Source organism: Silene latifolia, chromosome 7 (assembly GCF_048544455.1).
Source record: "Silene latifolia isolate original U9 population chromosome 7, ASM4854445v1, whole genome shotgun sequence".
NCBI classification, from domain to species: Eukaryota; Viridiplantae; Streptophyta; class Magnoliopsida; order Caryophyllales; family Caryophyllaceae; genus Silene; species Silene latifolia.
In genome coordinates this window covers 116,385,653-116,457,135 of record NC_133532.1, presented here as the reverse complement: position 1 = coordinate 116,457,135, position 71,483 = coordinate 116,385,653, and the positions used below count along the sequence as shown (strand labels likewise).

General features: G+C 39.6%; 5 protein-coding genes across 6 annotated transcripts; 2 read left to right on the top strand and 3 right to left on the bottom strand.

The window, feature by feature from the left end:
* Positions 1-3,890: 3,890 nt before the first annotated feature.
* Positions 3,891-17,182, bottom strand: LOC141592664 (U3 snoRNP-associated protein-like EMB2271). The gene is made up of 7 exons (XM_074413419.1): positions 16,587-17,182; positions 15,067-15,409; positions 14,378-14,602; positions 8,612-8,840; positions 6,851-7,026; positions 5,170-5,235; positions 3,891-4,135 (listed from the first exon to the last, which is right to left on the bottom strand). The coding sequence occupies exons 1-7, from the start codon at positions 17,039-17,041 to the stop codon at positions 4,055-4,057; spliced, it is 1,575 nt and encodes a 524-aa protein (XP_074269520.1). The 5' UTR covers positions 17,042-17,182; the 3' UTR covers positions 3,891-4,054.
* Positions 17,183-22,616: 5,434 nt separating this feature from the next.
* Positions 22,617-27,251, bottom strand: LOC141592663 (kinase-interacting family protein-like). 2 transcript variants are annotated; one of them, XM_074413418.1, is made up of 3 exons: positions 27,018-27,251; positions 26,059-26,227; positions 22,617-23,731 (listed from the first exon to the last, which is right to left on the bottom strand). In XM_074413418.1, the coding sequence occupies exons 2-3, from the start codon at positions 26,186-26,188 to the stop codon at positions 22,818-22,820; spliced, it is 1,044 nt and encodes a 347-aa protein (XP_074269519.1). In that variant the 5' UTR covers positions 26,189-26,227; positions 27,018-27,251; the 3' UTR covers positions 22,617-22,817. The 2 variants fall into 2 exon arrangements, with proteins under 2 accessions (XP_074269519.1, XP_074269518.1); XM_074413417.1 differs by lacking the exon at positions 27,018-27,251 and adding an exon at positions 26,313-26,420.
* A 20,872-nt stretch (positions 27,252-48,123) lies between these two features.
* Positions 48,124-51,599, top strand: LOC141592662 (uncharacterized). Its single transcript, XM_074413416.1, has 2 exons — positions 48,124-48,358; positions 51,222-51,599. The coding sequence occupies exons 1-2, from the start codon at positions 48,211-48,213 to the stop codon at positions 51,305-51,307; spliced, it is 234 nt and encodes a 77-aa protein (XP_074269517.1). The 5' UTR covers positions 48,124-48,210; the 3' UTR covers positions 51,308-51,599.
* A 126-nt stretch (positions 51,600-51,725) lies between these two features.
* On the bottom strand, positions 51,726-54,119 carry LOC141592661 (uncharacterized). Its single transcript, XM_074413415.1, has 2 exons — positions 54,023-54,119; positions 51,726-52,197 (listed from the first exon to the last, which is right to left on the bottom strand). The coding sequence occupies exon 2, from the start codon at positions 52,164-52,166 to the stop codon at positions 51,864-51,866; it is 303 nt and encodes a 100-aa protein (XP_074269516.1). The 5' UTR covers positions 52,167-52,197; positions 54,023-54,119; the 3' UTR covers positions 51,726-51,863.
* A 2,350-nt stretch (positions 54,120-56,469) lies between these two features.
* Positions 56,470-61,252, top strand: LOC141592660 (BTB/POZ domain-containing protein At5g03250-like). The gene is made up of 5 exons (XM_074413414.1): positions 56,470-56,589; positions 56,825-56,909; positions 58,772-58,841; positions 59,075-60,316; positions 60,470-61,252. The coding sequence occupies exons 2-5, from the start codon at positions 56,851-56,853 to the stop codon at positions 60,998-61,000; spliced, it is 1,902 nt and encodes a 633-aa protein (XP_074269515.1). The 5' UTR covers positions 56,470-56,589; positions 56,825-56,850; the 3' UTR covers positions 61,001-61,252.
* Positions 61,253-71,483: the final 10,231 nt, after the last annotated feature.

Genomic DNA, 71,483 nt, shown 5'->3' with positions numbered 1-71,483 from the left:
AATTTGTATCACTCTTGTTATTTTTTGTAAAACTCATAACTGTAATAAATTTTGACTTTCTCATAACTGCAGTCATGTGTTGTATAACTGTTGTACACAATTTGTATAACTCTTGATATTTTTTGTATAACTCATAGCTGTCTAATAAAATTTGCCTTGTTTCATAACTGCAGTGATGTGTTGTATAACTCCTCTACAAAATGTGTATAACTGTAATCATACAATGTATAACTCTATACACAGTCTGTATAACTCTAATCATACAATGTATAACTCTAGACACAGCCTGTATAACTCTAGGCATATAATGTACAACCCTCCACATCATATAACTTCACTTAATGAATGTATAACTTCAGCTATAAATTGGTTGTTTAGTAAGATTTTTACGCACAATTTAGGGTTTGAATTACTCTGTTACCTGAAGCTGCAGGAAATTGTCAAAGAGTTTTACAAAAAACCTCTGGAGTTATAACACGATGAATATAAGAACTACATGTGTACACTGTATTATTGAAGTTATACATATTTGGGTCAGAGTTTTACTAAAACCCACTGAAGTTATAATTCGTACTTGATCAAGCTTTTAAATTTCCATCATTTTTTGCCATCAACAACAAGCTACCAAAATGAAAGAACAAATCTGATGAACACCATGAAAGTACAACAAAGATTAAGAATAATGAACACAAATGAAATAACTACAACCTACAATAATGAACATTAATCCAAAATTACATATAGCACTTTATATTTGAACATCAAGCTACAATAGTAACCTAGACACAAATAAGAAAGTAAACAACTCACCATCGACGACAACTTCAATCTGCATATGATCCACTTCACAAACACCATTGTCATTTCTGTTGTTTCTCTGATTAAGAATGACAATTTATTTTATCTTCAACAAAGCTAATGAATTTTAACGGATGAACAATAACGTACTTTATCTCATAACAATTTATTTATCTGATGATCACTGAAGTAGTTTTACATTTGTGCTGAAATTTCTCTTATTTTTTTGATGATTTATATTGTATTTTACAGGATTTAGGATCGTTTTTGTGGGGATTTTTATGGGTTTTTGCTTCTTGAGAGGCTTTGAATGGTGAATGAAGAGGGAAAACATGCAAAATGATATATTTGTGTTTGTTTATTCCTATTATCCGCGGGATATGATATGGAGGCAGTACAGAAACAGTGAAAGTGATCCCTCTCTCACACCATCAGGTTTTCCTTTTTTTTTTTTGCTCTAAAAAACACGCCCTCTCTCCTCATCTCATCCCTTCAATCCCTTCATCCAAGGGCTCTTATAAATACTTAGGGCCTTATCCTCTATCTATAAAAGCTGAAGCCTTTAGAAGGCTCTTATTGGCTCCTGAAATTTAGGGGAAAAAAAAACTTTGCTTTTAATTTTTCAATCGTGGCCTTCCATGATTTTAGGAGCTTTTATTTCTATTTCATTGCTTTACAATTTATACATATCTACAACTCTATCAACTGTACAAATATATATATGAAATAAACTATACAAATCTATAAATGAGTACATGACTATGCAAATTAGTTGTGAACATCAGAAATTCCACTTTAAAATATGAAACAATTGAAAAATTAGGAAAATAATGTGAACCAATTATCAATCTCTTGACTTCAATGGAGTTAATTCATTTCATTAGATTAAAATACATAAAATGCATGCAAAAAATCTGCATATAATAAGCTCAAGAAAATGAAAAAATTGCAAAATTGTAAATGAAAGAATTATCTTAAATATTGAGAAAATACTACCTTTGAGGAAAATATATGATACAAAATAAACGTAATATATAAAAAAAATTCAAATAAAATGTTTATTTCTGAAGCAAAATGTTTTCTAAAATTCAAACCCCAAGTAAATCGATTTTTTGTGTGCTAAAAATCATCTTATACTTTGATAATTGGAGAAACAAAAAAGAATGTCAAGTTTTAAAAAAAATGCATAGATAAGATTATATAAAACATCAAAGAAAAAAATTTATACCAAAGAATAATAATAATTCACATAGATAAAATGTTCGACTATACATAACAATAATAAGGTTGTTTGATAGGAAGTAGACGAGGAAAATTACATAGAGGAGCACCGTATGCGTGAAAGAGAAGGGCAGAAATATATCACATAAGCAATTAGAGAGGCAGTGCAAATATGAAGATTTGAAAGAAAGAATAGGGTTATTGAATATATTTAATGGATTGAAATGGGCAATAACTATTAGGCTTATTTTAATTTTAATATCTTGATTTGGCCCATATCTTTTGAAACTTATAGGTTTTTTATTTTTATTTTTTTTAAGAGTGAACATGATTTTGGGTTCATCTTAATTAAATGGGTTAGTTTCGTAGTTGTAATTAGGTGGATGCTATCCCGGGTTATTTGCATTTCCGCCTATATTAAGTAAGTTCACAAAGTTTTTTTTTATGGAGTTAACTATACATAGTTATGTTATATATTCTTCCTTTTTTCGGTCAATTCATAATATAAATAAATCTTATATTCATTTAATATGTCAAAAACTACATTTAACATTTTATTTTCCTATTGAATATGTTCTAATTATAGAAATTAATAATAACCTTTATCGTAATTTTACAATTTCCATGATATTTTAAAGGAAAAATTACAAATAACCACCACGTATTTACGTATTTTTACAATTTACCACCACGTATTTGCATTTTTACAAATAACCCCCCAACTTCAACGTATACTCCCCAATCACCACCGTATTTTAATCCCGAGTATCGATTTTCATAATTTCCGTCTTCTTAAGTTACGATTTACGCTAAATACCCATATTGCCCTTAACTACAACAATGATTAGTCACTCCGTTTCATCAGATTGATTTCACACGATTACTTATCTCTCAAAACTCTAAAACCCCAATTTCCCAAATCCCTAAATTCCCAATTTTATCAATTTCCCAAATCCCTAAATTCCCAAGGTTCATAATTTTCCTTTGTTAAATGTTGATGATGTTGATGTACAGCTTGATAGTGAGCATGAGTTAGAATCTGACGATGATAATCGAAGTGTTGTAGGTTCTGATGATGAATTAGACAGTTCCGATGTTTGATAAAATTGGGAATTTAGGGATTTGGGAAATTGGGGTTTTAGGGTTTTGAGAGATAAGTAATCGTGTGAAATCAATCTGATGAAACGGAGTGACTAATCATTGTTGTAGTTAAGGGCAATATGGGTATTTAGCGTAAATCGTAACTTAAGAAGACGGAAATTATGAAAATCAATACTCGGGATTAAAATACGGTGGTGATTGGGGAGTATACGTTGAAGTTGGGGGGTTATTTGTAAAAATGCAAATACGTGGTGGTAAATTGTAAAAATACGTAAATACGTGGTGGTTATTTGTAATTTTTCCTATTTTAAACGATCTTATTTGGATACAGTCATATTATCTCTAGGATCCGACGTGCTTTAAAGTTATTTTTTTCAGTGTTTATCGTAATTTATAAATATCCAAGTACGTTTTTGGCTGATAGTTCGTAAATTGTAATATATTATTAGTGTTTTAAATTATAAATTTCTGGAATTTATTTTAAATATCTATATATTTAGTGAAATTGTTGAATCTTTAACCCCGTGCATTTTTTGCACGGGGTTAAATTAGTAAGGTATAAAGGCCTTATAAGAACCCTTCTCTCTCTCTCTCTCTCTCTCTCTCTCTATATATATATATATATATATATATATATATATATATATATATATATATATATAAGGTGCAGTTGTCGAGATTTAATTATGCCTCGACATGCCTTTTTTTTGCCCAATAAATTATCCCAAATGCTAAAAATAAAATGAAATAAGTTAGAAGAGTACCAATTAGTAATTGCTCTATATAAGAATGATAAGAGTATGAAATAAGCAGAAAGGAAGAAAAGAGGAAAAATTAGATAAATAAAGTTAAATCTTATACTATAGATTTCGGCATCAGAATGGTCAAAACTGAGGAGCTTTTACAAAAACATAATACGCTCTATGAAAATCTTCTATGGTGAAAGCTTGAAGGGCTGCAAGATGACTCCATTTCTTGCTGCCGAGATAGTACCCCACCTTCCAAGACGCGGTTCCTGTAATGAATGACACGATAAGGACACCATTCAAAAGACTGACTGAACGCGGTTCTACAAACACATCCACGTCGTTTAAATCAGATGCCGTATGGGATGGGGCTGTCCTCACTCATCCCATAATCCATTCAATAACTAATCCGTATTGCTCTGAGACATGTTTCATGATCTACGAACTGGTCGGAAGCATAAAACCGTCTCACCCAAAGCTTACTACCCTATAGAAGCCATCCAAGTATCTAAAGTAACATAATACCCAATTCTTTAATCGACAAGAATTTCAGAAAGTATAGTTCTGCCAATAAAAGATCTCCTGAGGCGTAACATGACGGACTTCATAGCGTCTCTATTCAGTCTTTTCTCATTCATATATATTTAACGGTCAAATTGCAATCCGCTCATTCTAAGAACGGAGGAATAAATTTACAAGGGTAAAATGAAAAGGGTTTTTTGTCAAAAACTACCTTATATTTAGGGGTATTTGTAAAAATACTACCTTATATTATTTTTCTTGTTTTAGACTACCTTAGTTTTCTCATTTTTTGGTCAATAACTACCTATGCCGAAAATATGGCAAGATTTGGTCGATTTAGCGATATTAACCTATCTCATATATCTTTGTTAACATCAAACAAGTAACAACAATGATCAATCACATTCAAATGACAACTTGACTTCAGATAAGAAAAATTTATGAATTTCACATTTCAATAATAACTACAAACATCTACTAAAGTTAAGCGTAAGCACATTATGACTTCCCAAAATCAGGCCTAAGTAAGATTAAAACATAAAAGAGTCATGTGAGACAGGTTAAAGCCACAAAATGGACCAAATATGTCTAGACTCTTAGCATAGGTAGTTGTTGGCAAAAAAATGAGAAAACAAAGGTAGTCTAAAGCAAGAAAAATAATATAAGGTAGTATTTTTACAAATACCCCTAAATATAAGGTAGTTTTTGACAAAAAACTCAAATGAAAAACAATGAAAGTTCAAACCAATTAACATGAAAACTTTATAAAATAGGGCCTCACCTGGCCAACCCCAGCAACAAGAAACCTTCCCGATTTAGCAATTGCCAAAGAGTTCACATATCCTACCTGTATGAGCAGAAAATAGAGCAATATTATAATCATCAACAAGGAATCACAAAGCTTTAAATTAATATAAACACTTTTGAGAAGGTCTTAGATGTGTGACCAAACTAATAACTATAACTATAAATATAAATGGAGAATCCATCGATGTTTCGGTAAAGTCTCACACGTGAGACCGCCTCATACAATATTTACAAGTAATAATGGAAGAGAAAACTAGAGGTACATCAAAGCACTGTCATCACAATTGGCATAAAAACAAGTTTTGTGAGGAGAAGAATTAATGGCCAGCATTTATGCCACTAAAATAGGCATATAGAACCAAAGCAATTGCTGTGACAACAAAAGCCGCCTGCCAAATCCAGTGGATAACCAAAGTTATTCAACGCTAACAGAATGACGAAATAATGGAAGAGAAATCAAACTATTTGTGAGGAGAATCTTGAACAAACTAATGGAATGAAATGAATCTAGGGGGAGTACTAAAAGAGGAACCAGAGGGACAAGTGGACTAACAAAAAAACATAAGCAGAACAACAAAGAAGTCAAATGGCATACAAAATCGCTCCAAAGAAAGACGGGAGCCACTAAATAAAGAACAAAATAGCTTGCCATTGAACTGAGGTACCATTTTTAGTTTTCCTTAATTTTATTTTTTAGGGAAATCTTTAACATCCCTTTTTTCCCACGAAATACAACACATCCCCACCAAAAGACGTTAATACCTCGACGGATTTCCTCTAGTATGATTTACCTATTCATCTCTTTTGAAAGGATGTACAAGTACAACACATGTTCGACGAAAAGGCGCCAAAAGAGTCGATAACACAAAGAGTGGCAACTTTCAACAAAACTTTTTTTAAAACTAGATTTACTTAAACTTATACTAGTTCACATTGGTCATCACATTTGTCAAAACAATCCATGATCATGACTGCGGTTCAGGTTCAAATACAGAACAACCACTTGATGATATAGCCATATACATATCATCCATATACAGAGTAACTGATGTCATTGCAGCTATAGGATGCAGAGAAGGGAGCAAAATGCAGCTGTCACTATCTCTAGAACTGCTGTAAATTTGTGCAAATAATATTTCATTGATAATGTCTCAATGGTTCAAAATGTACATGTGCAGTGCAGACATTTAATGAGAAAATTAAGAGATAAAAACGTTTTACAGCATGCATTGTTAATGTGTGAGATGGTGTTACTGATGAAAAACCCTAAACAGCTAAAAGCCAAAAGTCTAGTAAAAAATCTTCTTGCGTGATAAATAGGCAATGCCTGACATTTTGTTAAAAAACAATCAATTAGCCGTAAGACATAACAACTTTATTTAGCAATAACGTTGCCACTAAGGACATACTCACATACAGCAGTAGTTTAAAGACAGTTGCATGATCAAGCAGTTAACATTTGAGGCCATACAAAAATCCAAAATGTTATGAATAATATCACAATGAACTTATATGAGATTGTGTTACATGCGAGACCAACACACCTTGTTATGAGATAATGAATACATAATGACTTGAGTTAGTCTCACATTTGAAACAATCTCATACAAGACTACATGATACAGTAATAAATAGCACAAGAAATCCAAACTCACCACAGGAACGCTAAACAAGGGCCGAATCCCCCTGGCCTCACTTTCAATCGCCCACAAACGAACAAACCCATTGCCAGCACCGGATGCTGCGAAGTCACTATTCCTACAAACGGAAACAGCTCCAACCCATGACCGTGCAGTTAAGCTTGGAGTATGCACTTCGTTCAATTCATCTTCTGCGTATATCGAAACAATTTCTTTAAGACTGTAGATAATTACAAGGTAGCTATAGAAGATGAAAAATGCTTCAACAATAATTAAAAAGTCAGTAATGGCTAAAGACATAAGTTTAACTCATCTGATACTCCTAAGTCCTATGCACATTCAAGCAAAGTCAGAGAAAGTACTCCATACTAGTCATCAGTAATTCTGCGAGGAATGGATTATGTCTATATCCAGTAATATACGACAAAAATAGAGCCTATTATTCATACTCTAAGAAGATGTAAACATTGAGCTTCACAAAAAAAATATCCATTCTTCAACATTTTTAGTATTATAGTAAGCTGGGATTACAGCCTAATACATTTTTTTTTCTTGCAAGAAAGGTAAAGCCCGTCTTATTCATCCACAAACGGGAAAAGAAGGCTGATTCCTTACAAAGAAGTAACCAATATAGGGAAGCTAAGTATTCAAAATACCCAACACTTCCATATGCTATTACCTAATACATTAGTACAACTGTCCTTTAATATGCAACGAGCAATAACTGAGTTTGATACTTGACGACGGGCGGGGGGGGGGGGAAGGCCTCCATACATGTCCTTCCTCTAGTAAAAGCAGTGGAATGAAGGGACCGCAAAGAAAAACAAATGAATTCAATACTACTTGTATTTACACACTTGTGACATAAATTCGCTGCTGTGGGCACTGTAATACAGTGACAGCTGCACCACTCCCTCCGAGACAGAGTTTTTCGACATACTACCCGTAATAATCCATTTTTGAGGTAGAACCTATGAGGCCGAATTCAAACATAACAGTAAGCCGTACATATGAGTATCTGACCAATTAAATTTAATGAACAAATCTGATTAAGCAGTGATGACTGATGAGACTAGTCTGGTCTTTCGAGCTGACCAATTTAGCCACTCTGGCACTATTTACAAGAACATGCCATCTAAGCTGCCATGTAGACAAGTAGGCCTCGAAAAACCAGATAAAAGCTTTTCACTGGGCAAAAAAGGTCGTCATTTGAAATAGAAAGAAACAGAAGAGACACTGATCCCTCATTGTTAATCTGAAAGCATTCCAAGATCGTTGAAAACAAAGGTGGAATACCTTAAAAGCATCCGTATCCTTAGCCACTACTCCCTCCATTCAACTCCACTTTACATGTATTCCTTTTTCGTCCATTCAACTCCACTTTACATGTTTCCTTTTTAGGCCAAGAAAATGACCATGTTATCCTTATTCACACTTCATATTTACAAAAAATGTCATCCATACCCCACACTAATCCACCATAAAACCCCACGTTTATATTTTTTTAACATTTTTAACCCCACCATTCTCTTTCCCTATGTACTTTTTATAGTTTTTTTAATCCGTCCTTTAATATCCGTGCAAAAAGCATACTTGCGAAGTGGAGTTGAACGGAGGGAGTATGATGCTAAAACGAACTCAACCTTCAGAGTTATAAGCAAAAAAATGATAACCCGGTACTAAAACGATAATTCAGCTCAGTCTATATGTGCAAAAATATAGAGGCCAATAAGCCACTCGAACTGTCCATACAAAAGATTGAAGAAGTAGACTTACCAGGGTGCCCATTTGAAATTACTTCATCATCATCTAAATCTACAATCTTCTTTGCAGTGGTTAGAGAATGTGCGTTTTTAAAGATACAAACAGGCTTTTTCCGCAATACACTCCACAGCTGGATGCTACCATCATCAGATCCGGACAAGAATTCATCATTACTCACAAGACAGCAGCTTTCAAGAGATGAAGCAGATGAACGGAAGACTAGATGTGATTCTTCTGGAACCTATTCCAATAAAAAAAAATTGAAAATTTCATACCAAATTCTGAAGTTAGGAGAAACAAACACAACATAAAAACTTGTGATCTGCTTTCGAGACCTCCACAGTTAAAGAGCAAACGGGAAAGCCGCAATAAAAGAACACCCACCAATATGCAGTGCAATATAAAAGCCGAGCAGAGAAATGTGACAGGCCCTAACTAGCGAAAGCACAAGTTATAATCCTTTTGACCAACAACAAAAGTTAAAAAAGATTACAAGTATGTCTAGGGTTTCCTAGGGCTCTGTCTAATGCTCTTGGTTTCCGTCTAAAAATCTTGGTCTCTAATCCTCTTGCTCGAGGCTTATCCTGCGATTTCTATCGTGGGATTGGCGATCTGTTTGTTTTCTTTTCTTGTTTTCTTTGTTTTCGTATCTGTGCAGGTGTCAAGGAAGAGGGATATGATAGGCCATCACCGGGATGGGAAGGAACCTATGGGGGAGGAGAGTTCGTTTGATTGGGAGGAGGAGGTTGACACGGCGGAGGAGAAGGGCTCGATGATACTGGTGGGTAAATTGTGGGCAACGCGATCGATCAATGTCAAAGCTGCAATCGAAACCATGACAAACCTATGGAATCCGTCGAAGCCTATTCTGGGAAACATTGTGGATGCTAAAGAAAAGACTTTCATCTTTCGTTTTGAGGCAGTGCGCGATAAAGATAGGGTTTTGGAGGGCCAACCTTGGCACTTCGATAAGTTCTTGTGGTGTTTCGCGGAACCAAACAGGAATGGTAAGCTTACTGATGTTTCGTTATTTCACTTTCCCATTTGGACAAGAATTTATGACCTACCAATTGCGGGGAGAACGTGTCCTGCTAATGCTCGTCGGCTTGGGGATTTACTGGGATCGTTTATCAATGTTGAATATGGTCCGAATGTGGAGCTCGATAGGGCTATCCGGATTCGAGTCTTATATGATATCAGGAAACCTCTGAAAGCGACAATTCCTATTCGTATGAGGGGAGGGAAGACGGTCAGCTTTGATGTTAAATACGAACGCCTCCCTACGTACTGTTATGGTTGTGGTCTGATAGGGCATGGAGAAAAAGATTGCGAAGACGGCCCTTACGAGGATGACGATCTTAAATTTGGGGAGTGGTTGCGAGCCTCACCATGGAAAGTTGTCAAAACAGTTAAAGAGGGTCCGGGGAAGGCTGCTAAGAATTTGCGAACTAGTTTTGATGCGGTCAAGAAACAAGAAGACGAGGATATCATCTCGAATATGATTGATAAATTAAAAGCCATTGCTATTGATTTTCGTACCAAGAAGAAGAGTCTTTTTGAAGAAGCGGCTGGGCAGGGGGAGGGGGTTGAGGGGCGGATGGGGGAAGAAGGAAGAGGGGGTTCCTCCAAACCATTGGAGGTCGTGAGGGAGCAGGCTATTCTTTTGGATGTGGAGGAGGGTCAGGAGACAGAAGGGAGCCACGTTGAGTCACGTATAGAGACTCTGCAAGGTGAGGTGATACGAGGGGAGACTGTTTCTGCTAGCACACATGGTATGGTGGAGGATTTGTGTGAGGGAGGGGTGCTGGAAAAGGAAGGGGGGTGTGATGAGATGGTGGGTCAGCATGGGACCTCTCAGCTGGGATGAGGAGTGGGTCGTGGACAAGGTTAGTGCGTCAACAGGGCACTCCTAATGCCCCTCGAACACTGACTCAGTCCAATTCGATGGTGAAGGAGTCGGGGAAGAGGGTGCGGGATGAGAGCAGTGACATGGGGATTCATAAGAAACTTAAGTGTGTTTTAGACGGGGGCGTCTTAATACCTGAGGCGGAGGTTGACGGCGGTCAACCCCGCCGGGCCCAATGAATATCCTAAGCGATGAATCGTCGGGGCTTGGGCAACCCCGATACGTCGCGTGCCCTTCGTGCTCTAGTACGAATAGAAGCCCCGGCCATATTGTTTTTATGTGAGACAAAACTATGTGGTCGTGAGATGAGGAGGGTGAGGGAGAGGATGGAGGGGTATTTTGGGATGGAAGTTGATAGTGTGGGAAGATCGGGGGGCCTGGCTTTGGAAAAAGGAGATCGACTGCACTTTTATGTGCATACAGACATCATCACATGGATTTCACGGTGAGGTGTGAGGGGAGGGAATGGAGGCTCACGAGGCTTTTATGGTTGGCCAGTGTGGGCGATCGTCATCTTTCTTGGGAGTTAATGCGTCTTTTGAGTGGGCAATCCTCTTTGCCCTGGTTTGTGTTGCGATTTTAATGAAATTACATTCTCGGCGAAATGAAAGGAGGTAGCGCCCCAGTGCAAATGGATAACTTCGTGAGCTGCGGTGGATGAGTATCGGATGCGGGATGTTCCTTGCGTTTTCCTTCGATAATGGGCAAGCGGGAGATCTTGTCGACAATCCAGTTGGATAGAGCATTGTGCACGGCTCCTTGGCTCGATTTGTTTCCTTTTGCACGGCTAATTTACTTGGACCGTGAGTGGTCTGACCATGCACCGATCAAGTTAGTTCTTAACATGAAGGAGATGGGAACAAGGGCAACAAGACCGTTTCGTTTTGAGCAAATTTGGGTAGGGGAGGAGGGATGTGGGGATGTCGTGGAGAGGGGGGTTATGAGGGGGAGAGGAGACTTGGTGACTATGCTTGATGAGTGTGCTCGGGAGGTGAGGGATGGCGGTTTTGAATATCAATAAGATTGGAAAGGATTTGGAACGTAAAAGAAAGCAACTTGCGAATTTGAATGAAGGTGACCGGTCTGAGTCGCGGGTGCAACAGCGAAGGGCTTTAGTCGCGAAAATTGCCTCTCTACAAAGACAAGAAGAACAATATTGGAGGCAAAGATCGAGAGCTTTGTGGCTTAAGGATGGGGATCGCAACACCAAATTCTTCCACACTCGGGCAGGGGAAAGAAAGAGGAAGAATTTTATCGCGAAGCTTATTGACGATAATGGAGTTGAGCGTATTGGGGATGAGGCGGTTTCGAGCGTAGCCAATGAATATTTTCAACAGCTGTTTACCACATCGAACCCGTCGATTTCGAGGAGTTTTGCGGGGATAGGTGGCGTGTTTCGACCCGGATGAATGCGATCCTACGGGCGATTATAACGAAGCGGAGGTTATTGATGCTCTCAATCAAATGCACCCATTGAAGGCGCCGGTCTGACGGGATGAATGGTCTGTTTTATCGGACATATTGGAGCTTGGTGGGTCCGGAGGTAGTGGCGCCGTTTTAGCATTCTCCCGGTGAGCGTTCGCCACGGGATATTAATAAAACAAATATTGTTCTAATTCCAAAGAAGAAAGCTCCGGACAAAATTAGGGACTTTAGACCCATTAGTCTTTGCAATGTGGTGTATAAATTAGTTTCGAAAGTTCTCGCAAATCGACTAAAGCTTTTTCTTGGTGACATTGTTTCTGAAAATCAAGGGGCCTTTACACCGGGAAGAGCTATATCGGATAATGTGTTAATTGCTTTTGAAGCTTTCCATTTCATGCGAAATTCGAGACAGTCGGAGGGGCATATGGCTATAAAATTAGACATGACAAAGGCGTATGACAGAGTTGAGTGGCGATTTCTGGAAAGGGTGCTGCTAACGATGGGTTTTGATGAGCGTTGGACTGATCGTGTGATGGAATGTGTGTCCACGGTTTCTTTCACGGTGCTAATTAATGGGAAACCGACTCGAACTTTCAGACCGACTAGGGGTTTGAGGCAAGGTGACCCCCTGTCTCCCTATTTATTTATCCTTTGCGCTGAAGTTCTGTCGGATCTCATGAGGCGGGCGATTGAAAACAACGCTCTTCATGGAGTTCGAATAGCAGCTGGAGCACCGGTCATATCACACCTCTTATTCGCTGACGATAGTATCTTCTTTATCAAAGCCACGGAGGAGGAGGTTGATGTGGTGAGTGGTATCCTTCGACAATACGAAAGTGCCTCAGGACAGCTCGTAAATTTGGATAAGACTACTGTTTCTTTCAGCAAGGGTGTGCCTAGGACGAAGCGAAGTAATTTGGCAAACCGTTTGGGCATAGTTGAGGTGGAGGAGCAGGAGAGATACCTCGGGTTACCTACGGTAGTGGGGCGGTCCAAGAAAGTTCTCACTAATATTCTTCGTGACAAGCTCAGCAAAAGGTTAGAAGGTTGGCGCGGGAAAATCTTGTCAGAAATTTGTAAGGAGGTTCTTTTAAAGGCAGTTGCCAATTCACTCCCTACCTATGTTATGAGTATTTTTAAAATTCCCGTAAACTTTTGCGAGGAGCTCCGTTCCATGATGTCACGTTTCTGGTGAGGACACGAGGAGGGGAAGAGGGGTATTAGTTGGGTGGCCTGGAAGAAACTTTGTCAGCCGAAAGGAATGGGGGGGAATGGGTTTCCGTGATTTTAAGCTGTTTAATTTAGCGCTCTTGAGTAAGCAGGCTTGGAGGGAACTGAGTTCTTGGAGGTGGGAGGGGCGTCTAATTGGGAGAGGGAGAAGTGGCTATGGAGCAGGCTCTGGAAAATCCCGGTATGGCCTAGAGTGAAACTCTTCTTTTGGCAGTATGTGCGTGAAGCATTAGCGGCAAAGAGCAAACATTGCCACTCAAGTTCGAGGTGAGTCTTCTTTCTGTTCTCTTTGCAATTCTTCCATTGAGTCTAGTATCCATCTGTTTAGGGATTGTGTGGTTGCTCAACGGGTGTGGGAGGGGATTGATCTTCTTAGTGGGGAAGAGGCGTGTGAAGGGAGCGCTAGGGATTGGGTGGAAGCAAGGTGGAGGGACTTTGGCGCGCGGGAGTGTGGGTGGTTCATGGTAGGATGTTGGGCATTGTGGGAGCACCGTAACAATGTTGTTTTTAATGCTAAGGAGGTCGACCCTTTCGGTGTGGTGAAGAGGATACGAGACGTGATGGATGAGATTGAGGGTGGGGGTTTTGTGCGAAGCAGGCAGCGGGGTGATGGGATGGTGGAGGGCACAGCGGGGAAGCAGATGGGGTGGAGTGTGCCAAAGGATGGCTTCGTTAAAATCAACACGAATGCGGGAGTTCGAGAGGGTGAAGGCGTGTCTTTGGGTGTGGTATGCCGCGATGGAGGGGGGAAGGTGCTATGGGGTCTGTCGATCGTCAAGGAACAAACGTGGGAGGTTCATGTGGCGGAGGCGGTAGCGGTTTTGGAAGCGGTTCGAGAAGCAGGGAGGAGAGGGCATGCTAAAATCATCGTCGAAAGTGATTGTATCCAAGTTGTGAATGCTCTTCGGAAGCCGGCTGCTGGCAGAAGTATCTTTTCTCTAGTTTTAGACGACATTCTTGCTTTATGTAATTCTTTTACTGCTGTTGTTTGGTCGTACATTAGGCGTAGTTGTAATGGGGTGGCGCATGCTTTAGCTCATCCTTTTCCTAGAGTGGTTGGTCGAGTCGTGTGGTCAGAGGCCTTGCCTTTGGTTGCGAACGAACTTGTTTTTGCTGATTTATCGTTAATGCAGTAGAACCTCTGGGGTTCATTTCAAAAAAAGAAAAAAAAAAAAAAAAAAAACAACAACAACAAAAAAAGGAACAGGTCAAATTACCTTCCAGTAACACATTTGTCGATCCCTGCCTGCAGTCAATGCTCGTTCTTTTCTAAGGCAACTGATGGATAAAACCTCACTATGATGGCCCTGTAAAGATCCAATGTATGTTCTATCTTCAGCATTCCAAATCTTAGGTTCTTTATCATAGGAACCGGAAAACAGTTCTGAAGTCCCTTCTCTAAATGCCAAGCACGAAACAAGTTTTTTGTGACCTGAAAAGGCCTGTCAAGTGTTCAGTAAGCTGCAACAAATAACAAAGAAGCTAAAAGACACAACAATCAGCAACATTGAGTAGGTCAGATCAATCACATATATTCAGAAGTAAGCTCATTTCTCATTTAATAAAACTTAAAGACAAACTAATATGGAATGTAAGGCATATGCAAATGAAAACGAAACTACTTGCTTGTCAAATAACTACTACCAAGCAAATGATAATGTAATCATACAACAATGAAATAATTAACATGTGTGTAACATGGAATACTTCACGAAATAGAAGTCCTAACTCCTAAACCTAACCTCTCTAAGCAAAAATCTTATCAAATAATCCAGACCGGAACATTTTACAGAAATATAAAGGTGAGAATAGCCTATAGAGGCTGTATAAAACATTCACCATGCTTGTGGACTCCATATAAGACAAGACGTGCACAACTTGACAACAACACAAAGCCAAAATCTACCTTAATATGCTCCCTGGCACGAGTATCCCACAAATGAATATGACGATCCACACCACCAGTTGCTAAATAACGGCCATCAGAACTAGCAGCCAATGCTAACACTTGCTTACTATGCTTCTTTCCTAGACCATGTGGGTCCCTGAGACCATGAGACTTCAAGACGTCATCAGATGGCCACAAATACTTTTCAGCCTTTCCAGTTTCTACATCCCAATGGACAACACAGCCATCTTTTGAAGCTGAGAACCCTCTTGAGTCATCATCGGATAAAGCCACAGCAGTCACAGATTGACGATGCTTATATAGTAACCGCGGTTCTGCATCAGCTTCAGGTTGTTGTACCCTGATCATTAATAAAACGACCCAAAATAAACAACATTATTGGGATACCTTCTATGATATGCATCCATTACGTAAGCTTTTCGTTAAATGACCAATCTTTTGCACATAACAGCCAAAACACTTTTCTAACTAGCCAGATCAACAATGAAAATCTACCATCTTGAATAGAAAACAACTGCCATTATCAATATTTAAAAAACAAGGCAAATGGGAAATCTAATAAATTATTAGCAGAAGGTAAAATATAGCAGGCAATGCCGAATTTTTTAGTTTTCAATAATACTCGAATCCGACTTCCAACATAATAGCTCATTAAGCTTATGAAAAAATACAACCCAATAAAACATCCATCTACTTCAACAAATTATCAGATTGCAGCATTCACAGGTACAATTTTTAGTTAATAAATTTCAACTTCCTTTCAATATACTAAAATTTCAGCTTCCAGCATTAATTAATAACCCATCAAACTTCTACAAAACTAAGCCGAAAACTGTAACAAATATCGAACTTGAAAATTCAAATTCCTTTCAATGCATACAACTACTCTCACCCCCTTTAAAATTTACAGCTTCCAACATAAAATAACAACCAGAGACGGAACTAAGGGAGCTAGCAGATGCACTCTCCCCCGGCAACAAAAATACGAAACTTTTAGATAAATTTCGGTGGAGAGGACATCTAATTTATCCTATTCTATTACTAGTTCGTCCACTAATTAAAAATCTTGGTTCCATCACTAAACACAACCCAATAAAACACCGAAAACAACAAATCCAACATCAAACAACAAACACAACCAGAGGCAGAACTAAGGGAGCTAGCAATTAGGGAGGGGGCATCTAACTTATCCTATTCTATTACTAGTTCGTCCACTAATTAAAAATCCTGGCTCCATTACTAAACACAACCCAATAAAACACCGAAAAGGCGAAAACAACAAATCCAACAAACAAAAAACCAACATCAAACAACAAACACAACCAGAGGCAGAACTAAGGGAGCTAGCAATTAGGGAGGCGGCATCTAATTTATCCTATTCTATTACCAGTTCGTCCACTAATTAAAAATCCTGGTTCCGTCACTGAACACAACCCAATAAAACACCGAAAAGGCGAAAACAACAAATCCAACAAACAAAAAAACAACATCAGATATCAAATCGAAACAATACTAACTTAGAAGCAATGAAACGACGAGAGCGACCGCTATCTTCCAACTGTTGTTGCAACAAACGATTTTTAACAATTGAATCTCTAGCTCCATCTCGTTCTTCCCTATCTTCGACACCAACAAATTCATCTTCTTCTTTTTCTCTTTCCATTTTCCTAACGTTTTCCAGAACTTTCAATGTTAATCTCCTCTTTGTTTGCTCAACAGTTTCAGTCTCCTCCTCATCTTCATCATCATCATCACTACTACTATTATTACCCTTTTTTTCATCATCGCTGAAACCACCATTAATACCAATATCATCATCTTCATCACTACTACTCTTAATCTCTTCTTCATTCAGAAAGAATTCATCTTTTTCTTCATTGTTTTTTCTCTTTTTTGGGTTTTTTTCATGGATTTTTTTGCCTTTTTTGTTGGTGGGGTTTGTGGGTTTTCTCTTTAGGGTTCTTCCCTTCATTTTTGCAGAGTAAAATTGAGAAAATTGGGGATTTTTGGTAGAGGAAGCTAGGGTTTAAGAAGGGGTTTTTGCAGAAGAAGGTTTAAGCGGCTGTGAAGAAGAAAGAAGAATTAGGAATATGGCGCAGGGTTGGGTTTGGCCGTTTGGGTCCGAATGTTCAATTGTGGTTTTGATAGTTTGGTAGGAAGTGCTAGGGATATAATTGATTAACTAGTTTAGATTCCGCGAAATGAATGCGCGGTATTTATAGTGTCTTAATTTTCATTACTTAATTATGTTAAATTAACACCTCATTAATTTTTCATATTTTCCGTTATTGTATTTTGATATGAGAAAAAAAAATAAACTCTAAAATTATTCTAGAAAACTGAGTAAAATTTCAATGTAAAATAATAGTGGTATCTAATTAATTGTTCTTTTTTCTCGTTATGTATTTTGTTTCAAAACACAGAAATTAAAACTGAAAATGAGTTAAAAGGGAATTGAGTAATGCGCTGAAATGTATTTTCTTAAAAAAAGTATTTTTTATACCACAAAGCTAGTGGTTTATAGTAGTTTTATATTATTATACTTTAATTAAAATATTATAGTTTAATATTTAGCGAAAATTGTATAATTTGATGAAAAAATTAAATTTAATAAAAAGAATTATATAATGAAATACAATATAATTATTAATTTCCTTAATTAGTGAATACAATTAAATTATTAATAGCTTTCTTATGTAAAAAGATGCTTTTTGGAGTGGAAATTTATGAGTTAACCTATTCTTTTAGTAGATAGGGAATGGACAATAAGTCTCGGTTTCGAATCTCTCCTCCGATATTGAACGGATTTTGTGGTTTATTTGATACTAGAATTCAAGAAAAAGATAGTTTGATATGCCGGATCAAAAGTGATTATACTTTATGATAACAGATTATTATTAGTCGTTATGAGTAGTAGATCGGTTGAGAGATGGACTTTCAATAAGATTGAGAAATCAATTACAAATTGATGGAAAAATATTACAAAAAAACAAAAAAATGAGTATGAATACTATATAATGAGGTACTAATAAAAATGGTCACAATATGTAATAAAATGTAATACGATAATTATGAAAACATGTATTAAGTGAAAGAGACATTTTGAACCATGATGAATGATAAAAGTTGTATGAAAAATACATAAATAGTTACGACATAAATGGCATCTCAATAACTTACTGAGAGATCGTTTCTCCAGAGTTTTACTGTTTTTGAAAACAATAAAACATCATCGGTGCCCCTAAATTTAATGAAAATTTCTTAAAATATCGAACATGCTCTAATATGACATTTTTAAATGTTTAGTATATGCACTTTCTAATGCTTTTTTGGTGATAAGTTGTCAAAAGGTTATTATAAATTCCATTTACTCAATCTTAAATATATATATTTTTTTTAAATTTCACCTTTGGAAAAATTGTATTAGTTTGGTCATTTTGTGAACAAATTATAAATCTTATGGACATCTATGATGTTTTTAAAAACCGGGTGATACCACGTAAGAACTACGAAATACTTATAAGGGTACCATGTCAAATATCCCTTTTTTATTGTATGTTTCAAGGGCACACTAAAAAAAACTTGTATCAAGAAAAATTCTCATGATACATATATTGATTAACGAAATATCAAATACATTTATATTTTTATTCAGAAATTATGTTAATCGTTTTACATATAGATTCTTATTGTGTGCTCAGGGTATACAATAAAATTTGTTGTTAATTACGGAGCATTGTTTCAGTTCTAATTAGGATAATTACAATTAATCGCCATAAATTTGATTCAAATATACAAATAATCGTTTTACATATAGATTCTTGGTATTCTGCATAAATATGAAAAAAAGAGTATCGATTCAAATATACAGTGATAATCGGAGAGTATACCTAAAAGTCGTTGTAAAAACGGAAATACATGGTAATTTTTTGTAAAAATATGCAAATACATAGTAGTTATTCACTTATTCGTAATTTATTGTAAAATACAAACTTAATTGAACGGATTGAAATACAACAAACAAAATAAATTGGACTGAATTGTAATAAATTGAAATTGAGCCCAAAAAGGAGGGGCTAACAATGGCCATGTCAGCCTTTATGGGCTTTAGCCCATATGGCAGCATGGGAGCACCATGTTTCGAGCCCAACAAGTGTACTAAAAGAACAACTACTTAATTTTAACTAGTTTAGATTCCGCGCAATGAATGCGCGGTATTTAACTATTTATAGAGTTACTAATATAGACCTCATGCAATATATGCAGATATTTTATAGAGTTTACTTTTTAGTGTATTATTAATAGAATTTAAATTGACAATTAACTTATTTTTCATGTTTCTCCTTAATGTATTTTGATTAGAGAAATAAATAAAAGTTTAAATTGTAAGAAGTAATAAAATGAGTATTTTTTTTTAATTTTTATTTATTTTTTTACCGAGAAATTAATGATGTTAATTTACAAATATAACATATTTTTTAGCTGCAAAATTATCATAAAAAGTCAATGAATTTTAACAAATATTTACAAATACCATATTTTTTAGCTGCAACTTCTTATCATAAAAAGTTAATAAATTTTTATCAACAAGGTATTTAAAAAAGAATTTCCTTATCCTAGAAACATCAGAGATAAATTTGTACAGAATGTGAAATATTAAATATTATAAATATTTAAATACAAAAGATTATATTCATTTATAACTTATCATGTTCACACATATAGTATATGCTAAAAATATCAAGCACTATTCTAGGAAATATTTTTAGGCGGGGAAAGTTGGAGTTTCGTCTATTCATTTAGTAAATAGGAGATTCTTAAATGCACCACTTTATGAGATGGGTCGTGCTTTTTCACATACGGATTTTGTTACTCTTTTACATGCGTTTTTTATAATTTTATCCTTGTCATTTTTTTCCTCCCCAATTAATTTTTTTTCCCCTTCCTTCACCTCCCTTCACCACCCAACACCACCTATGTTCACCTCCCCCCAACACCACCTATGTTCACCTCCCCTGCTCCGGCCGACCTCAACTGCTACTTCACCCACTAGTTATGATCTTTTATTTATTTTTTCAAAAAAAAAACAAACAATTTTTTAAAAAAAAAAACAGCAAACACATCCACGCACAAAACCCCCTTTCAACCTCCGTTCACCATCTTCCCACCGGACCACATGGTCACTAACCCACCGGAATCGCATCACCGGACCACTTGTCAACTGATCCACCAACAGCCGCCCATAGTCGCACCTTGCATCCCACCAAACTCGCACCACCTGCGGACTCAACCACCAAACTCGTCCAACCGGACCACCTCCAGATTCACTCACCCACACCCGCGACTCACCCACCAAACTCGCACTACTTTGACCTCCGTGCACCACTCTAACCACCACACCAACCACCAAAGTACCACCAACCATATACCAACCATAAACCCTTATTTCATCCTATTATATAACGAAATAAAACAATGATAAATTAAATAACTCTCATTAAAACGTATTAGCTTAGTAATTAATAAACAACTAAATTGCTTCACAAATCCGAGAATTAGGATCCATTGTTTATGTTTTTGAAGCAATTAGATTAAGAGGGCGTTTGGTTGGAGGTCTATAAGAAAGGGAAAGGGATACAAAGTTATTGATTTCCTTTGTTGGTGTTTGTTTGACACAAACAAAGAGAATAAAATTCTCTTCCTTACCCCTCAATCTATCTAATTCTTTACCTCCCACCCCCCAAGGTATGAGATTTCATTACCTTTGTTACCCTTCAACCACCTTATTTACCTACCACCACACTTGCAACTCCCACCACACCGGTCACCATCAAGACACCATCGCCACCACCACCACCACCACCAAAACCACCACCACAACCACCCTACACAAACCACCACCACAACCACAACCACCATGGCGCCACCACCACCATCACAACCACCACAACCACCCCACCTAAACCACCACCATTAGCAGCACGACGCCACCGCCACCACCACCACCACAACCACCCACCTAAACCACCACCCGCACACCAAAACAAACCACAATCCACCACACTTCATTTTCTCGATTTAACCAAACAACTAGTTAAGTTTTAGGTAATTCCTTACATTTCCCTTCTTACCATTTCTAATTTCCTTTTCCTTTCTCTTTCTCTAACCAAACGCTCCCCAAATTTAAATTTTAGGGGAAAAAATTGATAGAAGAGTATGTGAAAGGTTGGTTTGCTTAGGTTTAGGTAAAAGGGTATGAGATGGAAAAATAATGAATATGTGTATGTGAAAGAGTAAAGTCCATATGTGAGAGTAATTCCGTATGAGATATTATAAATAGGGTTTTTTGTCAAACACAACCTTTAAAAAACTTTTTTTTCCAAACACCACCTTTAAAAAAAAAATTTGTGAAACACAACCTTTAATAAAATTATTTTTGTTAAACACGACATTTTGGTTAGAATTTGAACACTTGCAATGGGGTGACTTACAGTCGAGGTTTGAGATAGTAAACAAGGTCGGTTTGAGGTGTTTTTAACCTCGTTGGAAAGGTGGGAGTACAAGCTTTCCAGGCGTTATCAATACGGTGGTGATAGGTGGCCTTATATGAGGTCTATTGGTGTGTAAAGTAAGGCTGATTAAGGAGTGAATTGGTTTTTTTCTTATTTGTTTTTACCTCCAATTCACTCCTTGACCAACCTTACTTTACACACCAATAGACCCCACATAAGGCCGCCTATCACCACCGTATTGGTAACGCCTGGAAAGTTTGTAGTCCCACCTTTCCAAAGAGTATAAGAACACCTCAAATCGACCTCGTTTGCAACCTCAAATATCGACTTAAAGTCACTCTATTGCAAGTGTTCAAATTCTAGCCAAAATGTCATGTTTAACAAAAAAAAAATTTATTAAAGGTTGTGTTTCACAAACTTTTTTTTTAAAGGTTTTGTTTGGAAAAAAAAGTTTTTTAAAGGTTGTGTTTGACAAAAAACCCTTATAAATAATATGATTGCCTTAAACTACGACAATGGTAGTAAGGACTACATCAAAATGACCTGGCTTGTAATTTTTGATCATAATAAGTTAATTTGGTTGGAATTGGATCACTTTAAAATATTTCACCATGTAAAATATCGCGTTTTCTATTTCTTTAAAGCATCTTCAAAGGACAACTACAGCACAAGTTACACAATGTAATTTGCTTTACCACATTAGCTTTACAAGCTACTTTTGCTATTCGACTACATATCCCCGATATCCGTCCAATGGTAGGGTATAACACCCCTTGTAACTTAGACGTCCCCCAGAATACTACTTTCAATTAATAAGAAAATTTTAAGCATGATATACATGTAATAATAAAGAAATACATTAATGTAAATATCATGTCATTTAAATGAAAAGATAGTTACTAAAAACTCTGTTTACAAGCTTAAAACCGTTACAAAAATTTATAGAAAATAATAAACGTAAACTTATAACAGTTAAAGGTCAGTGTAACTAGCTATTAACTAATATAGTACAAAGTAACATTACACTCGACCATCTCCGCTACAAAATATATATTTCTTGTTTAATTTCATATATAACTTCTCCATAATACCAATACTAACCTTTTTAGAGTTAATCTCCTACCAAATTAAACATCTTCCTATTACATATACCCTAGGCTTTCAACGGGAATGCTGATATACCCGTTTTAAGCTTAAAACGAATACACCCATCTTAAATAAGAATTTGTAGTTTTTTTAACCAACAGAAGATTTACAAGGTTTGCAAAGGAACAACATATCATAACTCTTGACCTTATTCCACCACTTAGAAAATTTCATCTGTTTCTTTTCAACACAACTTTCTTTGTCTTTGTTCCCTTGAAAGCAAATTTCTTCACTATTACTCACACTCCCTTCTTCACAAGGACATTTCCCTTTCTCTAGCTCCACCAACTTGTTATAATACTCGCGATTCCTCCTCTCCAACCCGTATATCTTCCCTTGAAGATCCTCAATTTTACGGCTCAGTGTACAAACTCGATAATCATTCCTCATATTAAGCACACACCGCGCTAACTCTCCTGCCTTACGCTTCATGAACATTGATTCTGTGGCTAACCCTTTGTTTTCTTCGACCAGGACGTTGACTTTATACCTCAATCCCGCGTTTTCATTCAGTAGTATCATCCTCTCAGATTCCAACACCTCTAGGAGACTCTTCTGTAGCTCAATCTTCCTTGACGACTCTAGAGGCTCTCGCTCCTTTAACCCTAGCTCGTGAGCCATCATATCGTATTCAACATTTTTGATGACCAACTCCGTTATTATATCATCGTTAAGGAGGTTGTTGTTTCGATCATGAAGAATGTGAGCTTGTATGCTTGGTACTTGATAGGACAGGGAGCTCTCGGCATCAGATTGGCTGTCTTCTTCATTAAGATGGTTGGACGACGAGCCTGAGAAAAGCTCAGAAGAGGAGGTGGGCCCATGTCGAGTATGGTTGTGAAGGAAAAGGCAATACCGATCAGCCAAGGATAGATAGTTGTTGTAGAGGTCTAAGAGGAGCGCCAACAGCTTGGGTCGTTGCTGGTAATATGACTCGGCTCTTTTGGCAAACGTGTCTGATTGGTCGGAGTTCAGCACTAAGACTCTTATTCTCTCGTCTAAATCTGCGATAAAACAGACAAGTAAGGAAATCGATTAGGAACGACACCATGAAAAAGCATTCACATACTCGACACATTAACATTGCAGGCCTGTACACTCGTAAATGTTTGATAGGTACCAGTGGCGGAGCCAGGAATGTAAGTCAGTGGGGGCGAAACGGTAATATTATAAGGGGGTCTAAAAAAAATTCAAAAATTTTTAACTAAAAATTTTGAAATTTTCAAACGCCAGCCCTGCTAGCCCCTCCCTGGCTCCACCACTGATAGGCACGATTCAGGATACGGGTACTAATGTAGTAAACTTAACAACGTATAATGTTGATGTCAATATGTCATGTACACGACCAATCGTTGGTTGGCGCAGTGGTAGCATGGGGCTGCGCTTGGTAGGGAGGTCTGCTGCGGATCGATCCCCCACAACTGCGATTGGGAGGGGTTTAAATACCGTAATCCTTGGACACGCCCCGAAATCCGGATTAGTCGGCCCAATGTGGTTCGGATTACCGGATGGTTTAGACCAAAAAAAATATGTCATGTACACAAGTCGCAATACCAAGACGATTCATGGTCTTTACAAGATTCTATCGATTTATGCAGAGGTCTGAATTCTGAAGCACAACAAATCTCATCTTAAGTAAATTCAAAATTTCAGAATATTAGAAAAGCTGATAAATTTGATAAGCTTACAAAATGCAAAAGAAAATCTAATTTTCTGAAAAATCAGAAAGAATAAATTCTACAGAAAAAGTTCATCCAAGATAAAAGAACAAAGTCTGGTAAACAAGCCTGACAAAGTAATGGTCAGTATAAAAGCAAAACAGTAAAAAGACAAAAGAAGATTCCATCTATTTTGTTCATCTACTATTTCAAATTTATAATGTTTTGAATTCAAAATGTCCAACAAACTGCAAATGTTTTATTAAAGGTTTCCTAAATCCTAATTGCATAAAAGGCGACACAAGACTACTGAGTCTGGGTTATTTTTTTTTCGGAACTAAGACGAGACACGCAATCAGTATAATTCGAGAGGGAGGGGATTGAATATGTGATCCTTCAGGCTTCATACACATGACCGAGCTTGACAAGATTAGCAAAAACTACGGAGTACTACTACACTAAGACGTCATTAGTATTCAAGGTCGTTTTTTTCTCGATTCATTTACCGAGCTTGACAAGATTAGCATGCACATCTCCAAACTTGAGCATGTTGGTTTTACACTTTTACTTAAGACCGTCTTAACTTAAAACCTTTCAGAACCTTCTTTTATTTCCATCTCTATTTTAATCGAGTGTCAGAATCGTGTTAAGTTAAGACGGCTTAGACAAAACGTTAATTTTACCGAGCTTGACAAGATTGGTATGCACATCTCCAAATTTTTACATCTATGATGAGCCAGTTGGTCTGACTTAACCTTTCACAACCTTCTGTTATTTCTATCTCTATTTTAATCGAGTGTCAGAATCGTCTAAGTTAAGACGGTCTTAAACAAGAAACGCTAACGATGGGCAGATGACATAGGATAGGACTCTAGGAAGAGTCAAAGTAGATCTCATCTACTTTGAACACATTGCAATAATTGATTTCATCTTCTATGACAAAGAAATGGGCCCATTAGATCATGATGCATTACCGTATGAAGATGCACAAAATTAAATCATACATATGCCAATGTCATATCAACATGAGATTTAGATATGCTATTTGGGAACCTTCCCACAAAAGAACAACAACCTAACTAACTCACTAAACTTCCTTAATTCCTTGTGCTATCTTCTTTTATACTCCCACAATAATCATTTACAAAATATTGTTAAATTTTTATTGGAAATTCATTCATAGTAATACAAATTGTTAAGTTATGACGTACTCCGTTCATTTTGAGAGATATCCGAGTGATATTCATTGTCTTAATATGAGATAATGACGTATTACAATAAACTTTGGGTAGCACTTTCTTTAGTTTTTTTTTTCTATGGTGTTAAATGAGCCACAAGTACAATATCGAGGGCAGGGGTCTCGAACAGTCGAACTTGGGTCCTATTGTTTACAATAGGACCATTCTTAACCAATAACCACTATACCCAGACATTCTCCGTATTTTCTTTGGCTTTGTTTGTGTAAAATAATTTGTAACCAAAAATTTGTAACAATGACAGACAAATACTTTAAGTAAGACGATCTTTTAATTGAAATTAACTCATTAATCAATATAACTATGCGAGAAATGCGTAAGAATTTGGATTAATCTCACGTGTTAAATCGTCTTATATTTGGAGCACATTAACAACAGAGTAATAACATATAAATTGAGGTTAATAGAGAGATTTACCAGCAAGAGTAGAGAGTAACCAAACCGGCTTAGAACAGCTAGAGTAACGTTTGTCCACCGGAATTATGGTGGTACAGCCGTCATTTCGCGTGGCCACTTTTTCCGTCGGCAATGTATGTTGTTGGACCATTTTCGGATTTTCTCTTGGTACTCTTCTTGAATTCAATACCTACAAAAATAAAGCATGTGTTAAAACAAAATGATGACGTAGTTTAGGTGATGGAGGAATAATAAGAGGGATCTAGAGACTAAACTACTAAAGTGTGCCCATCTCGATGGTTAGATTTGCATTTATTACACTTATACTTAACTCCACGTCTGCATTTAATTCCAATCAGCTGTACCATGTATTGGTATCGGTACACTTTTTTTATTGTCGCCGTGACCAACTAATATGGAGTACAATTGACTACGAGTACGACATTCTGTTAATAGAGAGGTAAATAAGGGAACAGAGTAATTAATTTTGTGTTTAACTGCATTTGTGTTGTCGCAGAGACTAGTTTGACTCTTTGACGCTCTAATCCCTATTTTTTAATCTTGTTACGAGGTTAATTATTTTCTAGTTTCTAGGTTTAGTTTATTCGCAAATTCTTATTTCAGAAGGAATTGCAATACCGTATGAAACAAATAGGAGGGGATTTGCGACCAGTTTATGGTCAAATGTAACCATGTGTTACAGCTTATAGTAAGCTGTTTTTCAAAAATGGTCACATTTAACTATGAAATAGTTCAAAATCCCGTCTTATTCTTTCAGACTAAAATGTTTACCTACTCATCGTTAAATGAGTGTTTGACCAATAAAAAAACCGATGAAGTCACATAAAAAGGAGGGGAAATTAAAAGTCAATTATAGTGCTTGATGATTTCCTTAATGAAGCTTTAATGCATACCTTAAATTAAGAAATAAAAAAATAAGATTGAAACATAAAAAAAAAGCGAGGTAAAGGAGTACGTACAAGAAGTTAGAAGACAGCAGCAGCAAGAATGGCAAGAGAGACAAAGAGGGTGGTAAATGGTAATAAAGTAGAGAAAGAGGGATTATATATATATATATATTGGAAAAAAGTGGGTTGGATTTGAAATGAAAAATGATAAGAGAGGAGGAAATGATGAAAAGAAGTGAACAGAACTAATGAAGTCCAACACTCCAAGTGTGGTGACTGGTTAAGTCGTTGTCGTGATTTCAGTTTTTTCAAAGCCTTACCAGACTGATATGACCGGGCTTATGCCTATATGCTCTACGCCTATATTTTTATCATCCGGTCCCACAAATAGGATTATACATTCAGTTGTATATAGAGCATTGTATAATCAAAGTATAAGAATCCGAGCTTATATGTATTTTTTTCCGAGCTAATTTATAGTTCATATATTTTAATGTGTAAATGGATGAGTTTAGATACTTTCTAATAAAGCTCATATTCTTTAACATAAAACTCGGATACTTCATTACAAAGCTCATATTCTATATAGTATAACTGGTTGTATAGTTCATGAATTGATCCGGTCGCCCTTAAGACGGTATTATCTGTTTAAATTTAAGACGAGTTAAATATCACTTCATATGAAATTAGTATAAATCTTCTGTCCCATTTTGTGTCCCATCACTTCTCATATTGCCAACACATAAGCACAATGATATATATTATTACCATTTCTATTATTTTATGTGTGATGTGTTGATATTTTAAGGTAGTGAGACACAAGATGAGACATAAAAGTGGGATAGATGATCTCAACTACATATTATAGGACAAATTTTTGACCTATTTTGTCCTACCCATCTCACATGGGTGTATATTTATTTGACTCGTCTTAAGTTTAAGACAGATAGTACCGTCTTAAACAAGAATATGTGTATTTTTATTGGTAGTCTGTATACTCCATGGCTTGGTTTTGTTTGAGACCGTCTTAATTTAAGACCCTTACAATCTTTTTTACTTATAACTTTATTTTAATTCGGTGCTAGAGCCGTTTTAAATTAAGGCGGTATTAAACAAGAATTAACGCTTCATATTTTAAAAATTCATTTACAGGTTTAGTTTACTGCTAACAATAAATGAGGTTCATGCGTAAAGTAGGAGGTGACAATTAGGTCAACTAGGGTTGGATCATATCGGGTTCGGGCCATTGGGTTAGCCTACCCTTTCGAATCGAGTTTGGTCATTTCCAATCAAATGATACATCAGGTTTTGGGTTGGGTCATTATTAAGCCTGGCTGCTAAAGGTCGTCGACAAATTACTAAATATCGTCGACAATTTTAATGAACTTCCAATTTTGCCCCTCCCTCACACTCCCCCTTATATTTTCCTTTTTATTCAATAACTACCTTTCATATTCCAAATTTTGAAAAAAAAAAAAACCCGACTCAAATTTCAACCAAAAAACGTATCGACCGCATAATTTCCATCACGAATTCAAACATTAACCAAGGTATGTGATTAGTATTAAAAAAATTTTGTATTATTTTGCTTAGTTTGTAAATTTGTGACGGAATTAGGATAGATGCCAAAGTTGTGACGGAATTAGGATAGATGCTTTGATTTCAATCGGATTTAGTCGTGTTTCGCGAAAATCAAACGGAATAATCGAAAAAAAAAAAAAAAATGAAAACACACGAACTGGGCCCAGACGAGGAACTTCTTCGTCCAAGTCCAGGCCCAGACGAAAGAATTCCTCGTCTAATATGGGCTCTGGACGAAGAATTCTTTCGTCTGGGCCTGGAGTTGGACGAAGGAGTTCTTCGTCTGGCCCAGTTCGTGTGTTTTTTTTTTTTTTTTTTTTTTTTTCTTTTTGTTTTAGAATTTGTCGATACTTTTTTTTTTTTTTTTTTTAAATATTTTTTTTCCGTCTTGTTTTGTTATCGTTATAAACTAATTAATTATTAATAATAGTTATCGTCCGTGGCGAAGTCGTTGTAAATTTATATTTTTTCCGTCTCGTTTTGTCGACGTAAAGTATTAATTAATTATTATTAATAAACCCCTTTTGGGGATATTTTGTTTTTTTATTTATTTTTTAATTTACTTAAACTTATATTTATAAATTCTTTGTTTTATTAATTTAAGTAATCAAGTTGTTGTAAAATAATTTTTGTTGCGTCTCGTTTAGTTTACGTAAAATATTAATTAATTATTATTAATAAACCCCGTTCCGGGTTATTTTGTTTTTTTTTTTAATTTTTAATTTACTTAAACTTATATTTATAAATTCTTTGTTTTATTTTTTGGAATAGATGGCCGGTGGAGGAAATGACCGTCACGTTCGAGCTCGAAAGGGGCTCCAGTTTGAGTCTGAGGTTGGAGATGTGAGTCTTGATTCGTGGACCGATGAGCGGGTGGAGGAGGAGATGGTTCGGTCTGGTGATGTGATAGGTGAGGAGGAGGCGGGTATTGAGCGAGTGCGTAGGGTGCCACGTAGACGGACTGAGGAGGGGCGTTTCCAGCGGAGGTCGGATGGTAGTTCTAGTAGTGTGGTGGCTCCGAAGAAGAAGTCGGGTAAGGATGTCTCTTGGTTGATCGATCATCGTGTTCCTGGTGGTCCTGACTTTCCCCACGTGATTCCTAGCTTTGGGGGCCACATTGCCCACACCTTATGGTCGACTCCTAATGAGGTCGGTCGACCGGTTTGACGAGTTACCACCGGTTTGGTAAGACGAGGTTGTTGAGTAGTTGGCCACTCCCTCCGTAGTTAAGACTATTTATGACCAGTCTTGGTCTTTCTCACCTATTAGATTCCATGGCCGAGAATTATAACATGCCCCTTATTTCTGCTTTTGTTGAGAGATGGCAACCCGACACCAACAATTTTCACATGCCTTTTGGGGAGATGTCCATACTCCTTCACGATGTTGCGCGATCTTAGGCGTTCGGGTTCTTTGTAACTCGTTGTAAGGTGGAGAGTAATGACGGGACGTTGGCGGATCCCCTTATGTATGTATGTGGCTTCTTTGGGATTTCATCAGAGCAGTTGAGGTTGCCGTTAAACTCTACTAAGAAGGTCCCTATTTACAAGAGTGGGGGTATATTGGTAGATGCGGTTGTGAAACGGCGAGAGCTAATTGTGATGTTGTTTTTGCTCGGGGTTTTTGGTCATGGTGTTGGGGTCGACACTTTTTGTCGACAAATCGGTGATAGGTTACGTCCTCGGTTGTTTCCTTTAGTGTATGATATCGATGGTGTACACGACTACGCTTGGGGAGCCGGTGTACTTGCCTTCATGTACCGACAGATTGGGGGTGGCTTCACGTCTTTGGTGTGAAGACTATTGGTGGTTGCTTGACCTTGTTGCAATCGTGGATCTATGAGTATTTTCCTATGTTCGGACCCGGTCCACCTTCGGCAATTGACCCTACTCAGCCTCGGTCGTGTTCTTGGAGATCCGTTGGTCCTTTCGCTCAAAATGCGGAGAAATTGTTGGAGTATCGGAGGTTGTTAGATGGGCTTACTTGTGCTTCCATTAGGTGGGATCCGTACGGGCCGCGTCGAAGGAGTATCATCCTCGTACTTTGTATACCTAAGTTGTATTCGTTTCATGGACATAGCGGAGCCGTACCCGGCTGATCGGTGTTTACGACGGTTTGGGTATGTGCGATCATACCCAATCCCATTATGAGATTGACGTGCATCGTCCCGCCGGGGATAGGGTGCGAGGTTAGTGTTGGGGTTGGGAGACCGATCATCTTTGGGATTCTTTGGCGGGATCACGTGGTTCGACTTTCTCGTAAATCGAGACCGATTAGCTTCCGGGTGAGACGGAGCCAGAGTATGAGGCTTGGTTTAATGGGAATTCTCACCCGTTCATCATTGATCCCGACCACGTTGATGCCCCCCGCCACATGAGGATTTTGATATTCCCGCCGAGGTAATAATATTACTTACATTGTTGTAATAATCGATATAATTTTCTTCTTGTTCCTCGATAATGTTTATAATGTTTTAGTTGTTCTTGTCAATTTGCAGATCGCACGTCTTTGTAATGTTTCATTTTACGAGGCCAAAAAATTAAGGATGACAAGAAATGACTTGCCTTCCTCCGCAAGATGATGAAGAACGTCGGCCCATTGATTGAGAGGGTCGGGGATATCATACGTCAACGAGGACCTCGTCAAACACCCGGTGATGTTGTTCAGCGTAGATCAGATGGTGTGTACACTGATAGCGACCAAGAGGATGATAACTAGTTTGTGTTTGTTTTCATTTATGTTGTACGGTTTTGAAGACATTTTTTATGTTGGATTATTATGTTATTTGACTATTTGAACGTTGTTTATTTCAAAAAACATGACGGTTTTAAATTCTGAAATTTCTTAAATTTCTTAAATTTCTTGAATACATAACTACTTCATGACAATGGCCAACATAATGAAAACAAACAAATACAAGATACACTTGAAATAAAACTTCATCATCCTTGTCATTTCCGAAATCTCCTTTTTTATACCTATCACTTGCTCTTTCATGACATTTCCACTTGATGCATCATCACGATAAGGAAAATACCTCAAATCACCAATGGTGTAGTCGACCTCAAGAGGTGCGCAATACGTTGTGCCGAAACTCCTCGTAGTCGTGGTAGCAGTGGTAGACGGTGTACCGGGGCCCGTTTGAGTGGACCGGGGGGTTCGATACGGAGTAAAACGAACCGACGGAGTAGAACGGGGAGTAGAACGGGGAGTAGACGACGGAGTAACAGGAATCGTCGGAGTAGAACGGGGGGTACTAGACGGAGTACGTTGGGAAGACGGAGTACCTACTCGAACACGAACCCGTGCATGCTCAACGGCGGACGGATCTCTACGAGTTCCCCTACTCGGACGTCCTCTAGGGTTCTCGTTGACCCGAGGCTCGTTTACATCCTCCTGATCCGGATGTATCTGAGAGTAAAGGGCATCGAACATGGATGATCTCATACTCGGATCTGCATTCCGAATTTCATCGAATAACTCCTCCAACCGATCATCATCACAAGTCGGCATTGCCTCCGAACCATCGTAATCCAACTTCCTCCAAAATGCATGTAACACATCAACAGGGACCCGAGATCCGTTTCTAGAAATGCGGTGAAGTGAACAAGCACATAACAAACCAAGTGTAGTAGCCTTTACACAACCGCAATCGATCGACAAGGCATCTTCCGTCATCTTGGCACCTCTTTCGAATTCTTTACGCAATTCAATGATGGCATTCTTTGATATTTTGCAAGAAAGTCTGGAAAATAATCGCTGAATCCCCGTCAACCGCCTCGATCTAGATAACTCCAACGAGTGTCGGATCTCAACATGTTGCGTTTCCATCAAAGAATGAAACCGACTCCAGATGCTATCAACTGCCAGTTTCGCGCTATTCAGCCATCTCTTCAAATTCGCATGAGCCGACTCAACCCGGGATGTAGAAGTATTGCCAAAATGAGTTATCTTGTTCGTTCTATACTTGGCCCATTTTTCCAAGAGCGGGAACCATTGGCTCTCAATATAAGCCGCCACTCCCGCCCATTCCCTTGCCAATTTGCCCCACGCAACATTAAACTTATCTTCGGTCTCCGCCTCGACAACCGCAGTAAACAAGTTAAAAGTTACGTGCTTAGCCCAACTATCTTGACCCGTGATATCAAGTGCTTTCGTCTCCACGTTAGCATATATATGCCAAAGACATAGCAAGTGAGACGAATCCGGAAAAACAATGGGAATCGCGTTCAACAAACCTTTCTCGCAATCAGTAACAATAGCATTAGGTTGAACGGCATCATTGAGCGGGGCCTTCGATTTCCGTAGGACCCACAGATATTTCTCCTCGGACTCATGCGTCACAAGAGCATACGCGATGACAAAGCTCTTCCCGACGGGTGTGACTCCAACCATCTCAACAAGCGGAAGACGGTAGTCATTTGTCTTGTACGTGGAATCGATCTGTACCACATAATAGTATGATCGAAACATCTTAACCGCTTGTGGATGAGCCATGAACACGTGGGTTAGCTCATCGGTCTCCTGATCAGTGACCCAATAATGAACGTACTTATGCTGAACCGCAAGTGCTAACATCTCATTGTCTTAGGGTTTCTCCCTTCTCTTTCCTCGACCCTTACTTTCTGAGAACGGTTGTAGATTTGTCGCCGATTAGGTCTTGACTTTTCCGATTCCGCGATGTAAACCCGCACTAATAATTGCCGGTCTAACGTGAGCTCTAACTTGGGCATCGATAAAAGCCAACTCCTCGTCATCAAACTTTGCAAAGTATCTGTCGCCGTCACAATACAACGTTAAACCATGATTATGAAACCCGGATCTCATCACAAGCTGCCACTTATTCTCTTCTAATTCAACAACTTTCATTGAAAATTTGCAATTGCACCACGCGGTAGCGGTGTTACCTCTCATTAAAGAATCGGCATCCTTATTTACGGGACCTTTTCCACCCATCCGACAAACAAAATAACGTTGTCTCAAATTAGGTATTACGACCAACTTTCTTGTTGCTTGATTTTTTTATACCAAACCCGAGTCGGAGCCCGATCTCATATGCCCAATTAAACGCTTCAGTACTAGATGCAAAAAATCTGGTTGTCGTAAAATGATCTGAGTAATCAACATCGTCTCCATCGTTAATCACCTGCGCACGCATTTCAATAAATTAGTTATTAATTAATTATTTGCTTCGGAAAGAGTCGGAGTAAATAAAAAATATTAATGAAAAAAATGAGTCAGAAATATTAATGAAAAAAATATAATATAAAGACGGTCGTTAATTATTTGAAATGTCGGAAAAAATAAAAAATTAAAATTATATAATACAAAGACGAGACGGTCGTTAATTATTTGAATTGTCGGAAAAAATTAAAAATTAAAATAATATAATACAAAGACGGGAATTAATTATTTTAATTGTTTTATACAAAAAAAAAAAAAAAAAAAAACACGAATTGGGCCTTGGACGAAAGAATTTTTCGTCAAAATTAGGCACAGACGAAAAATTCTTTCGTCCAACATGGGCCTTGACGAAAGAATTTTTCGTCCCGTGCACTGGTTTTGGACGAAAAATTCTTTCGTCCCAGGCCCATGTTGACGAAAGAATTTTTCGTCCAAGACGTGTCCTGACGAAAATTCTCTTCGTCCAGGCCAAGACGTGTACTTTTTTTTTTTTTTTTTTTTTTTTTTTTTAATTGCTTTTTCAAATAAATCCGTCACAAATTCTATCATAATTCCGTCTACATTCATGGCATCTATCCTAATTCGGGATTCAAACGATAATAAAACATAAATTTTTAACAAAACTAAATCGTAAACTAACCTCGTTACTAGCTTCATTGTTGGAATCGTTGTTAAAATCGTTCCCGTTCATGTTGTTAATTACAAAACCCGACTTTTTTTTTTTGTTTGAAATATTTTAGTGAGACGGTGACTTGTGTTTTAGTGAGACGGAAATTGCATTTGTGTTTTGAGACGGAAATTGCATTTTGGTGAGACGGATATGGAGTTATGATATGGAGGGCAAACTTGGAAATTTACGTTAATTGTCGACGATATTTAGTAATTTGTCGACGACGTATAGCAGGACCCTTATTAAGTCCAGTTACTTTATCGCATATTTAAATTTTCACAAAATTGTTTAATAAGACAGTCTTTTACTATAAGACCAACCCATTAAAAAAAGGGTAATGATAAATACAACCCACTGGGTTGTATTTAAGAAACCAAAAGAGGAAATAAATTTTTGATATATGCATTAAATGTATTGGTTAATGTGTAATTTAGTTCTTAATTCCTAAGTTAATACCTAAATTAGAAGGTATTTAATGCTTAAATACAACCCAGTGGGTTGTATTTAGCATTACCCTTAAAAAAAAGCCCCAGCAAATATAAAACCAAATGATTTGCAGTAAAGAAATACGAAAATCCCAACTGCAAATGTCTTCCCAAATAGAAATTAGAAACCAACAATCCCACAAACTGCTTCTCTCCCAATTTCCCAAATAGAAAAATCACATTCTCATCTTCAATCAAAAATCGTAGGTGATTCCCGCTCCTCTTTGTAGGCTGTAGATAGTCACTTCTGAATAAAGAGTCCTTAATATAAAACATTAAGTTCTCAAACTAGTACAATCTTGAACTTAAATTCCCGCCTTCTGAAAATAAAGCAAAGCTATTTATGTTTTCAAACTAAAATGAGTAGTTATCAAACTAAGAATATTACTTCACCAAATAAAATTGAAGAAGTCAGCTTATAATGTTACAATAAAGACTTGGTTTTCATTGCAAAATACGAAGTTTTCACACTAAAACCGTAAGTTTTGAAGTTAGAAGCGCTACTTATCAAATTGATAATATAAAACAAAGGTATTAATGTACGATTGAGTATTGACTTTCATTTGAAGTCCTAAATTTTCAATTGAAATATCAAAGTTGTAATATATAAAAATGAAAAATGTGAATATGCTAATGCAAATTAGTTGTCAAAAATTAAATACCTTTAAATCTAATTCCATACGTGTGGGTGATTGGTGCCACCGTCGGTGTTGCCATTCTTATTCTACTTCGGATAATTGATTCGTGCTGCGAAGATTTGAGGATCGTTGTTGGGTATAGTGTGGCGGGGGTGATTGCGGACCTGATGAGGACGGAGATCGTTGTAGCAATGGTGGAGACTAAAGTTCATACGGAGTAGCTTTTGTTTCCAGGAGGGTTATATGCTTTTCACTTATATTGGGCTAATTCTCCTATTGGGCCCGTCCTATGCTATAGGACGGTCCTATAGGAGAGTTGCTGTTAAATTTTTACCTTTAAATTTAGTTTTTTTTTTACCATTATTTAATTTAGTTACTTACTATTAAAGAGATTGCTTTGATTGGGGGTAAAAAGAGGGAGATGAATAGGGGAGTGATAGATAGAGTGCATTTTCTATGTTTGGCATGAGAGTAATTATTCACCTCCTAAATCTATTACCCTCATGAAAGGGTAATACATTACCCACCCTCCCCCATGGGTAATGATTAAGGAGGTAAAACATCTTCTCCGTAATCATTACCCTTACATGTCAAACCTAGAGGTGGCAAATGGGTCAATTGGGTCGGGTATGGGTCGGGTCATTTCGAGTCTGACATACATTTCGGGTCAAATCGGGTCGGGTCATTTCGGGTTTCGGGTCAATTTCGGGTGACCTGTTGTTGAGTCATTTCGGGTCGGGTCACTTTCGGGTATGGGTCATTTTGGGTCGGGTCGTTTTCAGATCAATGATTAAAACAATTTAGCAGTACTATATTGATTAAGAAATATTATTTTGCAAATTTAACTATTTATTAGGAATTGTTGTTGTTCTGGGTGTAATTCCAGAGCAAGTATCGTTACCACCCGTGGCTTGTAGAATAATGTCTTTGGTTGGATTCTTCTTGTCCTTATCGTTCCTCTCGGCCTCTCCTGCAACAATGAACGAACTGAGGGCTTGGCTTTGTGCCAAGCGTACTCACTCCGACGCCCAAGTCAGTAAACTTAAAGGATTAAGCTGTGATACTTGGCTAGAGGTGTATTGTAGAGAGATAAGGAAGATATTACCAGATGAATAGTGTATTTAGGTTAAGTTCTGATATCCTTTCCTCAATGAAGGTTGAGGAGTATTTATAGGCCTTCACCTTTTGTCACGTAATGGCCAAGTGGCCAAGTGGCTTATCAGGTGGAAAGACCGTTCTACCCTCGGCCGATGGACCTACGGCAGGCCGGCCGAGGGTCTTGGATGTGAGTACGCGGATATGTGCCCATTTGGCGGGTTGCCATGCCGATACCACAACTAGCGAGCCGATGGGTCGATCGGCTAAGCGATCTAAGTCGTTGACTTCTTTGTGGATATCTTTGACCTTGCTCAGTGTGTTGACTTGGTCAGCGGTGCAGAATATGCCCCATCAATTTGCCCCCAGCGTAGTCTATGCCGTGGTATGGGCTCCGATGTATGCCGAGCGTATATTCTGCAGAGTAAATTTCGAAAATCTTTCTGTATCGGTGTCCTCTTGTGTACCAGCGTGGCCCTTGCTAGGCCGCTCCATATACCATATCCCCCCTCCACATGGATGCGTAAAGGGTATCCGATGTGGAAAAGAACATGATCTTTGGCCGAGACCAGAGAGTGCTTAGGTTGATTTGGATTGCCCCGGCCGTGCTTCCGGCTTGGTTGATCGGTAGCCGGCGGAGACTAGATACCTAGGAATTTGTTTGAGGGAGATGAACAGTCGAAGAGATGTGAATAGGCGTGTTGAAGACGTTTGGTCACTGTTGCATTGATTGACATTCAACTGTTGCGACGATTGACGTTCCGCGGTTGCATGCTTGACACGTGTGTGTTCGCTGATTGGTTGACGCTTCATGGGCTGCGCCCTGATTGGTCCTTCTTCATGGGCTTTACTCTATAAATAGGGTAGTTATTCCGTGATTTTGGCCTCCATTTTATTTTCGAAAATTTCTCTCTAAAATCTTCATCTCTCCAAACTTTCAAGGGTTGTCTTTGTCTTCTTAATCTTCGGAAGATTTGATCCGGCGAGTGTTTTTCTTTAAGGTAAACAAACAAACTTTTATTTTTTCTTGCTAGTAATTTTTGTGAATCATGTCTTCTCACGATGCCGGGATTGGTACTTCACGCGGGGTTCCCGTCGCGTTTTGATGAGGAGGAGATCTTTGGAGGCCATCCCGCTAAGGTTTGGGGGCCTAGGTCTCCTTCCCCCGTAGGCCGAGATGGCCCTCTTGGAGGGGTTGGAAGATGAGGATGACGATGAGGGGCTCCGGTGACGGTGGGAGGATTACTACTCCGGATCGCGGTGAGGGGCTCCGGCCGGTGGTGGGAGGAGGGCTATTCCGGACCATGGTGAGGCTGTACGACCGGCCTCGACCGTGCACGGACGAATAAGTTCGCAAGCGACTCCGGAGAAACTCTTTTCGGAGATCACTTCTTCCTTGGTGAGGGGTACAAAATTGTTCTCCCTCGGGAGGGTCAGCGGTCTCTTGTCCTCCCCCCGGTCATATCGGCGTGTACATCAGGCATTTGGAGTACGGGCTCCGGTTTCCTTTGAACGAACACGTCGTGCCCATCATCAAAGCTATGAATCTTGCCGTGGCCCACCGCATCCGTTGGCCATGAGGACGATAATTGGCTTTGTATGGCTCTGTCTCTTTAAAGGGGAGGTCCCTACGGTTGACTTATTCCGCCGACTTCATAGTCTTCGGCCGTCATTCGCCCGAAGGGTGGGGTGGTATAGCGTGCGAGACGGAGCCGGATATGTCTCCGTAAACAAACTCACTTCCTGCAAAGACGAAGAGCGATGGGTGTACGTCCAAGTCTTGGGAGGACTACCCGTTGCCTCGGTCTTTTCGGGGCCCCGTTCACCTACGGTGTGAGACCCGGAAGAGTATGAGAATACGTCTCCGGGGTAACAAGGTTAAGATGGACGCTACTTTTGTCCCTCTTTCTGCGGATGAGAGGCGGGCAATGCGGCTATTTGATGCTTTGAGGAGGGATGGCGCCCCGACTCGATTGTTCTTCGGGACGAGATGCTATGCCGCGTCGGCCTCATACCGGCCCTCGGTGGGGTGAGTGGGGTCGGTGTGAGGCCCACCTTTGCTTGCTATGCTCTTTTTCTGAGCTTTGCTTTTACTTCCTTTATGTAACTCTTGTTCGGTTTTTTGCGGATCGGTTTGGTCGGGATCTCGTCGGAGAAAGACTTGGGAGGTTGGGGCTTGATAAGGACGGGAAGGTTCTCACCCGTCATCCTACGGCTGAAGTGAAGGATCGCCGAGTGTCCCCTAACGAACTCATGGACAAACAGACGAAGGCGTTGGATCCGAGACGCTCGAGCACGGGTTCTTGGTGGTGTGCTTGAAGAGATCGAAGAAGGCGGCGTCCAAGTCGGCGGCCGCTTCAATGGCAACTCCCTCTTCGACCCCAGCGGCCGAAAAGGCTCATGTGGAGGTGATCAACATTTCTGAGGAGGAGGTGACCGTTGCTAAGGTCCCTTCTCCGAGGAAGAGGAAAGACCCACTGTCTCGCTTCCGCCGTTCTTGGGGAGGAGCACTTCCACCAAAGACTCCAACTAAGAGGGTTCGAACCGGGCGGATTTAACTTGTGGTTCGGATTTAGCCGGCTCGTTGGGCATTCCCGACGACAGCTTTCGACGTGTCAACGCAAGGTGACCTGGATGCTCTGTGTAAATTTTTTGTAGATCCATCGTCGGCGGCTGCCGTTCTCACTGAACCGCGACCGGAGAAGGCGACTGAGAAGGCGGCTGAGAAGGCTGGTGACCAAAACGTCGTTGTGGACTCCTTACCCCAGTTTTTACTCCCACCGAGCTCGTGGCGGAGGGCGAGAAAATATACAAGAGGTCGGGGAGATGGAGTCGTGCGCCGCCTCCCTTATCATAGAGCGGGAAAAGGCCACGGCCCAATCCGGCCGCGATTCAAGGCTCCGGCTTGATCTCTCCGGCTGCGAAGGGGGAAGCCGGAAGGCTAAGCCGGATCTTCATGCTGCTGTGAGGCGTGCGGAGGAGGCTGAAAAGCTGCTGAGGGCTGAGAGGGCCAAAGTTGAGGATGCTGATGGCGCCACGGCCAAGATGATGGAGGAGCGGAATAGGTATAAAGGCGCCTACGACGCTGTGGTTGCCAAGAGGGACGAGTGGGAGGGTCGGTTCCACAAGCAGGCGGAGGTGCTCAGTAATGTGCAGGCTATCCTTGCTCAAAAAGAGAAGGATATTGAAATGCTCCAAGATGATCTCCTCCCTAAAATGTGCGTCCAATTCGGACCGGCCGAGGAGGCGGCCGGGGAGGCAATCGAAGGTCCGTCCACGACGGCTCCTTCCCGTGGGATAAATATGACCAATTCATGGATGAGATAGGCGAGGCTGCGGAGAAGGCGGAAGCGGCGAAGGCGGCTCAGACAGCCTGAGGCGAAGGAGTTACTTGGAGATGGTCGGCCTTCCTCAAAGCCGGCCAAGAAGATGCCGTTGCTACCGATGGAGGGCAACGGCAGGCATAGGGAGACGGGCGGTCGTCACCGGACTCACCGGCGTCTCGGATAGCCAGGTGTTCGGGGCCAACTATTGAGCCTTCTCTCCCTGCCATCCTTTTGGCGCTTTAAATCCCAAGTCTGTAATCTTTTGCTTTTTTTGTTTTTTTGCTTTTTGTAAAACTTTGGTAGGTAGAGTTTAGGCTACCCACATGGGGACGGCCGTCGTTTGTACTCTCCTTGCAATTACCCGTAATAAAGTTATCTTTGCGCCTTTGGCTTGGCGGGGCTTCGATCATAGTTCTTCGCTTCTTTTCACGTTCTTCGATTGAGTGCGCTCGTTTCCGCACTCGGCATGACCGAGTAGTTCGAATGCACGTCTCAACCGTGTTCAACGTCTTTAGCGTTAGAATCGTGTAGGCATATTGACCGCTAGATTGGCGTCTCAATTGCGCTGAGTATACGTCTCTCTTTTAGCGTATCGGCCGTCGTGTTCCCGATCGCTCTCGGTTTTGACCGAGGTAATCGGGTTGCGGCTTTGATAGCGTCCGTGAATCGTGTAGGCATATTGACCGCTATATTGGCGTCTCAATTGTGCCGAGTATACGTCTCTCTTTTAGCGTATCGGCCGTCGTGTTCCCCGTCGCTCTCGGTTTTGACCGAGGTAATCGGGGTTGCGGCTTCGACAGCGTCCGTAATCGTGTAGGCATATTGACCGCTAGATTGGCGTCTCAATTACGGCGAGTATACGTCTCTCTTTTAGCGCATCGGCCGTCGTGTTCCCCGTCGCTCTCGGTTTTGACCGAGGTAATCGGGGTTGCGGCTTTGATAGCGTCCGTAACTGTGTAGGCATATTGACCGCTAGATTGGCGTCTCAATTGCGCTGAGTATACGTCTATCTCTTAGCGTATCGGCCGTCGTGTTCCCCGTCGCTCTCGGTTTTGACCGAGGTAATCGGGGTTGCGGCTTTGATAGCGTTTCTTTCCTCGTTTGGTGGCAAATTTCGGAGGGGACAGACACTTTGATTGGGAACCTGGGCGTTTCATTCATATGTTATGATTGTGCGCTGGGGTGTCCACAATGGGTTTGGATACCTCCGCCGCTATACAAAGTATTTTCTCAAGTTGTCGGTGTTCCAATGGCTCATCAAGGGCACACCTCCCATGTCTGTCAGCCGGTATGTACCCGGCCTCATCTCCTCAACTACTCGTAGGGACCTTCCCAGTTGGCCGTCAGTTTGCCATGAATATTTCCTTTGTTGGTGGCAGCCGACTTCCTTAGGACCAGGTCCCCTATTTTTAAGTCCCTTTTGTGGACTCTTCGGTTGTAGGCTCTCTTCATCCGGTTTTGATATACGGCCAAGTTCGGGCGTGCGTGTCTCGGCTCTCTTCGACCGGATCCGGGGAAGCCCTTAGGCCCTCCTCGTTTTCAACCGGGTCAAAGGTGGTCGTTACGAATGTCGGCACTGTCGCTTCGATCGGCGGGATCGTTTCTTGAGCCGTAGACTAGGTGGAAGGGGGTGTATCCGTTGCTTCTTTCTCTCGTGGTTCGAAGGGACCATAGGACGCCGGTAGTTCGTCGGCCCACCTACCCTTAAGGTCTTCGACCTCTTCTTTAAGCCGTTGAGGATGGTTTTGTTGGCGCCTCCGCTTTGCCCGTTACTCTGCGGATGGCAGACGGAGGAGTACGCAAACTTGATGCCCAGCTCCTCTAACCAGTTCATTATTAGGTCGCTCCAAAATTCTCGACCGTGGTCAAATACCATAACTTGGGGCAATCCGAAGCGGGTTATAACGTTTTCCCAGATTACCTTCCGGCCGACGGCTGCTTTGTGGTCTTTCTTTGTATCTTGCTACGGCCTCCACCCATTTGGTGAAGTAGTCGACGGCGACGATTAAGAATTTCCTTCCTCCGGAGGTCTGTCGGAAGGCCTAGCATGTCCATCCCCCATTGCGCGAAGGGAAGGGGACTAAGCACCTACTGTAGGTCTCGGAGGGAGTGTGTATCACCGGGCGTGCATCGACAGTTCGTGCACTTCTTGGTCTTCGTTCTGGAGTCTTGAAGCATGGTGGGCCAGAAGTAGCCAGCTCGGAGAGCCTTGTGGGCTAGTGTTCTTGCCCCCATGTGATGTCCGCAGATGCCCTCGTGAATTTCTGTCAGTATTAGTTCTGCGTCGGCCGGACCGACACACTTCAAGAGTGGTCTTATTACGGATCTCCTATACAGTTCCCCTTCGAATACCAGGTACCTGGCGGCGATCCTTTTTATTTTGGCCGAGGGATTGCGGCCCTCCGGCAGTTCACCTGTAAGCTTGTATCTCATTATAGGAGTCATCCACGTTGTCTCGGTCTCTATGTTACCCACCATGCCGACGGTCTCAGTGATGCTTTTCGCATTCCTGATATCTACCAGCACGGTTCGGCTGACATTCTTGATGGTTGAGCTGGCCAGTTTAGAGAGAGCGTCGGCCCGATTGTTCTCGGATCTGGGAACGCACTGGATTTGGAAGGATTTCAATTTTGCTACGTCGGCTTTTACCCTCTCCAGGTACCTTACCATTCCGTCGTCCCGAGCCTCATACTCCCCTCTGATTTGGTTAGTAACCAACAGTGAGTTTGTCTTCAACACAATGTGTTCTGCTCCGGCAGCCCTAGCTAGCTCGACTCCGGTTATCACCGCCTCGTATTCGGACTCATTGTTCGAGGCCGAGAAGGTGAATTTCAGGGCGTACTCAAACTCGTCCCCGTTTGGGCTGATGATAAGGATGCCGGCTCCTGAGCTGTTCGTCGTGGAGGAGCCGTCGGTGTAGACCTCCCATATGCCTGGGTTTGGCTCTTCCCCGATATGTGCATTCGGCCAGGAAATCTGCAAGCGCTTGCCCCTTTATCGAAGGCCTTGGTTTGTCTTGAATGCCGAAACCGGAGAGTTCTACGCCCATTTGATGAGCTGCCGGACTGCTCAAACTTTTCCAAAGCTTTCTCCAACGGCTGATCGGTTAGGACTGTCACGGGGTGTGCATCGAAGTAGGGTTTTAACTTCCTTGCGGCGATGACGACGGCGAAGGCTGCTTTTTCGATTAGCGGGTAATTTCTCTCGGCGGGCAACAGTGTATGGCTGACGAAGTAGATTGGGTGTTCTTGTTTGTCTTCTTCCCGATGATCACGGCGACCGTGGCCGAGGTAATCTATGCTATGTATAGGTATAGCGTCTCCCCCAAGATCGGCCCAGACAGAGTTGGGAGAGTCTGAAGGTGAGCTTTTAGTTGTTTGAAAGCCGTGCTCTGTTCCTCCCCCCAGCTGAAGTCTTTGTTTCCTTTTAACACTTTGAAGAATGGGGTGCTTTTGTCGGCTGACCGAGAGATGAAACGAGCGAGAGCCGCCATTCTCCCGGTCAGCATCATAACCTCTTTTCGATTCCTTGGTTCCGGTAGGTCTAGGATTGCTCGGACCTTGTCTGGATTGGCATCTATGCCCCTGGCACTGACGAGTACGCCTAGGAATTTACCTGCCCGGACACCGAAGTTGCATTTCATTGGGTTGAGCTTCATCTTGTATTTCCTTAGTGAACAAAATGTTTCGTGTAAATCGGCCAGATGCTCGCTGTCGGATTTGCTTTTGACAATAGCATCGTCGACGTAAGCCTCAATGTTTCGCCCTTTTTGGTTTTGGAACACTTTGTCCACCAGCCTCGTGTACGTTGCTCCGGCATTCTTCAAACCGAACGGCATCATTTTGTACATGTATGTGCCGTTGGCGGTGATAAATGCACATTTAGGCATGTCTTCTTCGGCCATAAACACTTGGTGATATCCCGAGAAGGCGTCCAGTAGGCTCAGCATGGTGTAGCCCGCTGTGGCGTCGATCAGACTATCTATTCGAGGCAGGGGGATAACAATCTTTGGGGCATGCTTTATTAAGGTTGGTAAAGTCTACACACATTCTCCATGCCCCCGATGACTTCTTCACCATTATAACATTGGCTAACCACTCAGGATAAGTACAAGGCATGATAAAACCTGCCGCTAGTAATTTGTCTACTTCGGCTTTGATGGCCTCGTCCTTCTCGGCGGAGGAGTTCCTCATTCTCTACTTGACTGGGCGAGCGGTGGTGAGTACGTTCAGCTTGTGAACAATCACCTCCCGGCTTACGCCAGGCATCTCGGCCGCCGAGTATGCAAAAACATCTTTATTTTTCCTCGGCGGGTCCGGAGGTCGGCTCGAATTTTGGTTCCGAGGTTGACACCGATGGTTATGGTGCGGCTCAGGGTCAATTTCTACCTCCTCGGTCTCTGCTCCTTCGACCATGCCGATGGTCCGATCGTTCCGGATGCGGGGCGTCTTTGTATCCGGAAGGATTTTAGTTACGAAGCGACGGCTCTTACCCTCACTAGATACCCGATCGTCCCGTAGTCCCGGCTTCGCACTCGCCTTTGATCTGGTTGGCCGCTAAGAGTGAGTCCGTCGTCACCATGATACGCTCTGCTCCGGCGGCTTTAGCTAGCTCAACTCCGGTTATTACCGTCTCGTATTTGGATTCATTGCTTGAGGCCAATGAGGTAAGCTTCAAGGCGTGCTCAAACACGTCTCCGTTTGGGCTGATAATAACGATGTCGGCCTTCGAGCTATTAGCGTAAACCTCCCATAAATCGGGGTCTTCGTTTTTCGAGGTGAGCTTCTGCGCCTCCCCCCGGTCCGAGACATATATCAGTGTCAGGGCCCTGATGGATACCACAGCGTCGATCTCGCTCAAAGTGACTCGGCCTACGAGAACGTTGTGGGCGGACACGCCGTCGATGACTATGAATTCAGACATAACACTCTTGGTTGTATTCCCCTCGCCAAACCTCACCGGCAATCTAACCGACCCCAGGGGTACCAGGCCGTCCCCAGAAAAGCTGTACAATGGGTCGGTGCAGGGATTCGAGATCTTCGATCCTCGGTCCGAGGCCGAAAAGCATTCTTCTACGTACATAACGTTTGTGTAGGCGCCCGTGTCAATCGGGCATCGCTTCACCAAGTGGTTGGCTATGTCCGGGCGGATTTGTAAGTGGGTTCTATGAAAAGCGACGACTCCATCGTAGTCTTCTTGTCCAATGGTCATGTCTGGGATGCTGGGAGCGGGGGTTGCTGTGTTGGGCACAAAGTTGATGGCCGGATGAGGCTCATCTTGGGGCCGTTTGTGCTCATGAGCGGACCCACTGCTCTCGTTGTCTCTGATGACGACATTGACTACTCCTAACCGCTCAGCGGTGGACTTGCTGTTCGATCCGCCGGCATCTGGTTTTTGGCCTTTGGCAACATATTTGCCGAGGCTCCCCTTTCGGATCAGTTCCTCAATGGCATCCTTCGGTGTCGGCAATCGTTAGGTAAGGTGTCCGGTGTGGCCGTGGTACTTGCGATCTTGGCTCGTGTCACCGTCACTCCTCGGCCTAGGGGTCTTTCCCATTTCGGCCCTCGTTCTTGCTCAAAGCGAAAACTTGGCGGCCGATACAACCAGGAGGGTGTGATTTTCGTCTTGTTTTTTGTAGTACGTTCCCGAGCTCCCCCGGTATCCGCCGGGCTTTGTTTCCAGCGGGCTTGTCGACCGCGACCTATCATTCTTACGGCGTCTTTCGTCGGACCGTGACTGTTGTCGCCACGGCGTCTTTCCCCCGGCCGTTTCTCCCGGTGGCTCTTTTCCCCGAGTGCTCGGCTTGGCTGGGCCTACCCGAGCCTTGTGATAGTCTTCTACCTTGATGGCTTGTTCGGCCAACCGCTGGCGGCGTCCATGCTCGAGGCCTCCGCACTTGATGAGCTCATTTTTAAATCCCCCTTTGGGAGGCCCTTCATCGGGCGCGAAGGCCGCCAGCTCGGGATTAATTTCTCGAATCTGCTGGACCTTTTCATCAAACCTCTTTACGTAGCTCCGGAGAGACTCGCCCCCTCTGTCGATGAGTCGGGAGGTCGGATGTCTCTACGGCCCTTCTCTTATTGCGGAGTCTTGGGCTAGGAAAGCGCCTTTCAGGTCGGCGTAATAGTACACCGAGCCATCGGGAAGCCCTTTGTACCGGCTCGAGCCATCCCATGCAAAGTTGTTGGGAAAACTCGGCACCCGACCTCATCGGGCTGCTCCCATACCGACATGTAAGACTCGAAGGCCTCGGCGTGGTCGATGGATCACCATCTCCCTTGTATGACGGAGGTGGCGGCTTGAGCTTATTTGGCACCGGACTTCTAGGACGTAGGCGTTAAGGGGCTGCCTGACCATGTGTCGAACGACACGCGGCGATCGGCTCCTTGCGTCCCTAACCTGGCTCCTCCCCCCGTAGCGGGAGGGGCTCCTTATTCGACTTGGACTTCTCCAACTTTGCTGAGTCGGACTCCTCTGGCTTCTTCGGGGTGAGCCTCGTTCGTGCGGCGGGGACGCTGTCCTCCCACGAGTGCGGGAAGGACTTAGGTCTACCGCGCCCACTTTGGGCTCCCCTGGCGACTTGGCTGGGTCAGCTTCTCCTAGCGCTCCGTCCAAATTTCTCGGAGTCACATTTTGGGCCCTGGTCTCCCGGACAGTTTCCGCCGCTCTTGTCGATGTGACAGTGTGAGCAGGCGTACTACTAATTAGGTCTAGGAGCATTTTCAGTTTTGCTATGTCAACCACATGTCCCATGATGGTGACCTGGTTGGCTGGCAGCGGCGTGTCGGGTATTGATGGCATCCCGAACTCCGGTTGGACTACACCGCCGGTGGAGGGTCAGTATGACTCGGAAATTGTTGAAAGTATCATCTTGGTAAAATGCGGTTTCGTCGATTCTGTTGCATCTTGTTGTTTCGACATTTTCTTAGCTTTTTGGGTGGGTTTTTGTTGTTTTTTTTTTTTTTTGGGAATGAATGTGACTAGCTTCTAGTGTCTTTCCCCACAGACGGCGCCAATTGTTCCGGGTGTAATTCCAGAGCAAGTATCGTTACCACCCGTGGCTTGTAGAGTAATGTCTTTGGTTGGAATCTTCTTGTCCTTATCGTTCCTCTCGGCCTCTCCTGCAACAATGAACGAACTGAGGGCTTGGCTTTGTGCCAAGCGTACTCACTCCGACGCCCAAGTCAGTAAACTTAAAGGATTAAGCTGTGATACTTGGCTAGAGGTGTATTGTAGAGAGATAAGGAAGATATTACCAGATGAATAGTGTATTTAGGTTAAGTTCTGATATCCTTTCCTCAATGAAGGTTGAGGAGTATTTATAGGCCTTCACCTTTTGTCACGTAGTGGCCAAGTGGCCAAGTGGCTTATCAGGTGGAAAGACCGTTCTACCCTCGGCCGATGGACCTACGGCGGGCAGGCCGTAGAGGGTCTTGGATGTGAGTACGCGGATATGTGCCCCCGGGGTTGCCATGCCGATACCCTGGCTAGCAGGCCGATGGGCTGCATCGGCTAGGCAGTCTAAGTCGTTGACTTGCTGTGGATATCTTTGACCTTGCTCAGTGTGTTGACTTGGTCAGCGGTGCAGAATATGCCCCATCAGTTGTAATCAATGAAACACTATTGTGATGCATATAATATTAATATGACTTACTACTTGTCGTTTCGGGTCATTTTGGGTCACATTAAGTCATTTTGAATCGGGTCACTTATGGGCCGGGTCTTTTCAGGTCGGGTCAACATTGGGTCAATCGAGGTTCGGGTCGGGTCTGGGTTGGGTCGGGTCAATTCGGGTTTCGGGTCATATTCGGGTCAAGCAAGTTCGGGTCACTTTCGGGTCTGGGTCAACCTTGTCGGGTCGGGTCAGTTTTGCCAGGTCTCTCAAACTTATCATTAATGAACTCATTACTCAAGTAATTAACTTCCCCAGTAATTATCACACAATTAAAATTTACCCCCGAATTATTTCATGAATTCCAGGCAAGCCCTAAGTTAAACATATCAATTTAAACACAAAATCACTTTTATTTTGATTTTTGATCAATATTAAGTTTAATAATTTCCGGATCATCAATTTAAAACGGAATACAAAATGCTCATGTTCTCTGGGCCATGGGACACATGGCCTCATGGGCTAGAGCATAAACTGGAGAACATGTCCTATACCCAAAATTGGAAGCCCATCATCAGTAAAATTTTAAAGCAAAATTCATCGTTTCTCCACGTTTCTTCCAGCATTCGGCAAATCATACCAATCGACAACCTAATTTACAAAAAAATCGAGCAATGTCAAGTGCAGAAAAACCAATTGGAAGCCATGGATTTAGAAGCAGATTAGAGCATGTCCTTTATAGTGGAGATAAGAAGCATGTTTTTGGTGGATTAGTCATTATCACCGCCATTTTTGGTGTTCCTTGGTACTTTATGACTCGAGGTTTGCTCCTTTTTCTCTTGTTTTTTTTTGTGTGTAATCATTTTAGATTATCAATGTTTTTTAATTAGGTTTATGGTAAATATTTCAATTTTAGTGAAATTTTCATGTGGGTTTTGAATTATATGGGTAGAAATGTGCAGTTTTTGTTAGGGTTTATGGGAAAGATGTCAACTTTAGGGAAATTTTGATGTGGGTTTTGAATTATATGGGTAGAAATTTGTGTTTTTTTATAGGGTTTATGCTAAAGATTTCAAGTTTAGTGAAATTTTTATGTGGGGTTTTGAATTATATGGGTGTTTATTTAGGGTTTATGCCAAAGATTTGAACTTTAGGGGAATTTCTATGTGAGTTTTGAATTATATGGGTAGAAATGTGTTTTTTTGTAGGGCTTATGCTAAAAATCTCAACTATAGTCATAGTTCAATGTGGGTTTTGAATTATGTGGGTGGAATCTGCATTTTATGAATTCCTGTCGATGTTCATGATTGATGAGTCGATGGTGGTAGCGAGATAATTGTATTTAATGATCCTTTTGGATTGAGGACTTTAAAGCTTGCTATGGTGGGAAATGGTATTATGGATTTGAGCTATCAATGTTGTGATTCGTAGATAGAAATAGGGGACGATTGTTATTGTGTTTTGGAATGCGGTCTTGTGTTAGTAGGGTTCGTGGAGTATTCAGCTTGTTTGAATTAAGAGTAGGAGCTTTGTTGCTTTGAGAAGAGTAATGCTATCACTCTTCTCTTTTCCAGCTTCTCCTTTTACCAATCAATAAACTAGCACTCCGTACTTCTTATTAATTTCTTATGGATGCTAATTGGAGACGAAAAGAGAAGATTTATAGCATTGTTTGTGAGCTGTTTATTAAGAGTAATGCTATCACCAAGAAAGACAAGAACTACTGTCTCACAGTTAAATTAACCAAGTAAACTGAGCTTCAGTGAAGTCTTTGAACTCATGTTCGCTATAAGAAGAGCGATTGGAAGACCTATAATTTTGCTTATAGAAGACCTCTGAAACAAATGGGGGTTGGCGGATTATATTGTGCTTGCTTGTCTGTCAATGGGTTCTTTTTTTGGACATCATCACTCATCACACTTGCTACTGCTGATCATAGATCCCTGAAGAAGACTAGTAAACTTGTTTTGTCCTCTGATTTCACTTACACGATTAGATCAATTATTTTCTGTTGTGAAAAATATTTTAATCATATAGAAAGAGGCGATATATACCTAGAGCAAATTATGGCCCATTGAATCCTCGATTTTTGTAGTAATTCTCTTTTAGAAATCTCGGCACAATTTAATGCAAATCTCGGAACAATTTTTATTTAGGTCATCCGTAAATAGCTTCCTAGGTGTTGGTAATACTCCTGGGTTAAGTTGTTTACATCCGATTCTCCTACTCTGTTATCGGTGGAAGCCCTTAAAGCATTAGGCTAATGTTCTTGTTGTTGTCAAAACACAAAGAAACCCATGAGTTATATTCCCATCTTTGTTTCTAAAACAAAACGAAAAGGCGATGATGATACACAAGAATGCAACATAAAAGGGAATGTAGGAGATATTGGTGGTGGTGGATAGAAGGAGATGATGATATGCTAATAATTCTCCGACAAAGGGAGTCAAAGTTATCCACCCCCCCCCCCCCTTCTAGGGTAATGTATTATCCTCTTATGGTAGTAGTAGTTCCTCCACGGCCCCGTTTCGTCCCTTCACCACCCTATCCTCTCTTCAACATCCTCATTTTCTTCTTTGTTTTGAGCTCTATTAACCTCATAAAATGATCCCAGATCTAAACGAGCACCAAGGGTTCGATACTTAGATTCTATGACTACTTGAGTTTGCATTTTTTTAGTCAGCATAGCATTTAACCTCGTAAAATGATCCTTTTTTTTTTTTTTTTTTTTTTTTTTTGTTTCCCTGTTGGAGTGCCTAGGTTTACCCATTAAAAAAAATATAAGTAGCTGTACTGCTGTAGCCTATACTCCTTACCGTACACATTTAACATGCTATTGTACTTATTTGGGTCTTGTTGGTGCTATTTTTGTGATAACTATGAAAATGAATTGTTAGCCACAAGTCACAACAGCTTAAGACACTTAACTGAATGGTGTTGGTGTATACACTGTTTTTCTTTAATGTGCACGACGCTTTTTCAAGATCTCCTTTTCAGTAGGGCATGAAAAATGATGTATTAATACATGAATGTGTTACTCAGACTCGTCTACTCGTTTCCGGAAAAATACGTATCGGAGTATTTGATACGACTTTTTTGTGCGAAGTTTTCAATATTTTGGTCTAAAATGAAGTATCAAAGTGTCGTATTGTATCCGACAAAATATGTATCAGATACGGAATACGGCAACTAAGTGAAGTATCGGAGTAACAAAGCATGCATGGCACTTCGTAGTGACTTGTTTTGTTGCTTCTTGTTTGTTTAGTTTATTCTTCGGATTTAATGGGGGATAAAATTTCTGATAATTTGCTTAATTTTTTTCGGTTCTTTGTTCTTTGGAAGGGTGAAGTGGTATAAATTCTATTTTTTGCTTGTGTTATTTGTGTAGTACTGAATCTTTAATCATTTACCTTGGCTTGATATTAGAGGCATTCTATATGGAGGAGTCCGTTTTTAGTAGCCTTGTTTTCTGCATCATATTCAACAACCGTAGTCATCTTCGAACTGTTTAATCTAACTTTACGTGGATGGAAGTTCAACATAATTTTTAACATTTCCCTGTGTTGTAACACAAATGAATTCATCAACACACAATTTTCATTACGCCGTGGTTATGTACTGATGCGATTGTCAGTTGTTTATTTTTGCAAATGTTAATTTAAATCTGCATTTTATTTTTATGAAGGGTCAAAACAGCAGTCTCATCAAGACTACCTGGAAAAAGCTGACAAAGCGAGAAGCGAACGCCTTTCTTCATCTCCAGCTAAATGATTGCACTGATATTTTACGTTTAAAGCCGATGAAGTCTGATGAGCTAGATGGATTTCAACAAATTGGACACATGTTTACTATTTTTTTTTTCTATTCCAATGGCACATTTACCATTTGTTGAATCCTTTGGATTTTCTAGGTTCAAGACATCTTATGAAAAAAATAAATACTGCCTCTGTTTTAGGTTTTAGGTTTTGAATGAATGAAACCCTACTAGAAATATTGTATCAATTACATGAAATAGTAATACGCGCTAAAAATTCAACTTTTGAAACTATTGTCAAATGTCAAATATGACACTCTGATAACTGGTATTACATTCAGAACATTACACTTAATCGATCAATAGAGTTACCGGATTGTTTAATGAAACGACGACTTCAGAGATACCGCACTTGAGCTATCTAGAGATTTAGAGTAGAATGTTAAAGTCCCACAGGCATCAATTGAACATATCATTAGTGTTTACAACTTTCCTCTCAATACTATATTTTCGAATCATGTATACATAAAACTACAAAAATAATAAATGGCAATCGAAGTGAAATACTCGAAGTCAAAAGAGCTTTAATTTGCCCTTGGTGAAAGAATCTTTGTGATGCTTGACAAGACACAACTCTCTCTCAGTTCCCAGTAACCCAGAACAGAAGTCATCTGATCCTCCTAGGGTGACTGCAAAATAGAGGTATACAGTGCAGAGTATCACCAGAAGAACAAGAGCTGTCAGAAGGAAGCGATGTCTCTGAACGAGAGCCGAGCAGCTCATGTCGTTCTGTGCAAATTTTTTGAATGATGGAGATAACGCAAATCCAGCCTGAGATCGTCTATGTGGTGACGATACTACATTATCAAGACCCATGGTTGGTGCACCAATCCACTTTCAGTCAACCCTGCATAGCCACACCATACTGTTGTTTAGTAAAAAGTTACCACCGCCTGATCCAGAAAAGTTTGTTTAAGGAATCCTTCGAAAGTTTCGGTCATTGTTATATAAACAACAATAATTTGAGCAAACTGCACGAAAGAGTTCTGTTCTACGGTGTCCAGGGACCCTGTGTACTTCGACATCCGCCAGTGCCTTAAACATGAATATGAAAAGCAGAGACTAGGAAAACGAGCGAACAAAGCCAAGATAGATTCAAGTTTTCCACTATTTGACACTACGCCGAGCAAAGACTTCCACAAAAATAGCATGGCAAGCCCAATAATTCATTCAACTCGTAAAAGATTTCCCCAAAAAAGGAGAAAACAGACAAACAAATGAACCATGACATGAAGGGGAACAAGTGAAGTGAACTTAAAAACTGGAACGAAAGGGGCTCCTAAGTAGACTGAATAGTGTTAATGGCAATGATTAACCAGTTCCGACTATATATTTTAATTAAAAAGACTAACATCAATTCCAGATTGTAGTTTAAGGGATAGAAGGAATTTAATTGAAAGATCCAATAGTATAACTTGCGCTGTAATTTATAGAAGGACCTTAATAAACTAGCTAGCCATCATTTGGGCATGAATAAGACACTTGGACATTTTACTTTCAGTGAAGAACACGAGTATTTTTATTCTAATACTTCTAGTTTCCAGGCTTCTAGCTGGGCCCAAGTAACATACGTCACAGCGGGGCCTTAAACATAAAAAGAGGCATGAAAATAAAACTACAGCCCATAGAAGACCAGATGAGACGGCTTTGAATGTGAGGCTACTATGTGATGTAAAAAATTGTACCATAAAATCGAAGTCGGTAAGATCTGTAATGCATCAGCATTACCCTGTGACCTTCACCATCACCTTGTCGATCGCTAAGTCTTGGTACACCAGTCACATTGATTTACGCGATCAAGCTTCTTCAACTTTATGATCACAGCAAATAAAATACAAAGCACTAGAAACTTTGGTGAAGGATTTAACATTTTGCAGAACATATCTATTAAATTCAGTTAGTGATGAAATGAAGGGAACCCTGTGACCTTCACCATCACCTTGTCGATCGCTAAGTCTTGGTACACCAGTCACATTGATTTACGCGATCAAGCTTCTTCAACTTTATGATCACAGCAAATAAAATACAAAGCACTAGATCATTTTTCTCTCTTTTCGAGCAAAAGTAGCCACAAGAGGAATTTTAAAGCACAATGGGTTGTGAATCTAATCTAAGTCACAAAAACCAGTGTATCAATCCTCAACAGCTTTACCAGCGAAGCTAAGTGACGGGGTTGAATTGCCAGTGCCACATGTCCCGCACCACATGGTATTAAATATCGGGCATTATAAAAGGGTATTTGCCCAACATTTACCCAGTATAGTTGATAAATGATCAATTCCAATATTTATACCACTATCTAATATAAAGAATTGCATAATTCAAGACAATTCGATTGTCATTTCTAGATCGGCTATACGTAAACACTCAAACCCCCTTAACTCGCAATTTGCGAGAGCCCTCGAAACATCGGAAAATGTCGGTATTGTCGTAATACACAGTGATCCAATTGAAGCTCAGTTACTAATTTAAGTCACCCTACAAATCTACAATACATCAGATCTGAATTCTGATACCTAGCTAACAAATATAAACCACAATTAATTACAAATCTGAAAAATGAAACCCTAAAATTTGAGAAACAAACACATTGTAATCAAAACGCAATTGAAATTAAATCCCTACAAATGAAAGAAAAAGAGAGATAATGTAGGGGAGAAAAGGGAATATACCTGATTGAATTGGGGGTGATTGAATGAAATTGGGGAATTTGGTCGGTGCTAGGGTTAGGGTGATTTCAATTGAATTTAAGAAAAGCAAATGTTGTAAACTTGTAACTGATGAGAGATCAAACCAACCCCGATCTCTGTTTCTGGCTTTTCAAGCTCCAAATAGCCGAAATAGGTAAGGTAGTCTTTTATTTATTTTTGGAAAACAAAAGAGGTCGAGTTTTGGGTTAATTTCATTTTGGTGTCCGTTTTGCAAATTGTGTTTTGTGGATGTGATGTTTATTAATAGTGTGTACGCTTAAGGTTGAGTTTGGCAGAAGGTTTCTAAAAAGTGAAAAAAATGAAACTCTCCGTCTCCTTAATTTATGTTTGTTAAATAAATACTTTTTTCTTTCTTCATCAAAGTTTTAGAAATAAGGTTTTTGATGAGTTGGGAGAACTCTTAACGATACGTGTTACAACGATGAGGGTTAATTGTCCAACAATAAGAAGCGGTGGTGGTAGATTGGGTTGGGGCGGATGATGGTAGACACGTAGAGTTGGATCTTACTGCGCGATGGCTCGACCCGCACTAACCCAGCATGACCCGTATAACCCACCTATGTCGGGTTCAAGTTGTGATTGGTGAAGCCCGCCCAATCATTTCCCTACCAAACTCACTAGGCCCGCCATCCACTAATAAATCGGGTGGATTCAATGTCACCCGTTCACAAGCCTGACCCACTATGGTTCGTCCACCGATGGCCAGAAGTGTGAAGCTTGGGCCTCCTTCACACCAGTCTGGCTCGCCCAACTCGGCCCACTGTCCACGTCTAGGTGATGGTGAAGGTGGATGTGGATGGATTTGGGTTGACAATAAGGTGTACTTTTTTCATTTCAATTCCAAATCAAACAAGGAATTTGGATGTTTGTATCTTTTAGGTTCTTACAAAAACGATTTTACAATAAAACATTGCAAAACCTTGTAACAAAAAATTGGAAAAGTGGTGGTTGGTAGAAGTTATTTTAATGGAGTTATTTAAATAAAATATCAGTTGGTTTTACGATAACACTTATGTAAAACGATTTTATATATACAAGAATTATTGCTCCTTGTGCCACTATTTTGATTCATTTTTCTTTCTTTTGCTCATACCAAACATCCCCTTAAGCTATGTTTGGTAAAACTAGTTAAAAAGGTAGCTGAAAGCTGAAAAACTAATTGAAACCTGAAAAGATGACTGATAAGGTAGCTGGAAATTAGGAGCTGAAAAGGTAACTGATTATATAAAAAAAATGTTTGACAAACTAGCTGAAAAAGTAGTTGATTTTTGATGAAATGACGTAAAATGATATGTTAATAATTTAATATTATAAATTGAGGGGGTAAAACAGAAAAATTAAATGAGTTCAGGTACCTGAAATCTAAAATGCTACCCTAGGTAGCATTTTATTTCAGGTAGCTTATTTGTTATAAAATGCTACTTGCCAAACGCATTCCAAAAAATAAGCTACCTGAAATTTTTGTCAAAAAAAGCCACTTTGATGAAAAAAAGGTACCTAAAATGCACTATCAAACAGAGTTTTAGAGTGCAATGAGTGGAATTTCTGCTCAATTGAGGATTAATTAAGTAATATGAATTGAGGATTATACATAATCATCATGCTTTGGTTAAATCATATTGAACCAAATACTATATGGTTGTTGATGCAACCTTGATCCTTGGATCGTTTCTCAATTGAACCAAAATGAATCAATCGTAAATAGAGTATGGATATTATTACTCTTATATTTATAATCTGTGATTGAAAACACTATAATAAAAAAAACATTTGATATGCTTTTATATTTTACCGTATATACTATGGTCGTTCGAGAGTAGAAGTGAGATGCTCAACATGTATATTAGATGTCTTTTGTGCCTTATATCGCAGTAAGGAACATCTATCCCACTTTTGTGTCCTATTGTGTGTGACACTCCACTCATCTTTTAGCACATTACTTGTTGCAAAATAAAATATTGCAGTAATTATATTAATTTGTTGATGTGTTAGAAGGTGATTGGAGTGACACACACATTGGGACACCAAATGAGACAGAGGATCCCCACTCCTTATATCGGACGACATGGGATGATTAATTTTTCATGTATAATGCAGAGTTGATATCGGATTTATATAGTTTATCTAATGCGCACCAAAGGTAGTGGTTGCGGGTTTCCTCGTCATAGGCACCCTATCACTATCCTATATATAAACTACCTACATAATTAAATACTCGTATTTGATTTGTTACACGATCGACCATAAAACTACTTTAATACAAAAAGGATAAACATTTTATTTGATAATCATCTAAGAAACAATGAAATAGACAAAGTCATAAATGATATGGTCTACTAGTCCCTAGTTTTAAGGTTTTACAAATCACTCATTCTATTGAATTAATCTCTCAAAACTATCCTTTAGACTCGCAACCTCTTTCTATTTCTATGCCACCATGCATCACTTTATTTCCTTCCTTTTATTATTCATCATCAACTTAAAAAACAAGTATTATTTTTTATGAATCTATTCTTAGAAGATTGAAGGTACATAACTAAAAAACACACCAACAATCACTTAGTTGGTACTCCCTCCTATTCCTCGGAATTGCAGCATTAATTGATTATATGTAACGAATATTTTAATGAAATGTTGCAATTGCATATAATAGGAGGGAGTACATATTGTTTATTTATCACTTCGACTAACGATTTCTTAATGTTTTGATTGTATTCTAATTTGTTTCATTTTGTTATTGTATTTCTATTGTTAATCCTAAAGGTTCATTATTCAACAATTGTATTAGCATGGCATGCATGAGATTGGGTTCGAAATCTGATACTTTGCGACGTGAAGGCCAGGCTTGGTAATGTTTTTATTTCTCATAATTTTATGTTCGCATATTGTAATTTTTTTTTCTATTAACTTGAAATTATTTATAATAAAATGATCTAATATGTCATGTATAGATGACATATGTGTTTGAAAATGGTGTATGTAACATTTTCTAACATTTTATCATTGTTTATTTATGGCTTATGTTTGTGCAATTTTGCATGGTTGTTGTTATTTGCTAACATAGCTAATAAGTTTGTTACTTAGTTAATGTATATAATCATATTATTATGATTACTTTCTCCGTTCTGATCAATAGCTATGTTATCGTTAGAAATATGTGAGGAGAATTTCAGACAAGAATAACTAACAATTCACCGTGACAAAGAAAATATGATGTTTCTCTTTGTATGCCTTCGATAATTTCTTTTTTAGGAAAGCTTTCGACAATTTTTTATTCATCTCATTTAGTTTTTTATTTGGATCTCATTTCGTGTGATCCTCTTTATTATGACTCCAAAACCAATAATTAAATGGAAGTAAATTATTGTGTGGTGCAAAATGAGCAAAATCCAATCTTTTGTCATATATTTATGTCATACTAGATTTATTTTTCGACAAATCATCAAATGAATATGATTTACACCTTTTTTTTTCTTTTTTTTTAAGGGTTATTCTACGTAGTAACCCTGTGTTTTTTTGAATTCTAGCTGGTAACCCTTCATTTTTCAACTATCCACATGGTAACCCTGAACTTATCAAAAAATGTTCTCCTTGGCCCTCAACTTTTATTCCGTTAAAAAACTCCGTTAGTTTGAATGTTTATTGAGACTTGGGCTTGTCTTTTACACTTCAAATGCTTAAATGACCAAGTAACTATGATTTTCTCAACTAAATTAAAATAAATAAACCATGAATTTTGCTAACAAATAATTATATTATAGGTATGGTAAGAGTATAATTCATAACTTTTTTTATCATCATTCTTATTATTATCATCATTTTTATTGCTTAACAAAGAATATTAAAGTAGTAAAAATATCGATTCACATCTTACCTTTGTTTTTGTTATAAAAATAATATCAATATTAACAATTTTAATCTAATCTAATTTATAACAAAAAAAACAAAAGTAAGATGTCTTTCAATATATTTACTACTTTAATATTCTTTATTAAGCAATAAAAATGATAATAATAATAATAATGAAAATAAAAAGATTATGAATTATACTCTTAAGTGTCCCAAGAATATAATTATTTGTTAGGAAAATTTGAGGTTTATTTATTTAATTGAGTTGAGAAGACCATAGTGACTTGGCCTTTTAAGCATTTGAAGTCTAAAAAACAAGCCCAAATCCCAATAAACATGCAAACTAACAGAGTTTTTTAACGGAATAAAAGTTGGGGGTCATGGAGAACTTTTTTTGACAAGTTCAGGGTTACCATGTGGGTGGTTGAAAATGAAGGGTTACCAGCTAGAATTCAAAAAAATACCAGGGTTACCGTGTAGAATAACCCTTGTCAGAAAAAGAAGATGGAACACACAAATATGACCGAAGATAAAAACGAGTGGTTTTAAAAACGGTCTTAAATAAGAATTTTTATTACTTCTCCGATGTTTTGTTCAAGATGTTAGAGAGCTATGTTCAATGTACTCGCCTAAGTTCATTATACTAACATTAATGACATATTCTAGAATTTTTTACTATGTATGTTGCATAATGAAATCAAGGAAGATTTTCCTAAATCGTATGAGATACTCTCCCTTATCCTTTGTACGTATTTTACATATGACCTTAGTTCGTACAATAAATGATGAAAGATTTGAGAAAAATAATAGTAGTGACAAGAATTAAAATTGGTGATTAATAATGTTGTTCAATATTTCTAGGCTATGTTCATCCGGTCTTGCAAGTGATGTTACCATTGAAGCTGGGGATACAATATTCCAATTGCACAAGGTAACTAAAAACACATGATTGTGTTCTTTTATTTACTCGTAAATTTTCATTTAAAATCGTCTTAATTAATTGTGAAACGGGTAAAAAAAAAAATCATTATAACTAATTAATGTTCATTACTAACTGAATATATGATTTGTATTATGTACTTTTATCCGTTTCACGCTTACAACCGCTTTATAGAACTCGTGAAATTGTAATCTAATTCTTTTTTATTCTCCGATTTATATCAGTTTCCATTAATCTCAAGAAGCGGATTATTAGAAAAGCGAATAGGAGAATTCAAAAGTGAAGATGGATCAAATTGCATTGTCAAACTTGACGATCTTCCCGGTGGATCAAAGGCAATCGAACTCGTAGCAAAATTTTGTTACGGGATGAAACTCGAAATCACGTCCTTCAATGTCGTAATTCTAAGATGCGCAGGAGAATTTCTCGAAATGACTGAAGAATACGGTGAAGGAAATCTCATTGCACAAACCGAAGCATTCCTAAGTGAAGTATTCAACAGTTGGACCGACTCGATGCAAGCTCTCGAAACATGTGAAGAAGTTCTCAATCACGCCGAAAAAGCCCATGTCGTTTCGAGGTGTATCAATTCTTTAGCTATCAAGGCCTGTTCTGACCCGAGTTTATCCGGTTGGCCTATTTCTGGAGGACAGAGTAAGTCCTCTGCTACGGATAAGCCGTTATGGAACGGGATATCGTTTTCCAAGAGATTAAACACGGCGATCAACGACTGGTGGTACGAAGATACGTCTTCGCTTAGTTTCTTGCTTTATAAGCGGTTTATTAAAGCCGTTGAGGCCAGAGGAATGAAACCCGAGAGGGTTTCAGGTTCCATAATGTATTACGCTAATAAAAATATTCCGCTAATGACCGCCCAAGCTAGTCCCGTGGAGGAGATTGTTGAAGCGAGTTCTTCTCAACACGATCATAATAATAATAATAATAATCCGTCTGAGTCTGATCAACGACTTCTTCTCGAGGAAATAGTGAATATAGTCCCTACTCAAAAAGGTGTCACACCAACTAAGTTTTTGCTTAAACTTCTGAAGACGGCCATGTCCTTACACGCGAGCCCATCATGTGTCGAGAATTTGGAGAAAAGGGTTGGTTCGCAATTGGATCAAGCATCCTTAGTCGATTTACTTATTCCTAACACTAATCTCTCAGTCGAGACGATGTATGACTTGGATTGTGTTCAAAGGGTTGTTGATCATTTTATGCAAATGCAGCTGAGTATGTCGGGAACGTCTTCTCCGATGACAAATGATAATGCGCAAATGGTGGATCCGTCACAAGCTATTAATTCGATGACTTTGGTAGCTGAACTCGTGGATTCGTATCTTGCAGAAGTCGCTCCTGATGTTAATGTTAAGCTTCCTAAGTTTCAGTCTCTTGCTGCTGTTATTCCTGATTATGCTAGGACTCGATATGACGGCTTTTATCACGCCATTGATATCTATCTCAAGGTATGTCATCATCATTTAATTCGAAAGGTAATTCTGAAATGAGAATTTGCGCAGTAACATTTTATTGTAAAATGGTCTTTTTTTTGCACGTCTGAAATGAGAATTTGCGCAGAAACAGATGGTGTGTGAAATTTCCGATTGTTTTCATTGCAGGCGCATCCATGGTTGACGGAATCCGAGAGAGAACAAATATGTAGGCTGATGAACTGCCAAAAACTTTCACTAGAAGCAAGCACACACGCAGCGCAAAACGAAAGATTACCTCTACGTGTGATCGTACAAGTTCTGTTCTTCGAACAATTAAGGCTTCGAACACAAATCTCAGGGTGGTTCTTCGCACCACCGAGTAATTTCGACACTTCAACAAACCGGAACCAGGATGATGCTGAAGAAAATGGACAGTTGGTGGTTGTTGGTGATGTTAGAGACCGCGTTACTGAGCTGGAAAAAGAGTGTTTAACAATGAGACAGGAAATCGAGAAGCTAGCGAAAACTAAAAGAAGGTGGAGTATATTTTCGAAAATGTTTGCTAGGCCGAAAACAAGGCCGAATAAATCTGCTGAAGTTAAAGCTTATTTCGCTGCTAAAGCGCAAAAAGAAAAGGTTGTGATGAAAATTCAAGAGAAAATGCATGAGCAAGCGAAGACTATGATTGTCGATGAAAATGGGAACATCGTAAATTAAAGTACTGTTGAAGGGTTGTTATCGTTTTATTTGTACCCTCTTTATCCCGGTGAATTGTTAGGCGATGTTATTTACATGACTTTTTAGCTTTTTCATCAAAAATATTTGATATTTAAGGATTTTATGTTTAGTAGGGTTGATTTAGTGAAGTTGTTTAGTGGTTCGGAATTCCTTAGCTTTGATGGTAGTTTCGAGTTTTGAGATAGATTGTTAGATGGATTTTGTTTAGGAAATAACAAAGTTTATGATAAATTTACGTGAGACGATATTTTACTTGGGACTTGTTTGGTTATCCTTTAAATTCATGGGATTACCTAGCCTCTCCTAGGTAAATGGCAATTCCCACGTGAATTCATTACTTATATGCCAACTGTTTTGGTAAAAATTTACCGACTATTGATTTAATTTAGTGAGTGATAGTGATTAATCTATGGCCAACGACGGAATGAATGCAACGAATTTAACGTACGAATAAACAACAAAATAAGAGAGTGACACGAGAAATTTTTGGTGACGCGGAAAACCCGATGTGGGAACAACCGCGGGGGGAGTCGGAATCCCACCAATTTGGCACTATAATCGAGATAGAATTTGTGAGTAAGGAAATACAAGAATTATTTTTCTAGCGGAATATTGCTAAGTATAGACGGAGTGTTGAGTAGTAAAGTGTTGAAAGTGCTTGAGTGTTGGATGCCTTTTTGTGTTGCTCATCTCTTGCTTTTATAACCGCTGGATCTAGGTAGAGAGTCTAAGAACTTCTCTCCTATTTCTGCTCCTGGATTTTGGGTCAACTCCCATAAGAATAGGAATTGGTTATTGACTAAACCCAATAATTCCTTTTGCACGTGTGTTTTGCAACTTCCAAGTTGTGTTTGTTTTATTTTTGATCTAATGGTCCCCACCTTTTCCAACTCACCAATCCTTTGAATGCCTTAATTTCTTTGACTTATTCCTTTGCCCATTATTTCCACACTAAGTGCACATACTTCTTTCTTGGATGGCTAAGATTTCGCCACATCAGCGACTCCCAACTCCTTAGATCCACCTCTAGGATTTTGCCACGCCGTCTCTTAAAAAATGTGTATTTTTTACCCATAACAATTGCCCCCAATTTTCTTTCTCAGCCTCAAGATGAGGAGGGAAATTAGTCTTTCTGGTTCCGGATGCTATGTCGTCTGATATGTAGCTCTACTTCTGCTTTATTTGCAGTACTGCTGTTGCTGTTTGACTTGTTGTATTGTTGCTGTTGTTTCTTGACTTCTCACCTTCTTCCAGGATCTGCTAAGCTTAAGGCAACACTTGCTGCGGTTCTGGCTCTGAGTGAGAAGAAACGTGCTGAAGATGCCTCCAAGCTAGCCGAGAAGAGAAAAGCTGGCCCTGCTTCTGCTTCTGGTATCCGTGCAAAAAAGAGATCTGCCTCTTGTTCAACCAAGGAGCAAGTTCCCACTGAGGCCACTCCTCTTGCTACAAAGCCTCTTATTCCTGGATATGTTCCACCTCGTGGCTTTACCTCTGCTTCTACGCAGCCCCTGCTTCTGAATCCTACCCTGCTTCTGAGTCCAACCCTGCTTATGAGTCTCCTGTCTCTGGGTCCCCTGTTCCTGGGGGTCCCTCCAAAGTAGGACTCGGATTCGCAGGAGATTTTGGCTGGTCGAGATCTACACGAGACCTGAGTCTACTTGGTCGGATGTTGTTTCCTGCTCCTAGGTCTGCTAAGAAGAGAAAGGCAGATCCTGGTTCTGCATATGGATCCAGCGCCAGAAAGAGGGCCTACTCTTGATTTGGCCACAGAGTCTGTTCTTATTGAGATTACTCCATTTGCAGCCATGCCCCCAATCCATGGGTCTGCTCCACCATTTGACTTTGCTCCTACTTCTGGGACTGTTCCTGTTTCCGAGTCTAACTCTACACCTGGATCCCCCGCTGCTGGTGAATGATGGATCCAGCTGGTGGATGCTAGGTCTAGCTGTGACACCCTCATTCATTGCGGAAAAGTAAACACATAATTCTAGATAAAAACTGCATGGATATGTTTGTAATAGGTTCTTTTGGGTAAAAACTTGTAATTTTTAAAACCGAAAACGAAACCTGAACCTGTTATAAAAATATCCAAATGGGAAGGTGTCAAACATGCAAGGTCTAAAATAAATCTCATACATAAAACATCGCTAAAGTCGCGAAACAAAGTTATACAACCCAAATATGAAAAAGGGAGACATATGTCCCTAAAAAGTATATGACATAAAAAGTGTTTAAGGGTCACAATAAAATAAAGCCAATCTAGATCCCAAGGTTACTTTGCTCGCTAGCTCGTCCATGTACCCCATATATGCATGTGGACAGCGGGGGGCCACGGGGGCGCTTGGGAGAGAGGAGAACAAGCGTTTGCATTTTTGTTGGAGTCACCACCAATTTTTATGGGAAATTGGAACCGTTCGAATACCTCGTGTCATGTCAAGATACAAAGTAGAGACATGAACACTAAGCAATCGTTACCCTTAGCATTCTATGTCTAGAATGACTCTCGTGGATGCCAATGAACACGGGTGTTCACGGAGATCTGGAGTAAGGGGTGAGGGTACGTATTAGGAAGCTCTTTTGATCGAACACCTAATCCCGCCCGCCTCGATAGCGGCCTCTACTAATGATTATGGACATCATTTATACTTGATATATCGTCGGTTATATGCATGCAATGCAACATCCAAGTTTTAATCCTAGCATGTGAGAATTAGACTAAGTCGGTTAACACGTAATTAGCATACAATTAATGTTAAAGTAGGATTTATGCTCAATTACATGTGAAAACATACAAATGATACAATAAATACGAATAAAAACAATAAATAAAATTGCAATAATGAAAATTACAATAATTACAATGGATTAGGCGATTTATGTCGAAAATACCTTTAAAACGGATAATTTGGGAAAAAGAATAAAGGAATAAATTAACGAACAGATCAGAAAGCGATAATACGAATAATAGTAGATTTGTACATAAGCTAATTAAACTAGGACAAGGCAGAAACGGAGTTCAGGGACAGAATTCAACCCGGAATAGGCGCAGCAGAGCTGCGTCTTTTGGAATAGGCGCAGCAGTTGCTGCGTCTGTTCCTGACCTGAATTCTGGCTGTGAAGCCGGAATTGCGTGTTGTTAATACTCGTTGGTAAATTTAAAGATCGATTAAATTATTTACTCGGATGAAAGTGATTAACAGGTTATTTACATGTGGTTAATGGGTCATGAAACAATAAAACATGGATGAGACGGATTTAAATGAATTAATTTCATTAACGAATGATTGATTAGTGACATAGGTGAATGAAATAGACTAAACATGATGAATTGATGACAAATTAATGACGAATACGACAATAGACAGATGAAAATATATCAAAGGAGTGAATTACAGAAACTCAATATGAACGAATTGAATTCCTACAACCCGGATTGAATTTAATGACGAAAACCCGCAAATATGAGATTATAAGGGATTTAAGTCGGATTGACGATGAATAAAACATGTTAATGATGATGATTAATATACATGTGAGATTGTAAGTGGTAACACCTTATTTTACGTCTTTTTAGCCCGCATTTTATCTCTTATTCGACCGAATTAATAACTCGAGTTAACGCTATTTACCCATTTTTGTCTTATATAGCACATTGCCCGATTAGTTTTAAATATTGCTATTCTATATTACTTTTTGGAATTTGGTACTGCTCTCGTATTTCTTATTTTATAGGTACCAAGTTCGAGTATAAAAACCGGTTCAAGACGGATTAAAGAAAGACCAAAAGAATTGAACAACATGAAGACTTGGACCGTCAATTTTGCACTACACCGGTTTACATACAATTTTCCCATGAATTGGGCTGCCTTGGTATTGTAATTTGGGCCTAGTGCATTGTACTCCCGTAAATTTGTAATGCTCCACTATTCTTTTTGGTGTCTCACCTAAAACAAAGACGACAATTGTTTTTGAGTGGGGGGGGGGGGGGAGGGGGGGGACAGCTCACATTTTGTGGGGGATTTGAGGGAGCCGTCACTTGGTTTTTGTTCATAGGGGAGCCGTCATTTGTTGGGTTCCCAGGCAGTGAAGACGAGATAGGAGTAGCAGTAGGAATAATTAGTTTTAGGTATTTTCCTCAAAAACATACTCAAATTTAGTTTAAAAATAGATCAATTAGTGATTCAAGATGTATTTTTTGGGGTTTATAAGACTAATTTCATCTCATATATACAATTTTCCTCTAAGTATGGTATCATTTCTTCTCTCTCTTTCTCTTATTATTATTTAATTATTGTTATGTATTTAATTAGTTTAATTACTTTAATTAGTCCAAGATTTAGTCTTATTAGTCTTACCTTGTTTAATGTTAGTTTACTCATGTTTATTAGTCATTAAATTAGCTTAAAGTCTCAATGTTTATTGTTCTATTGTTCTTAGCACCATGTTTAGTATAGTTAAAAATATATTTAATGTTAGATTAGTCATGATTAGTGAGTAGTATTTTCACTAGGATTCGATTTAACCCCGACATGTGTAAGTTACTTTATTAAATCCTAATTTAATTAGTTGTTGGGGAAATAAGTAAGGGTTGACTAGAGGATTGACTATTTTTGATGGTTTATTTGTGGGTAATGTTAATTCTTAACCGTGTCCATTGGTGAGAACCAATTAGGTTGGGGATTTGGTTATCTTGTTTAAGCCTAATTGTCAACTTTGGTTGAGACCGAGAGGGGGAGCCAAAGGAGGGCACCTTTAGTCTTGGGTTTGAAATCGACCCTCGAGAGAGGGAGTGGGATGACCCGGAATTTGATGTGGGCCTAATGACCTTAGCCATTACTAAGCCACCTTGGGAAAATGCATGTTCTTAGGGTAGCCGGGTAATAGGTTAGGGATTCCGACCTTCGAACCCGAGAGAGGGGTTGGTGGGTAGTTCTAGTGTCCAAGTGCGAACCCGAGAGGGCGGTGCTTGGCGAATTAGAGTCGTCTCCTCCTTACACATTACCTCAATAACTAATTAAATAACGGGATTATGATAGTAAATGAACATGTCGGAGGTGAAATCGGACCCTAGGCTTTCCTTTATTGTTTAAATCACTTTTCATTACTTGTTTACTTAGTTTAGTAGTCGTAGTTTAATTCATTTTTACTTTAGCAATTAGTTTAATATTAATCAATTTCATAATTCACGTAGCTAACTTATAATCTAAGACAAAACTAATACTCAAACTTGATCTCCCTGTGGTTCGACCTCGACTACCCTTACTAGTTGAGTTAAATTGTTTGATCGGGTACGACGACCTCTACCCGTTATCAAAATGGCGCCGTTGCCGGGGAGATTAACAGATTGATATTAGTTGAGTTTTAGATTTGTTAGGCTACGTATTTGTTACTTGAAACTTGTTGCATGTTACTTAAGTGTCGCATTACTTATTTCTTGTGACTTGTCTCTTATTTGTCACTTCTTTGAGCACACATGGCAATGTCTTGCATACGCGATTATTGTAGACCAAACCTTACTCATATTAACCGACCTATTAATATTGGGGTGGTGGAAGTTGATTATGAGTTTGATATAGGTCTTATTGAGTTGATTCGGCAAGATGTCTTTTGTGGTTTAGATAGTGATGAAGCAATTGACCATTTAGAGACTTTTGAGGCAAATTGTGACCTTGTTAAGAAGGAGGGATTATCGGACCAAACCATTAAACTCTTACTTTTTCCCTTTAGTCTTAAGGGTGAAGCTAAGAGATGGTTACGCTTACACCCTTCTAGCACCTTTTGCACTTCGGATGACTTAGCTCAAGCCTTTTTAAACAAGTTTTACCCTCCCTCTAAAACCGCCTTTAGGAAACGTGAAATTTATAATTTCCAACAAGGTGAGTTTGAGACTTTGAGTGAGACTTGGGATAGGTTTAAGGGTTTGTTGAGAGCTTGTCCCCACCATGGTATTTCACCTTGCCAATTCATGCTTATTTTCTTTGATAATTTGCTTCCTTCTCTTAAAAACTTTGTGACTATATCATCCGGAGTTGGGGCATTTGATAAGTTAAGTGTTGATAAGGCTAAGGATTTAATTGAGAACATGGCTCGTGTTGATGAGGATCGGAATTCTATTTGGGCTACATTTAAGAGAGGACCACGAAGTAGTGTTAAACGTAATGATTATTCTTTGTTTGATGCTATAAGTGGAAATGTGGACTTCTCTTCTCCTATGGATGTGCCTTATGTTCATGATCACCATGTTCCTCCTTCCCCCATGGATGTGGAATCTATGCATGAGTTAACATTGTCTTATGAATCTTGTGGTGATGACCCTAATGCTTGCCTTTCTTATGTATCTCCACCACTTGTGAATTTGAATGTGATGAATGATGTTGATGATGATATGCATGCCTTTGAACCTTCTTGTGAACCATCTAACCCTTTTCCAAGAGAGCTTTCACACCCCTTATTCCAATCTACACCGTACTTAGTGAATGTTGTTGATGATTGTGAGTTGGAGAGGGTGAAATTTGATGATGATGACGATGATGACGATTGGTTGAATGAGCCAAATAATGTTCTTAGTGAAAGTTTTGAGGAATTAGGTTTGTGTGAGTTTGAGAGAGTATCTTTTGAGGTGGACCATGAGGTAGTGGAGAAGGAGTTGATTAAAGAATGTGTTGAGGAGCCTATTTTGGAGAAATTTGATGTTTTCCTCCTTGTTGATGATAAATTCCTTGAACCCATTGATTCTTTAGACCTCATTTCTCTTACCCCTTTGCTTGAGATCATGATTGTTGATGAGGAGTATGAAGCTCCTATATTTGATAAAGCTTACATGGGTGAATTGTTTGAAACCTCTCTTCTTGATAAATTTAATGAATATGATGTGTCATTTAATCTCTTTGAGGATCATGTGTTTGAAAAAGTTAAGAAAGTAAGAGTGAGGGACAAGGTGACTAATCGAGTCTCCTATGTTATTGATTGTCCCTTAGTTGTTGGTTTTGATCATTCTCCTCCAATGAAGGAGGAAATATTTTATGTGGTTGAGTTTGAAAATGATGAGGAGAATGATCAAAACCAAGAAATTTGGAAAGATTTGAGCTTCTTTAACATAATAAAGGGAATGAGTGGCCTTGGCCATAGATTGTGGGATCCCGGCTAGTTAATGGATCCCCTTGTAGGTTTGGCGGTTTCCTTAAAACCGCGCTTCTTGGGAGGCCACCCAAGCTTTCTGTTTATTTTCTTTTTCTTTTTGAAAATTTTTCCGAAAACACAAAAACATGTTTTACCTTTCTTATTTCCTTCCTACACTTGGTCCATTAAGGACAATGTACATTTTAAGTGTGGGGAGGAGATTTATTCCTAAAAATACAAAAAAAAAAAAAAAAATTGAAAATTTTCAAAAATTACAAAAACATGCTTTAATTTATTTGTATTCCCTTATGTAAAAGAATAAGTGTGGGGAGGAAACTTTCCATACATGTCTTGTATATATTGTTGTGTGTGAAATAAAGTGTATAGGTACATTTGGAACATCGGAGGCATAAGCTAAGGAGTTAGAAGACGCTTGGTATAATCGTTCTTATCTCTTCTCCTTTCTCCCTCTCTTTTCTCTTATTTATAATTGAGGAGGTTGGGCTTTGTATGTTGAGGAGGATGTTCCAATTTTGGAACTTGGTGATGTGTGCCTATGTGTTGTTAGGATTAGTTGCATTAGTTTACTTGGCATATAGTTGATAGTCGCACTTGCACTATAACATGTATATACTTGTTGCATCCTGTAGATACCTCATTTCTGCACCTCCCGCAAACCACCCGGTGATGATTGGGCCGCATGTTTAATACGCGGAACGATTTGTGACAGTTCGTAAGATTATCGTCAAGTGATTGCTCAAATATTAATGTCGACCTCTTAGTTGTCATCTACGTCCCGATACGGTCGTTTTGGCAGTAATTAGAGTACATTTGGGGTCCGGGCCTAAAACCGTCTCCATTTTCTGATAACCGTTAAATCTCGAGTCAGAATGTTCTGGAATGTTCCGGATATTTCTATTCCATATTTCACAAATTTTATCTTTTGGCAAATAATATCCCCGTAATATTCGTATAAGATATTAAGGAAATCGAATTATTTCCGTCCTACCATAACTCAAACGCGGAAATCTTTCTTCAGCAGGAGGAAACCTCCTGGGAATAGACGCAGCAGGTGCTGCGCCTCTTCCAAGAAACGCATGGGCTGCGCGCGCTCTTCCCCTCCCTTTTCGCGTGTTTCTCGTATCTTTTTCATATCTTTCCGAGATTCACTTCCAAAGAGTCTCCGAAACCCTAATTCCTTCACGTGATTAGTATAAATAGGAGCTTTCGTTCCTCATATTTCTCACGCGAGTGTCCGCCCTTCTCTTCTCCCTTTGCATTCTAGACTTTGTTCTTACTTATTGGCGCCTACGTGCTTGAACTTTCGACCACATAAGCTCGGATCTTTCCGGGTACCAGCCTCTCCGTTGCATGACCGACCAATTTGACCAACTACACTTAATTAACTTAATTAATCAATCGTTTTCCTCTTACGAGGGCACTCTCTTTGCATTCGCGTCGAGCATCACTAATCGATATCTTAGTTCTTCTCGTTTCGTCAACATGTAAGTCTGAGGGTGTATAATCCTTATTTATTTATTGTATTTTACTTTTCGTATCATCAATTGTAAGGTTTACGTCGAAGATACCGTTGAAACCGATTTCTAAAACCATGCTTTAAAACTGTTTTTTGCGGATTTCCGAGATAATAACGTCGAGAAAGGACGCAGAATCGCTGCGCCTCTTCGAAGGAGCGCAGTTCCTGCTGCGCCTCTTCGTGAGGTTGCCGCAGTTCCTGCTTCCTTTCTTCTTCGTTTGTCCTCTGTAATTCGTGTTCAAAATCTTTCTTTTGCTTATTCGCTTGTTAATTCTTCGTCTTAATATCATAATAGTTCCACATATGTTATAATCACCGTTATTCTCATGTTTAAATTGTCATAAATCCGACTTGAATTCCGAGTAATCCAATATTCGCGGGTTTTCGTCATTAAATTCAATTCCGGGTTGTAGAAATTCGATTTGTTCATATTGAGTTTCTGGAATTCGTCTTTGATATAGTTTTCATCTGTTTATTCGCATGTTCGTCGCATATTCGTCATTAATCTATTGTATCTAACGTAGTTAATTGAATTAATTCATAGGACTCATTAATATTTTTCACTTCTATCATTATTTCATCATGTAATTAATCCGTTTTCATCCGTCTCATTCATATTTTACTGCTTTCATGACATATTCATATGTAAATAACCTGTTAATCACTTTCATCCGAGTAAATATCATTAAATTAATCATTAAAATCATCAATCGACATTAACGGCTTGCAAATACGGCTTCACAGCCAGAACTGAGCCAAGGAACAGACGTAGCGTCTGCTGCGCCTATTCCAAGGGACGCAGCTCTGCTGCGCCTGTTCCTGGCTGAGTTCTGTCCCTGAACTCCGTTTCTGCCTTGACATAGTTTAATTAGTTTACATATTAACTAACTATTATCCGTAATATCGCACTAATTCCTGTTCGTTAATTTATTTCTTTCTTTCTTTTATTTCTTTTTCTTAAATTATCCGTTTTAAAGGTATTTTCGACATAAATCGCCTATTCCATTGTAATTATTGTAATTTTCATTATTGTAATTCATAGTTATTGTATTTCTTTTATTGTTTGTATGTTTTCACATGTAAATCAATATTAAATCTTACTTCGACCCAATTGTATGCTAAATTACGTGTCAACCGACTTAGTTAAATTCTCACATGTTAGGATTAAAACTTGGATGTTGCATTGCATGCATATAGCCGACGATATATCGAGTACGAATAACTTCCCTAATCATTAGTAGAGGCCGCTATCGAGGCGGGCGGGATTAGGTATTCGATCAAAAGAGCTTCCTAATACGTACCCTCACCCCTTACTCCAGATCTCCGTGAGCACCCGTGTTCATTGGCATCCACGAGAGTCATTCTAGACATAGAATGCTAAGGGTAACGATTGCTTAGTGTTCATGTCACTACTTTGTGTCTTGACATGACACGAGGTATTCGAACGGTTCCAATTTCCCATAAAAATTGGTGGCGACTCCATACAAAATGCAAACGCTTGTTTCGTTCTCACCAAGCGCCCCCATGGGCGGCCCCCTGTCCACAGTTTGGCGACTCCGCTGGGGAGGGTACACTTACGTGTAGCCAAGAGTGAAACTTGAACAAGGTTAGGGAATAGTTTGTACAAGACAATTGTCGGTTTTCATAACTCGGTCTTCCTAGACCGTTTAATTCGGCCTTCCTAGGCCCAACCCAACCCTTTCGACCAATCGTCCCGTCTAAACGGTCCTAATTCTTATTTGGGCCTAAAGATGGATAGCGATTGACGTCATCCATACCATGATGCTTACTCTTGTTTGTATCAAG

What these genes read in the sequence shown, in the direction of transcription:
- LOC141592664 (XM_074413419.1), bottom strand. Translation starts at nt 17,041, where the DNA reads ATGAAGGGAAGAACCCTAAAGAGAAAACCCACAAACCCCACCAACAAA. An exon ending in GTGCCAGGGAGCATATTAAG is followed by an intron (nt 14,603 to 15,066) that starts GTAGATTTTGGC and finishes AACACTTGACAG; the next exon opens with GCCTTTTCAGGTCACAAAAA. An exon ending in AATTTCAAATGGGCACCCTG is followed by an intron (nt 7,027 to 8,611) that starts GTAAGTCTACTT and finishes CGATATACGCAG; the next exon opens with AAGATGAATTGAACGAAGTG.
- LOC141592663 (XM_074413417.1), bottom strand. Translation starts at nt 26,405, where the DNA reads ATGGTACAGCTGATTGGAATTAAATGCAGACGTGGAGTTAAGTATAAG. An exon ending in GAGATGGGCACACTTTAGTA is followed by an intron (nt 26,228 to 26,312) that starts GTTTAGTCTCTA and finishes TTATTTTTGTAG; the next exon opens with GTATTGAATTCAAGAAGAGT. An exon ending in GTTACTCTCTACTCTTGCTG is followed by an intron (nt 23,732 to 26,058) that starts GTAAATCTCTCT and finishes GTTTTATCGCAG; the next exon opens with ATTTAGACGAGAGAATAAGA.
- LOC141592662 (XM_074413416.1), top strand. Translation starts at nt 48,211, where the DNA reads ATGTCAAGTGCAGAAAAACCAATTGGAAGCCATGGATTTAGAAGCAGA. An exon ending in TTGGTACTTTATGACTCGAG is followed by an intron (nt 48,359 to 51,221) that starts GTTTGCTCCTTT and finishes ATTTTTATGAAG; the next exon opens with GGTCAAAACAGCAGTCTCAT.
- LOC141592661 (XM_074413415.1), bottom strand. Translation starts at nt 52,166, where the DNA reads ATGGGTCTTGATAATGTAGTATCGTCACCACATAGACGATCTCAGGCT.
- LOC141592660 (XM_074413414.1), top strand. Translation starts at nt 56,851, where the DNA reads ATGGCATGCATGAGATTGGGTTCGAAATCTGATACTTTGCGACGTGAA. An exon ending in CAATATTCCAATTGCACAAG is followed by an intron (nt 58,842 to 59,074) that starts GTAACTAAAAAC and finishes GATTTATATCAG; the next exon opens with TTTCCATTAATCTCAAGAAG. An exon ending in CCATTGATATCTATCTCAAG is followed by an intron (nt 60,317 to 60,469) that starts GTATGTCATCAT and finishes TTTTCATTGCAG; the next exon opens with GCGCATCCATGGTTGACGGA.